The 72,089-nt window shown below is 46.8% G+C and overlaps 1 protein-coding gene across 1 annotated transcript; it reads right to left on the bottom strand.

Annotated features, from left to right (window-relative positions):
• Positions 1-36,670: 36,670 nt before the first annotated feature.
• LOC126109418 (translation initiation factor IF-2-like) lies at positions 36,671-71,667 on the bottom strand. The gene is made up of 2 exons (XM_049914453.1): positions 71,361-71,667; positions 36,671-36,732 (listed from the first exon to the last, which is right to left on the bottom strand). The coding sequence occupies exons 1-2, from the start codon at positions 71,665-71,667 to the stop codon at positions 36,671-36,673; spliced, it is 369 nt and encodes a 122-aa protein (XP_049770410.1).
• Between the last annotated feature and the right edge of the window lie 422 nt (positions 71,668-72,089).

Here is a 72,089-nt window from a genome sequence, read left to right as displayed (position 1 = left end):
ATTTCATTCAGAGACTACGCCATATTATTGCTACGCATGGTGGATATGTGGAAAATATCGTACTATAGAGTTTCCCAGACCGCAGCGCCATCTGTTGTTGACAATTGTAACTACTGTAATTTCGAAAGTTTGTCTGCCTGAAAATGTACTGTTGTCCCAAGCATATTGCAACAAACGGTGTATTTCTATCGCTGCTCGTTTAGTTTTTATTGCCGTTTCAAATATACCGGTCATTTTTGAAACACCCTGTATGTTCCTCGGCTGCGGATGTTCACCTGATCAAATATTTTTTAGTCCACTGTTACCGTTAACGCCAGTGCAGCGTCGCCGACTTTGTGTCAGTACTTGGGAGCAACACAAGTCACAGCGGTAATGAAGTTTTGATGTGCATTGGGTACATCAGCAATGTCGATCAGTAACGATTACGTGTCTCGGCAGTACCGAATATTTACAATCGAAAATTTAGTCGTTACTTCCACATGCCCACCTGCCAGCAACATGCTTGGGAGCGGCTCGTGTGTCACTCGACTTGCAATCCTATACAACGAAACAGATAATTAAAAGAAGTCAAGAATTCAACTTCGATAAACACCTATTTTTCATGGATTGATCGTGTTGACGGGTTGAGAGTGTGGGAGTTACCGAGGAAAATCGCAATACATGTTGTAGTCCGAGTACTTCTCAATCTTTATACCGAAACCTGAATCGCCACAGACAATTTCTACCAATTAGCAGCTATCACTAAACACACCAGTCTTTATAAAGGTTTCGATGTCCCATGTATAATTAAACTTTCCATATTTGCCTATTTAACACCTTATAACACGGAAACTAACTACCGTACGAGTACCAAACTTGGCAGCATTAATGTCAAGAATATGAGGAAGAGAAACAATGCAGAATCAATGGAATGGAAGCACTTATAATGTGCTGCTACAGTACATCACATAGTACATACGGGTACCTTTAGGCCCGTTTCACACTGAGGCACCGGTGACTGTGGTGAACACTCCTGGATCACTGGTGTCCGACACCGCAGGTATTGCCAACTGATTAGTTAGTGAAAGACTCGTACAGGGTAGCAACTAAATTTCGCTAGCCTTCTATGGTCCGAAAAATAAAGTATTAAATTTGAAGCAAAAGAACATACAACTTACCAATTTTATTTTCCTCATCCGTGCTTTTCTCACCGAAATCAGGCACAAACTTCGTTATACTTTCTTGTCATGCATTCGTTTTCATCACTTTGTTGCTACATTCACCGCTTTTCACATTCCAAGTAGCAGGACGACTTTCTACTTACAAAATCTTCCGCGTTAATCAAATCTTAACTCATGGCTACAATGTGTACTGTATAATGTACAATGAATGTTTGTCGTCACTGTCTCAGAAATGGCTGCCTGACGGTTGCCAAATCTGCAAGGCTGTATCTGTGATCCACTGTGAACAATTCAAGTCTGGCGGTGACTGCTGTAAACAAAGTCAACTTGTCCGTCACATGTGGCGAGGGTGAGTCACTGCTGGGTCACAGTGGCTACGATGTTTGATACTCGTACGGTAATTAGTTTCCGTGTTATAACGTGTTAAATAAGAGAAAGTCTAATTATTACTACACTGTATAAAAGAGCTTTGCCAACGGCCTTGCCGCATTGGTAACACCGGTTCCCGTCAAATCACCGGAGTTAAGCGCCGTCGGGCTGGGCTAGCACTTGGATAGGTGACCATCCGGTCTGCCGAGCGCTGTTGGCAAGCGGGGTGCACTCAGCCCTTGTGAGGCAAACTGAGGAGCTACTTGACTGAGGAGTAGCGGCTCCGGTCTCGGAAACTGACATACGGCTGGGAGAGCGTTGTGCTGACCACATGCCCCTCCACATCCGCCTCCGGTGACGCCTGTGGTCTGAGGATGACGCGGTGGCCGGTCGGTACCGTTGGGCCTTCCAAGGCCCGTATAAAACAGCTTCAGACTGGCTGTGAGCTGTGTTGGCTTGCTCCATGTTTTCACATCCTCGCCTGCTGGTGCGGTCCGCCTCAGTCTAGTCGCCACGTGGCCCCTCAATAGAGCCTTTGGTTGTAGTTCCTTGGTCAGGAACTGACACCACGAATCCTGCAGGGCTGTCCATAAATCCGTAAGAGTACCCTCGAACGCGTACGTCTCTTCTGAACAGCGCGTTGCAAGGCATCCCAGATATGCTCAATAAAGTTCCAGACAGCGGAGCACGGTGGCCAGCGGAAGTGTTTAAACTGAGAAAAGTGTTCCTGGAGCGACTCTGTAACAATTATGACAGCATGAAGTGTCGCATTGTCCTGCTGGAATTGCAAAAGTTCATCGGAATGCACACTAGACATTAATGGATGAAGGTGGTCAGACAGGTTGCTCACGTACGTGTCACCTGCCAGAGTCGTATCTAGGCGGATCTGGGGTCCCGTATCACTCCAACAACACACGCCCCCACACCATTACCGAGCCTCCACCAGCTGGGAGAGTCCGCTGCTGACACACGGGGTCAATGAATTCACGAGGTTGTCTCAGTACCCGTACACATCCATCCGCTCGATACAATTTGAAAAGAAACTCGTCCGACCAGGCAACATGTTTCCAGTCAAGAACAGTCCAATAATGGTGTTGACGGGACCAGGCGAGGCGCAAATCTTTGCGTCGCACACTCATCAAGGGTACACGACTGGATCTTCGGCTACGAAAGCCCATATCGATGATGTTTCGTTGAATGGTTCGCACGCTGACACTTGTTGATGGCGCAGCATTGAAATCTGCAGCAATTTGCGGAAGGGCCGCACGATTCTCTTCTGTCGTCGTTCGTTCCGTTCATACAGGATCTTCTTCAGGCCGCATGGATGTTCGAGATTTGATGTTTCACCGGATTCTTCATTTTCACGGTACACTCCTGAAATGGTCATACGGGAAAATCCCCGCTTCATCGCTACCTCGGATATGCTGTGTCCTATCGCTCGTGCACCGACTGTAACATAACGTTCAGATTCACTTAAATATTGATAACCTGCCATTGTAGCAGCAGTAACCGATCAAACAACTGCGGCAGACACTTTGTTGTCTTATGTAGGCGTTGCCGACAGCATCGCCGTATGCTGCCTGTTTAGGTATCTCTGCATTTCATTGCGCATGCCTGTACCAGTTTCTTTGACGCATCAGTGTATATTAAGTACTAACATTTTACGTATCCAGGGATATGGGACACCGCGAGGAATGCGTGCTTGAACATAAATGCTAATGATAGCCACGCCTGCACGTTGCGCTATAGTATTTAACCACGAACGACATCTGTGCAATGCCCTCAATACTTGTGTCAGCTGTGATCAGAACATTGTTCTGTGTAGTTGGGGAAGGTTCCAGGCCGGGTTGAGGATCTTCTCTGCGCACGGACGGGGTGTTTGTGTCATCATCATCATCATGGGCGAACTGCGGTGTTCCTGTGTTAGATGCCTTCGTTCCCAAGGGAGCCGAAGCGCCGACTGCTTCAAGACGTACCGTACCAAAGAGTCATAGCGTATACTGGGAAACCGAAAACATCGTCCGTTATTGGCCGCTGTCACCGAGCGGTTCTAGGCAGTCCGGAACCGCGCGACCGCTACGGCCGCAGGCTCGAATCCTGCCTCGGGCATGGATGTGTCTGATGTCCTTAGGTTAGTTACGTTTAAGTAGTTCTATGTCTAGGGGACTGATGACCTCAGAAGTTGAGTCTCATAGTGCTCAGAGCCATTTGAACCATTTTTGAACCAAACACGCTGACCTACCGTGCCGGCTCACTAGACCATGAGCTGTGGACATTTACGTTGTCAAGCAGATATAAAACATGTTCCTGTTATACATAAACAACTTTCGTGCTTATCAGCAGAAACAGGAAACTCTTGCCTTTGATCACAGTGAAGAACGATCTATTGAGTACAAAATAACAGTAATTATACAGACATTTTAATGTGTTCAAAATGGCTCTGAGCACTATAGGACTTAACTGCTGAGGTCATCAGTCCCCTAGAACTTAGAACTGCTTAAACCTAAGTAACCTAAGGACATCACACACATCCATGCCCGAGGGGCAGGATTCGAACCTGCGACCGTAGCGGTCGCGAAGTTCCAGACTGTAGCGCCTATAACCGCTCGGCCACGCCGGCTGGCTTTTAATGTGTGCCCACGTACACTGCACTATCAAAAGTAATTGCTTTGGTTAAATAAAAGTCCAGAAGTTACGCGACCAACAAATTTTTATTACTTATTAACCCTTCCATTTATTGTATCATTTAAGTTCTGTACCAAAACTATGGAATCGCAGTTTTGGTAGAGAGCAGCCCACAGCGGTCAGCTCGGCGACAACCCAGCGTCCACGGCGCTTGCCGCTGCTCGGGATGGGAGCGTCCGCGCATGCGCACACGCGGCTGCGGGAAACCGGTTCGTGCGCAGGCGCGGCGGCTCGGCCGGCGCTGCTCGCGTCTCCAGCGGCAGCGTCTGCCAACACGGCTTCATGAAGCTGTGAGCAGCTACACGGGCAGCCAGCCCCGGAACTACCACGTCACCGAACCAGGGGCAAAAAGTCGACAGTGGCGCTACCCACCCTCAAAATTTAAAAGAGCCAATTCTTCAAAAAATACGCTCATTTTGTGCGCACATCTCTCTGACAAATTTGATGTATAAAACATACATGTTCGAGGAAATGTAAAACATGTTATTTGGTCTTAAGTGTGTCAATGTGCAATGCTAGGCCTCTTCACACAGCAACTTTCTATCGTACGTCACTGTATTTCGCTCTGTCGAAGTCAAACGTGCATATTTTGTAATGGAAGCCATCAAACCCATATTCAGGACAGGGGGAAATTAAAAATATCCTGTGATGCCTCTCCTGCTCTCAGTTGGCCGGTTTGACATCCTACCCCCCTTAAAAAAAAACTCACTATTAATGCTGAGTGGGATTATTTGTCACCGGGAGAATAAGAACTCTTCAGAAAATTTGCACTCTTTATTGCTTATTAGCAAATAATTTTCTCTGTCGCGCGACGTAAAATTAAATATAGGAAACATAAAAGCAGTAAGCCCAGAGGCAAGCAAGACAGTACCTTCGGTCCCAGCACTTGTTCTCTCTCCAATCTTGCGACACCTTTACTCGACGTGCTTTTCTGCGAAAGTATCTATTACCTCAGCGAAGTTCGTCAAACGTTTTGCTATATTAAAAACCAAAATGTCGTTGTTTAATACTGAAAAATCTGGTAATACGAAAGTACCCGTGACTGGTCTGGTTTCTAGATATGATTACATCTGTTTTGCCAGTCTACTGTATAAAACGAAATAGGCCTTTGTAATATAGCAGTAATTTTAATACACGACAAATAAGCGAGACTATTTTGGCACAAATGGTCATTTTTTATCAACCTCATCTACGTACATAACACGACAGAATATAATTCAAGAAATGCCTAGGCCTACAACAAGCAAAAAGTTTTATCTTAGGAAATAGTTTCACATTTCATCCGTATGTTCCAGCTTCTCAAGCACGAGATCGAAAAGCAGTAGTACCACTACGAATATTGTTTTTTTTATATAAATCTGGAATCCTCATAGTCTTCTACATAATTTGTATGATGTCCCCATTTCTTCCCCTTCTTCGTTCTAAAAAAACAACCTTGTCACTAGTAATCTTGCAACTATTCCTTCCATTGTCAAAACGTACTCTCCGGTTCAATTCGACAACTCTGCCAGAATCACCAGTTTATTTATCCCACGTTTATTCTCCAGTTAGGCGATATTAGTGTTCGTTCAACACATTTTCTGCGCTATTCCGAGAACAGGATTTAAGCGGCTGTTAATCGGGGACTGTAAAACTAGCTCTACGTAGTGTAGCGATCTGGCAGGCATTTCCTGTCAAAATTTCATTATCTTGGATACACTGAGAAGATAATGTCATTCATCTTACCAGATATTCGTGTTAGTCGTTTATTTCCACTCTTGTAATCTGAATCTACAGATTGCGCTAGTAATTATAACACTTATCATTCGCACACCCAATCAATCACATAAACAAAGGGAGATTGGCACTCACCCGTTCGGGTTTATTCGGGTCAGCTCATATAGTCTTCATCTTTTTTTTCTGCGGGAAAGTTTTTTATTTCGAGATGCGGCGGGGATCCCCCTGGCAGGGACATCACGTACACTATGCATGCATTCAAAAATCAGCTTAAGAGTGTTCAAAAATTTAAAAACCCAACAGAGATGCGTTTCAAAATCAAACGAACAATCGGTAGACCAACGTGCGCTGGATGCTAGGCGCTTTGTGTAACAAGACTTTTTTTTCTTCAAGAATATGAATTTGGCGCCTCCTAAAAGTGCCGGCCCGGTCAAGATTCGTCTGTAGCGCCACATCTCAAATGCTTCGATTCTCTTCTGTTCCGATTTTCCCACAGTCCATATTTTACTAACATAATCGTACAATGCTGTACTGCAGACGTACATCCTCAGAAATTTCTTCCTCAAATTAAGGCCGGTATTTGATATTAGTAGACTTCTCTTGGCCAGGAATGCCCTTTTTGCCATTGCTAGTCCGCTTTTGATATCTTCCTTGCTTCGTCCATCATTAGTTGTTTTACTGCCTAGGTAGCAGAATTCCTTAACTTGATTTACTTCGTGACCATCAATCGTGATGTTCAGTTTCTCGATGCTCTCATTTCTACTACCTCTCATTACCTTCGTCTTTCTTCAGTTTACTCTCAATCCCATACTCCGTACTCATTAGACTCTTCATTCCGCTCCGCAGATGAAGTAATTCTTCTTTACTTTCGCTCAGGATAGCAATGTCATCAGCGAGTCGTACCATTGATATCCTTTCACCGTGAATTTTAATTCCACTCCTGAACATTCGTTTTATTTCCATCATTGCTTCTTCGATGTACAGATTGAAAAGTAGGGGCGAAGGGCTAGTAATTCACCATAATTATCCCTTCTGCATCCCAGAACGCCGATGCCATTACCTTGCCAACTGATTTTTGCACCCGGAATTTTTTTGGGTTAGAGAATGAAGGATGTTTCCACTGTTTTGACTTGTTTTGTCTCAGGATCAAAGTACTGAACCCACGTTCCATCCACCGTCACATATCCTGCAAGAAAGCCGTCTTCATCCACTTCAAATTTACATACGACTTCTTCACAACACTGCACACGCTCCCGTCTCTGATCTGCATTCAAGTCTTTCCGGACCCTCCGAGATGAACTTTCCGCATTCCCAAAATATCCACATAATGTCATGAGCACGCCGTTGGGAGATTGCAAATGTGGTTTCAATTTGCTGCAACGTTGTTCGACGATCCTGGAAAACCGCATCGTGAATTACAATCACTGTTCGATCAGTGGTAACGGTGACGGCCCTTCCGCTCCTCGGCGCATCCTCCACACCCCTTCTTCCACGTCTGAAGTCGGACACCCAGTAGCACGTAGCACTGTTCTGAAGCCTGCTTTACACTTCCCGTTTGAGTGCGACTTGAGACTCGTCAATCGATCGTCTTACGTGGCGAGAAAGAGACTGCAAAGTGGACGACGGGAGGAGAGAGAACAGTAAGCGGGCCACGCGGGCGTGCCATGGCGCCATTAGACCGCGCCCTCACTTTGCTCGCTGCCTCCGTGAATAATTTCTAACCGGAAGGCTGCCAACTTTGCCTCGTGTCCGCTAGCCGAGCGATTATTTGACTGGCGACACGAATCTCCCTATCAGCTGTAAAGCTTGGTTTACACGAGCGAACGAGAATTCTCTCTGGTAGGCGAGCGCGAGAAAACTGCACTCGGTCCTCGCATTCGCTTGTTTCGCTGGTTGTGGGGCTTTTAGCGAACCATCAAAGAAAGACGTCCTCTCCGTTAGCAGCACAAAAAGCTTTCGGTTGGTATCTCGTCTACTTTGATTACATGAGCGATGGAGCGGTCCGAGGAGGAAGTAATGTAACTGATACAATAATATTGATATCATACTGTAGCGCCAAAGAAACTGGTGTAGGCATGCGTATTCAAACACACAGATATGTAAACAGACAGATAACAGCGCTGCGATCGGCAACGTCTGTCTAAGACAAGTGTCTGGCGCTGTTATTAAATCGGTTACTGCTGCTACAATGGCAGATTATCAAGATCAAAATGAGTTTGAACATGGTGTTATAGTCGGCGCACGAGCGATATGACAAAGCATCTCCGAGGTAGCGATGAAGTAGCGATTTTCCCGTACTACCATTTCACGAGTGTACCCTGAATATCAGGAATCCGATAAAACATCAAATATCCGATATCGCTGCGACCGGATAAACATCATCCAACAACGGGACCACTGAACACTGAAGAGAATCGTTCAACGTGACAGAAGTGCAACCCTTCCGCAGATTGCTGCACATTTCAATGCTGGGCCATCAACAAGTATCAGCGTGCGAACCGTTCAACGAAACATCATCGATATGGGCTTTCGGAGCCGAAGGCCCAGTCGTGTACCCCTGATGACTGCAGGACACAAAGCTTCACGCCTCTCCTGGGCCCGTCAACAACGACGTTGGACTGTTGATGACCGGTAACATGTTTCCTGGTCGGACGAGTCTCGTTTGAAATTCTATCGAGTGGATGGACGTGTAGGGGTACGGAGACAACCTCGTGAATCCATGAACCGTGCATGTCAACAGGGGTCTGTTCAAGATGATGGCGTCTCTGTAATGATGTGGGGCGTGTGCGGTTGGTGTGATACGGTACCCCTGATATGTCTACATACGAATCTGTCAGGTGACGCGTACGTAAGCATCCTGCCGATTACTTGCATCCATACGTATCCATTGGGCACTCTGAAGGACTCGGTCAATTGCAGCAGAACAGTGCGGCACTCCAGACGTCCAGAGTTGCTACAGACTCGCTCCAGAAACGCATATCTGGGATGCCTTGCAACGTGCTATTCAGAAGAGATCTCCACTCCCTCGTACTCTTACGGATTTACGCGTGGCCCGGCAGAATTCATGGTGTCAGTTCACTCCAGCACTACTTCAGACATCATCAGTCGACTCCATGCCACGTCGTATTGCGGCACTTGTGAGTGCTGGCGCTGCCATACACGATATTTGGCAACGTGTACCAGTTTCTTTGGCTCTTCAGTGTAAATATCATAATGTACTTTTGGGATCCAAGAAATCCAGAACACATTATGCCGAAGGAATACAAATATCATAAAAAGTACACTCCTGGAAATGGAAAAAAGAACACATTGACAGCGGTGTGTCAGACCCACCATACTTGCTCCGGACACTGCGAGAGGGCTGTACAAGCAATGATCACACGCACGGCACAGCGGACACACCAGGAACCGCGGTGTTGGCCGTCGAATGGCGCTAGCTGCGCAGCATTTGTGCACCGCCGCCCTCAGTGTCAGCCAGTTTGCCGTGGCATACGGAGCTCCATCGCAGTCTTTAACACTGGTAGCATGCCGCGACAGCGTGGACGTGAACCGTATGTGCAGTTGACGGACTTTGAGCGAGGGCGTATAGTGGGCATGCGGGAGGCCGGGTGGACGTACCGCCGAATTGCTCAACACGTGGGGCGTGAGGTCTCCACAGTACATCGATGTTGTCGCCAGTGGTCGGCGGAAGGTGCACGTGCCCGTCGACCTGGGACCGGACCGCAGCGACGCACGGATGCACGCCAAGACCGTAGGATCCTACGCAGTGCCGTAGGGGACCGCACCGCCACTTCCCAGCAAATTAGGGACACTGTTGCTCCTGGGGTATCGGCGAGGACCATTCGCAACCGTCTCCATGAAGCTGGGCTACGGTCCCGCACACCGTTAGGCCGTCTTCCGCTCACGCCCCAACATCGTGCAGCCCGCCTCCAGTGGTGTCGCGACAGGCGTGAATGGAGGGACGAATGGAGACGTGTCGTCTTCAGCGATGAGAGTCGCTTCTGCCTTGGTGCCAATGATGGTCGTATGCGTGTTTGGCGCCGTGCAGGTGAGCGCCACAATCAGGACTGCATACGACCGAGGCACACAGGGCCAACACCCGGCATCATGGTGTGGGGAGCGATCTCCTACACTGGCCGTACACCACTGGTGATCGTCGAGGGGACACTGAATAGTGCACGGTACATCCAAACCGTCATCGAACCCATCGTTCTACCATTCCTAGACCGGCAAGGGAACTTGCTGTTCCAACAGGACAATGCACGTCCGCATGTATCCCGTGCCACCCAACGTGCTCTAGAAGGTGTAAGTCAACTACCCCGGCCAGCATGATCTCCGGATCTATCCCCCATTGAGCATGTTTGGGACTGGATGAAGCGTCGTCTCACGCGGTCTGCACGTCCAGCACGAACGCTGGTCCAACTGAGGCGCCAGGTGGAAATGGCATGGCAAGCCGTTCCACAGGACTACATCCAGCATCTCTACGATCGTCTCCATGGGAGAATAGCAGCCTGCATTGCTGCGAAAGGTGGATATACGCTGTACTAGTGCCGACATTGTGCATGCTCTGTTGCCTGTGTCTATGTGCCTGTGGTTCTGTCAGTGTGATCATGTGATGTATCTGACCCCAGGAATGTGTCAATAAAGTTTCCCCTTCCTGGGACAATGAATTCACGGTGTTCTTATTTCAATTTCCAGGAGTGTATATGGTTCCACATATCTTTTCAAGTCCGCGTGGAAAGACGCACAATTCTCATCAAATTCAGCGAGATTCAAGTTTTCAAATCTAATCAATAGATTGTTTCAAGGGAATTTTATATTACTAATACTCGTTTTCTAAATCGCATTGACTCAATTGCCATTATTATTCTTCCATCATTTGGAATCTCCTTGTGTCGCCTATAATCTGCAACCAGGAGAGCTCATCGGTTGGTAACGCGACATCCCGTGTAACCAGCGCGAGGACAACTCCAGGTAACGAATGACAGAGAGAAATTCCAGTTCGCTACCAGCGGTTAAACTGAAATTTTTCTGTCTTCAATTTACTCGTAGAGGTTAGCCTTATAAGCCGAGAACAAAGCGATCGTGATTTTAGTTCTGCTGAAGAGTGCTGAGCGCCGCTTTCTCGCATACATTGCACCTCAGGAGGCTGTGATTAGGTTAGGAGATGAGAACGCTGTAACGGTACATGCAGACGTCAAGTATCAAGTAATTGTAATCGGACAGTAGTACACTGAAGAGCCAAAGAAACTGGTACACCTGCCTAACAAATGACTCTGAGCACTATGGGACTTGGACATCACACACATCCATACCCGAGGCAGGATTCGAACCTGCGACCGTAGCAGTCGCGCGGTTCCAGACTGAAGCGCCTAGAACCGCTCGACAACCGCGGCCAGCCCTGCCTAACATCGTGTAAGGCGACCGCGAGCATGCAGAAGTGCCGCAGCAGACTGATGTGTGAAGTAGTGCTGGAAGGAACTGACACCATGAATACTGCAGGGCTGTGTATGAATCCGTAGGAGTACGAGGTGGTGGAGGTGTCTTCCGAACAGCACGTTGCGAGGCATCTCAGATATGCTGAATAATGTTTATGTCTGGTGAGTTTCGTAGCAGAGTAAGTGTTTAAACTCATAAGAGTGTTCCTGGAACGACTCTGTGGCAGTTCTGGATGTATGGCGTGTCGCATTGTCCTGCTGGAATTTCGCAAGTCCGTCGGAACGCACAATGGACCCGAATAGATGCATGTGATCAGACAGGATGCTCACGTACGTGTCACCTGTCAAACTCGTATCTAGGCGGATCTGGGGTCCCGTATCACTCCAACCGCACACGCCCCAACCATTACAGACCTCCACCAGCCCGGTCAGTCCCGTACTGGCATGCAGGGTCCATGGATTCAGGAGGTTGTGTCCATACCCCTACACGTCCATCCGCTCGATACAATTTGAAACGAGACTCGTCCCACTAGGCAACACGTTTCCAGTCATCAGCAGTCCAATGCCGGTGTTGTCGGGCCCTGGCGAGAGGTACAGCTTTGTGTTGCGCACGCCATCAAGGGTACACGAGTGGGCTTTCGGAGCCGATGTTTCGTTGAGTGGTTCGCACGCTGACACTTGTTGATGGCCCAGCATTGAAATCTGCAGCAATTTGCGGAAGGGTGTCACGTTCAACGATTCTTTTCAGTCGTCGTTGGTCCCATTCTTGCATGATCTTTTTCCGGCCGCAGCGATTTCGGACATTTCATGTTTTACCGGATTCCTGATATTCGCGATACAATGGTGAAACGGTCGTGGAAATTCCCACTTCATCGCTTCCTTGGAGATCGTGTGTCATATAGCTGTGCGCCGACTATAACACCACGTTCAAACTCACTGAAACCTTGATAACATGTCATTGTAGCAGCAGTAACCGATCTAACAACTGCGCCAGACACTTGTTGCCTTATATAGGAAATGTCCACCGCAGCGCCGTGTTCTGCCTGTTTGGAGCATATTCTGTACTCAAAACATTATGAATCACCATGAAGATAATGACTTATTGATACATAACCAACACCGATTCAGAAAATATCGTTCTTGTGCAACACGGCTAGCTCTTTATTCCATGAAGTAATGAGTGCTCTCGACAAGGGATCTCAGATCGATCCCGTGTTCCTAGATTTCCAGAAGGCTTTTGATACCGTTCCTCACAAGCGACTATTAATCAAATTGCGTGCATCTGGAGTATCGTCTCAGTTGTGTAACTGGATTCGTCATTTCCTCTCAGAGAGGTCACAGTTCGTAGTGATAAGACGGTAAATCATCAAGTCGAGCAGAAGTGATATCTGGCGTTCCGCAAGGTAGTGTCGTAGGCCCTCTGCTGCTCCTGATTTACATAAATGATCTAGGTGATAATCTGAGCAGCCCCCTGAGATTGTTTGCAGATGACGCTATAATTTACCGTCTAGTACAATCATCAATCAATTCCAATTACAAAATGATCTAGAGAAAATTTCTGTATGGTGCAAAAAGTGGCAAGTTGCACTAAACAGAGAAGAGTGCGAGGTCGTCCACATGGGTACTAAAAGAAATCCGATAAATTTTGGGTATACTAAAAATCGCACAAATCTAAGGGCTGTGAATTCGACTAAATACCTAGGAATTACAATTACGAGCAACTTAAATTGGAAAGACCAGTTAGTGGGGAAGGCGAAACAAAAACTGCGCTTTGTTGGCAGAACACTTAGAAGATGCTACAAACCCGCTAAAGAGACAGCCTACATTACACTTGTCCGTCCTCTGCTGGTATATTACTGCGCGGTGTGCGATCCTTACCAGGTAGGACTGACGGAGGACATCGAAAAAGTGCAAAGAAGGACAGCTCGTTTTATGTTATCGCGCAACAGGGGTGAGAGTGTCACTGATATGATACGCGAGTTGGGGTGGCAGTCACTGAAACAAAGGCGGCTTTCTTTGCGGCGAGATCTATTTACGAAATTTCAATCACCAGCTTTCTCTCCCGAAGGCGAAAATATTTTGTTGACATCCACCTACGTAGGGAGAAATGATCATCATAATAAAATAAATCAGAGCTGGAACGGAAAGATTTAGGTGTTCCTTTTTCCCACGCGCCATTCGAGAGTGGAATGGTAGAGAAGTAGTACGAAAATGGTTCGATGAACCCTCTGCCAGTCACATAAGTGTGAATTGGTGAGTAATCATGTAGATCTAGTAGATAATGTGTATCTGAATACACATGGCTATACCAGTTTCTTTGGCGCTTCAGTGTATGTATCAGATAGTTACACAGTGTCGTATACTGTTCAAGCCACCGACATGTCGAGAATTTCTTCCGAATTTTCTCCGCTCCGCTAACGCTAGTATTTTACGCGCGTCCATTTTTTTGTGAAGAAACGGTCTGGTTTGGAGCCACATAAAACGGACAACGACTTCTGGGGAGCGCAAATCACGCTAACCAGGTCGCCCTGTGTTTTGAGTGGTCAGACGTCCAGCACGCGTTCGCTGCCTCGTCCCGCGGGACGACGGCTTAACGCAGCGGAACCGTGCGTGAAGGAAACTCGGAACGTGTACTATCTTCCGACAATGCGTCACTCTTGTTACGAAACGGCCTTAGCGTGGGACGACACATTACGCAAGTTACTTGCAGCTGTACACGTACGCGCTTGCACCTAGCAGCAAGTCGGAGCAAAGCCGCTTACTGCAGTTACTGCAGTTTACGCGGCGCCGCCCGCCTGCCCACAGTACCGCAGAATGCAGGCGCTCGCCCCGCCCAGCAGTAATTAATCCCGCAGAGCAAAAACCGCAGCCCCCGCAGTCGCTCCCCCCCACCCCCGCCGTACCGGCGGCCGGATAACAATCGCGCGTCGTTCTATCCGCAGTCATCCACCCCGCCAGCCGCCACTCGAAATTAATTTTCGCGAAACTCTTCCGTCATTTGCTTCTTCGCCCGCCCCCCTCCACCTCCTGCAATTCCTTTCCTGCTGGCGACTCATTCACCGCTGTAATCTGTGGAAAAGTCTCTGCCCCGCTGACAGATCCACACAGTTATGTTCGAAAAGCTCAGGCAACGATTCTTCTTTAAAGGACCACAGCGCCGCACTAGTCGTTAGACTACACTAAGTGACACGCCGTGGGGTCGTTCTCTTGGCGGTTTCCACTGTGTATTTATCGTATGGCATACGCAGAGTTGTTTAATCAGAAGAATTACTATATATACAGGGTGTTCATTTTAACTGAAATTGCCGGCCGGAGTGGCCGAGCGGTTCTCAGCACTACAGTCTGGAACCGCACGACCGCTACGGTCGCAGGTTCGAATCCTGCCTCGGTCATGGATGTGTGTGATGTCCTTAGGTTAGTTCGGTATAAGAAGTTCTAGGGGACTGATGACCTCAGAAGTTAAGTCCCATAGTGCTCAGAGCCATTTTTTGAACATTGAAATATCTCGAAAACTACACACCGGAACAAAAAAACTTATAATTGCAGTTCGTTTGTCTCGGAGGGAGACATCCGATGATACGACACTGGACCTCCCACACCAGCGCGTGCCTGGGTGTCCGAGGGCAACTTTGAAATCTTCAATGGGAGCCCCCATTTTTTATTGCAGTTACCGATTTTACGGCAAAATCTACATAGGTTTTGTCTGAATAATTTCCTTTGTTTCGCTAGAGGGCGCTGAAATCGTAAAAATAGATATGGGTACACAATCATAATTTACGACGTGCTGCTCAATGGCCTTTGAATATCGGAAGGCACGTGGGACACCATTCCCATGCTGCGACGGTAGAACTAGCCAATATTTCACCACTTCTGATTGGAAACCCTAGTAATTTTCCGTCTGATATCGGGAGGTGGGATGTGATACAAGCTTGATAACCAGCATGCGGGGGTAGATCGTATTGCATGACTTCGTTAGGTCCTACTCTATCTTTTTCACGTACGTACAGTACTATTAAACCAGACAGACGCACAGTGTTCTGCTGCTTGGTAGCCCAGTCCCAGTGATGACATCTGCTGACGATCCCCAGAGCTTATGAAGTATGTTATTTCTGCTTTTGAGCTTAGCAGATGTTCACGTGAAGTGTTTTAAAAGAAAGTGCCCTGAATAACACGATGCCAAGGTATTATGGATGGAGATTATGACGAAGTCATAGGGCTCTGTATCTATTCAACACATACATCATTTCAACTTCTCTTTTACACGACGTAGGTTGTAATCTTAAATTACGGAGGCACTGACTTAAATATCTAGATCAGAAATCGGGATTTCTTCAGTTGTTTCGAGGGTTTCGTGTTGGCTATGCGGATGACTGGCCAACAGCTACCCAAGTTTTAGAGATTCCAGTATTCCGGTTGAACGAAGACCTCCCTCTTCCACCGTAACACTGAACACTCTAGAGTTGATCTTTCTATAACCCATCTAAAAAGGTTTGTGACCACAATATACCAGGCTGACTTGAGGGGTGGTGACTCTCCCACGAATTCAGATGTTCGCCAGCTCTTACAGAAAACTGAGTGAGATAATGTATCAACCCACCTCTTGGTACCAAGGGCTTCATTCGAAAATAACTATGGACTCGCCTTCCAATCCAAAACACCTCTGCCACATCTCCACCGTTCCACGCTTAATGCCTCCAGTACTGAGTGAGGTTTTCGTGGGATCCGGCCGCACACGACGCTGTCACCGCGCCGATCCACAGGCAGCCGAGTACCGCTCGTCGCTGCATACGCGAATATGGGGCGTCCCTAAATATGCTCGTAACCACAATACTTTTCTCTCTTTTTCAGGTGTGCGGCTTTGAAAATTAACGAAAGCATGCAGAAACTTGAGTAAAGGAAATCCATTCTGAAAGGTTACTGGGAGGCTGAGAAAGCAAGTGAAACGCAAAGACAGTTCAGAATGAAGTTTCAGCTCGAACGCGACTCACAATTAGTCGTCTGAGAGGAAAGTCTGAGGAAAAGGGAACTATCCAGAATGTCCACAAAAACCATTCCCGAAAACAACGATCATCTACCGCCTCCACAAGTGAAAGAGGTGACGTCGAAGGGTTTCAGCAGTCTGTCAGAAAGTTTGTGCGGTAAGCGGCTCGTGGGACAGGACTTCCAAAACGAGCTTCCATCGCATGCTGACGCGTATACAATGGAGAAGTTTTATTCCTACATTATTAAGCCATCGGAATGTGCATGATCATGACCGGAGATTTGAATCTCGTTGGTGGCATCGAGCAAGACGCGGACCGGGAAAACAATTCCCATACGACGTTGGAAGTGATAAGACCACTTTTAAGTTAAATGGTTCAATTTATCACCACAATTGCACCCGCTGGGAAACCGAGAATACTCACGTGACAGTGGAACTCCATGTCGACCTACCAGGAGTTACAACCAATTGTGAGTTATCAGAATTTGGTTAGACTGGACCTTTCTTTTTTGACCATACACTGACTGGTCAAAATTAACTGATCTTACAACAAGAATACGCCATGTCACGCATACGAGAGAGGTTTCGGAATGGAAAATGGTATTTACACCTCCCCTCTATCATAGCGATGTGAGGGCCTCCCTTGACGAACACCTACCGGAGAGAGGGATGGGAAGAAGAGGCAATACACAGCAGCCTCCACGCTCACCGAATCTGACCCCTATTGTTTTTTCTGTGGAGACATGTAAAGCACCATGTTTATACTACAAGACCAGGCACAATGAATGACAAACAATCCTGTTGACAGAACATCCGCAACTGAGCATTATAGCAGAGGTTGAAAATACCGCTTCAGTTGAGCCGCCTATTGGCGCTCATAGGCAACACACCGCGCCTGGTAGACGCGGCGCTCGGTGACGTCAGCACAGCTACCAACCTCTGCTACAATGAATGAGTTGAAAGCAGCACTGAGAATGAATGTGCCAAAACACCAGCTGCAACGATTACGGAAGTTTTGAATTCCACGGACCAGCGATATCAACTGTCTCTGGAACACAATAGCCAACAATCTGAACACTTCCCGTAAACGGCTGGATTCTACATTTGCTCACATTATTTTGAATTTCTTCCGTATCTTAGTAAATATTAGAACTACTGTCATAGAAAGAGTGTAACACTTTTTGACACACCATGTAGTGTGCGCCGCTAAAAGGCCGCATTCTTAAATGTTGCTGATAGTATTAGTCGCCGGCCGCTGTGACAGAGCGGTTCTAGGCGCTTCAGACCGGAACCACGCGGCTGCTACGGTCGCAGGTACGAATCGTGCCCCGGACATGGATGTCCTTAGGTTAGTTAGGTTTAAGTAGTTCTAAGTTCTAGGGGACTGGTGACCTGAGATGTTAATTACTCTCCATTCTTTTGGCTACAACACCCTATTTTTCAACATAATCTCTGTTTAATGCGACGGCGTTCGCCACCTTACTAGAAGTGCCCATATGCCCGCATGGTACCAATCTACTGATGGATGTCTGAGCCAATGTTTCGCTACACCAATAACCTCCCGTCATCACGAACTGCTTTCTGCGGTGTAGATCCTTCATTGGGCCAGACAGACGGAAGTCGGAAGGTGCGATATCCGGGCAGTAGGGTGGATCAGGAAGAACAGCCGCCGCGCGGAGTGGCCGCGAGGTTATTGGCGCAATGTCACGGATTCCGCGGCCCCTCCTGCCGCAGGTTCGAATCCTCTCTCGGACATGGGTGTGTGCGTTATTCTTAGCGTAAATTACTTTAAATAGTGTGTAAGTCTAGGGACCGATGACCTCAGTAGTTTAGGCCCTTAAGAATTCACACACACATTTTGAAGAACAGTCCACTGAAGTTTTGTGAGCTGTTCTCGGGTATCTAGACTTTTGTGGAGCCTTGTGTTGTCATGGGAAAGAAGAAGTTCGGAACTTCCTGCCAGATTAAAACAGTGTGCTCGACCGGGACTCGAACTCGGGACCTTTGCCTTTCGCGGGTAAGTGCTCTGCCAAGTGAGCTACCCAAGCACAACTCACGACCCGTGCTTAAAGCTTAACTTCCAGGAAGTTTCATATCAGCGCACACTCCGCTGCAGAGTGAAAATCTCAGTCTGGAAACATCCCCCAGGCTGTGGCTAAGCCGTGTCTCCGCAATATCCTTTCTTCCAGGAGTGCCAGTTCTGCAAGTTTCGCAGTAGATGTTCCGTGAAGTTTGGAAGGTAGGAGGTGAGGTACTGGCTGAAGTATAACTGTGAGTCGTGTTTGGGTAGCTCAGTTCGTAGAGCACTTGCCCGCGAAACGCCAAGATCCCGAGTCTCGATCCGATACACAGTTTTAATCTGCCAGGAAGTTTCAAATCAACGCACATTCCGCTGAAGAGTGAAAAGCTCTATTCTGGAAGAAGTAGTTCGTTTGCATTTCTGTGGCGACGAACACGCTGACTCGTTCCTCCAATTAACTGAGGGCAGCAGTTGGTCGTTGAAATCAAACAGCAATTTACTGAGGGCAGCAGTTGGTCGTTGAAATCAAACAGAAGTGCTAGAAGATCGGCGACATGATTTTACCAGTTGAGGGTGCGTCTTTCTTCGGAGAAGACGTGGTGTGGCACCTCCATCGATCGCTGTTTTGCTTCCAGCTTCCATCGCCTGTGTCACCGTTCAACAAAAATTTGTCACGATCAGCCTCGTAAAGCACAAACAATTCCGGACGTTGCTCTTTACGGTCTTCTTTTAGGCCAGCGGGCACAAACATTTGAACGTCCGAACTGGTGGACGAGTATATCGGCACTACCAGCTATGTAGCGAGACGTTTCATTGCCATCGGTGGATCACGTCGAATGAGAGGGTCGACAGGTGGCAACACTGCAGGAGTCACAGCTGTTTGCGGCCGGACGGCAAGCGTGTGATCGGACAGGTTCGCGCGACCTCGTTGCGATGACGACAGGCGCCTCGCCCAGCGACTCACCGTGCTTTTGTTCACTGCCAGACCTCCATAGTAACTCCGCAAGCGCCTATGAATATCTGGGATGCTCTGGTGTTCCGCCAACAGTAACTTATTGTCACCTCTCTGTCTGGTGGGCACCTCCGTTACAGACGTCATTTTGAGGGCTAGGTGTACCGCTGCGACGTATCTGAACTTCACGAAGCTATAGGAGCAAAATCCCCAAGATTGGCAAAGTTTTACAGAAGTTCGAAATATGATGCGTACTTCAATGCGAGACGCTTTTAATAATTTCCATAACGAAATTCTGTCTCGAACTCTGGCAGAAAACCGAACGAGATTCTGTTCATACATAAAGCACACCAGTGACAAGACACAATCAATACCTTCACTGCACGATAACAACGGTGAAGTCACTGATGACAGTGGCACTAAAGCAGAATTATTAAACACGGTCTTCCGAAACGCCTTCACCAAAGAAGACGAAGTAAATATTGCTGAATTCCAGTTAAGAACAACTGCCAAGATGAGAGACATAGAAGTAGATATCCTCGGTATAACAAAGCAGCTTAAATCACTTAATAAAAGCAAGGCTTCCGGTCCAGATTGTATACCAGTCAGGTTCGTCTCAGAGTATGCTGATAAAATAGCTCCATATTTAGCAATTATATACAACCATTCGCTCACAGAAAGATCCGTGCCTAAAGACTGAAAAATTGTTCAAGTCACATCAATACCCAAAAAGGGAAGTAGGAGTAATCCGCTGAATTACAGGCCCATATCACTAACGTCGATTTGCACTAGGGTTTTAGAACGTATACTGTATTCGAACATTATGAAGTACCTCGAAGAAAACGATTTATTTACATATAGACAGCACGGATTCAGAAAATACCGTTCTTGTGAAACACAAATAGCCCTTTATAATGATGAAGTAATAAGTGCTATCGATAGGGGATGTCAAATTGATTCCATATTTTTAGGTTTCCAGAAGGCTTTCGACACCGATCCTCAGAAGCGTCTTCTAACCAAACTGCGTGCCTACGGAGTATCGCCTACGTTGTGCGACTGGATTCGTGATTTCCTGCTGAAAGGTCACAGTTCGTAGACGGAAAGTCATCGAGTAAAACAGAAGTAATATCCGGCGTTCTCCAAGGAAGTGTTATAGGCCCTCTATTGTTCCTGATCTATATTAACGACATAGGAGACAATCTGAGTAGCCGTCTTAGATTGTTTGCAGATCATGCTGTCATTTGCCGTCTTGTAAAGTCATCAGATGATCAAAACGACTTGCAAAATGATGTAGATAAGATATCTGTATGGTGCGAAAAGTGGCAATTGACCATCAATAACGAAAAGTGTGAAGTTATTCACGTGAGTACTAAAAGAAATCCGCTAAATTTCGATTACGCGATAAGTCACACAAATCTGAAGGTTGTAAATTCATCAAATACTTGGGGATTACAATTACAAATAATCTAAATTGGAACGATCACATAGATAATATTGTGAGTAGAGCCAACCAAAGACTGCGATTCATTGTCAGAACACTTAGAAGGTGCAACAGATCTACTAGAGAGACTGGTTACACCGCGCTTGTCCGCCGTATTCTGGAGTATTGCTGTGCGGTGTGGGATCCGCATGAGGTGGGACTGTAGGACGACATCGAAAAAGTACAAAGAAGGGCAGCTCGTTTTGTATTATCGCGAAATAGGGGAGATAGTGCCACAGACATCATACGTGAGTTGGAGTGAGTAAAACAAAGGCGTTTTTCGTTGCGACGGGATCTTCTCATGAAATTTCAATCCAGTTTTCTCTTCCGATTGCGAAAACATTCTGTTGGCACCCAGTTACATAGGGAGGAATGATCATCACGATAAAATAAGAAATCAAGGCTCGCGCAGAAAAATTTAAATGCTCGTTTTTCTCACGTGCCGTTCGTGAGTGGAACGGTAGAGAGACAGCTGGAAGGTGGTTCATTGAACCCTCTGCGAGGCAGTTTATTGTGAATAGCAGAGTAATCACGTAAATGTAGATGAAGCGGGCATATTCCACAATGTCACACAACAAATTCCGCATTTTTTCAACCAAAATTTGCCGAGAAAAAAATGTGGTGCATTACTTATTGAAGGCCCCTCGTACAAGCAGTGCATTCGTCGATGGTCTGCCGAACGCTCCAATACGCCTCAGAACTGTGTTCGTGTACCGCGGCGACTGCCCCGTGCCGCTTAGCCTGCCCCGCGCCGCTTCTCCGGCGGCCCTAGGCAGCGCGGCCACGGCCCCGCCCTCCGTGCTTTTCGAGTACAGGGAAACGGCGAGCGGGCCGCTAATGCGCCCGACACGGCGTCTGCAAACATGCGGAGGTAAAATTAGCGCGTGACCCCAATAGTGCAGCGGCGGAGCCGGCGAATCGATAGGGCGGGCTCCGCGACGCTCCTGTCCCAGGGCTCGCCTCTGCCCATCCTAATTACCCCCACACTGCAACATTCACGTTCTGCTACTGAAGTGATCAGCAGCCAGACTGCAGATGCGAAGGTCTCGGTTTCGGTCCCCACTCTCATACTGTTTTCCCTGTCACTTTTCCTTCACTGTGAAAAACAGCGAGGCCGTGACACGTATTACAGGATCACGTCTACAGTGCGATTAAAATTACTTGATAGCTGACGTCTGTTACTTGCCACTACAGTGTTGACACATCCGCTGCCTGCTGCAGCTATCGTATTTCTTTGACAAAGATTTGATCAAAGATATGATCAAATATTCGTCAAATTTCTTTGACAAAGATGGCTGACAACAACAAATTGTCGTTATGCGCTGCAGTTTCTAGTACCACAATTGCACTCTGTGTGTATTTGAAAGAAAAGTGGCGGAAAAAAATGAGACATACTGGGATTAAGCCAAAGGTATTTCGTCGAGATAGTAAAAGTATTCAGCAAAGTTTGTTACCAGAGCTGCTAGTGGAGAACGTCAAGTCTTATATTTAAATTACTTATGAATGGACGGCAGTGTATTTCAGCATTTGCTCAGTAAAGTGGCTTCTCATATTACAGAACAGTATACTCTTTTGAGAAATGCTATATACCTGCAGAATACAGGCGATTTCTTCACAGAGAAATTTAAAAAAATGAGTCGAAGGAACATACCAACTTTGTAGCGATATTTACAAACACACTACAGGGGCGTAAAATAGCTGTAGCGACGCCAGCGCTCCAACCGGTTACATTTCACATTGCAGTGAACATAAGACGAACGATTTTTATGATCAAATCTACGGCGAGGCGACATTTGACAAAGGTCCCTGTTACACCATCAAATTTCTTTGACATAAATATTTGACATATCAACTTATCAAAGAAGTATGACAGTGTAATACCAGCTTTACAGTCCGCCCCCGGTACCTGAGTGGTCAGCGCGACGGGATGTCATACCTAACGGCCCGGGTTCGATTCCCTGTTGGCTCGGAGATTTTCTCCGCTCAGGGACAGGGTGTTGTGCTGCCCTTATCATTATCATCATCATCATCATCATCATCATCATCATCATCATCATCTCATCGCCATCGACACGCAAGTCACCGAAGTGGCATCAATTCGAAAGACTTGCACCAGGCCAACGGCCTACCCGACGGAAGGCTCTCGCCACACGGCATTTCCATTTACCGGCCTTACAGGCGACACACGAAAATAGTGGATTGCTTCACAAATGCTAGCTAGCAACGTGCCGCGTGGAGCAATATTGGAAGCGGAAGTCGCTACGTATGACGGAAATGGGAAATGCTCTGTATACAGCTGATTTTAAATGACCGATGACTGATATGCGGCAAACGGCGCGTTCTATAGTCCTGAATTTAAACTGGTGTCCTAATCTAACCACAACCTAGCGATGTGTAATAACTTTCGAGAGAACGGCGATCAGCAATCTGAGACATAAATAAAATCACGATCGTTTTGTTCAAGGTATTTAAGGCTAACCTCTACGAGCAAACTCAAGATGATGTGTGTGTCTCCATAGCCATCTTCCTCAGCAAAATTTCAGTTTCAACTGTAAAAGGAAAATAATTTATCGCTGTCGTTGGTTACCTGAAACTGTCCTCACACTGGCTACACGGGGTGCCGCATTCATGGACAGCACTTGGTTGCTGATTATAGGCAAAACAAGCCGACTCCAAATGAAAAAAGAATGAAAGAAAGAAAGAAAAATAAGAGCAAAGAAAGAAAGAAATTTGATTACGAAAATCGCGCACCTTAGCATTAGAAATAAAAAAATATATTTAAACCAGTTAAACGAATAAAAATGAAAATCTTTTGATTAGATTTAGAAAAATGAAAATTTCGCTGCACCTAACGAGATTGGAACCTACGAATTCCATACGTCAAGTTTATAGGCTAACCACTATGCTATGCTATTACATTGCACGAAGTTGTATTTATGAGTCTGGTCAGCCAGTCGCAACGATTGATTCCAGCATCACTCCCATGGGATTAGGGAAGGATGGGGAAGAAAGTCGGCCGTGGCCTTTCAAAGCAACCATCCAGGCATTTGCCTGATGCGATTTAAGGAAATCACGGAAAACCTAAATCAAGATGGCCGGACGCGGGTTTGAACCGTCGTCCTCCCGAATGCGAGTCCAGTAAGAAGAGTATTATGTCCCTTTTGCTTGAGGTAGGGGTCTATGGGCAGTGCGCGAGCCTCCCCACCTTGTCTATAGGGTTGGTTCTCGCTGCTGTCGCCGGACATCGGTTGTATCGCAGAATGGCACGAACCCAAGCCTGCGAATACTTTTACGAAGTGACGTAGCAATGAAGTACAATGCTTCATTTGCTTTAAAAGATTTAAGATTTCTCTGCCATTTCCATGAAATAACATAACACAAAGGAAATTTTGGTAACCGTAATAAATTAAAAACTTAACAATGTATTCATATAATACAATAAAAGTAGAAAGTTGATGATCTGCTGCCTGTGTCTAAATAATATGCCTTTATCTGCTTCTAGCCCTCGAAAATGGACAAATTAACACAAATCCAAACACAATACAGGAACTGAAAGACATCACAGGTCGTGAAGCTATCGCCTTCGATATCCGTATTTCACGCCGGGTGTATCTGAATAGGCTTACACGCACATAGCTGTGTATTGATGTCGTAGGGGGTATCTTTCACTGCTAGTTCAAATGGCTCTGAGCACTATGGGACTTAACTTCTGAGGCCATCAGTCCCCTAGAACTTAGAACTACTTAAACCCCACTAACCTAAGGACATCACACATATCCATGCCCGAGGCAGGATTCCAACCTGCAACCGTAGCGGTCGCGCGGTTCCAGACTGTAGCGCCTAGAACCGCTCGGCCACCCCGGCCGGCCTTCATTGCAAGTAAAAGGTGTCCATTTCAGCTCTTCGTTTCTGTAATTTCACTGCACTTCCTTTGTTTACACAGGCTCCTTTTATCTGTGGCACTGTGTATTGTAGCGAGACCGTCCCACAGTTTACATGATACAAAGCCTGAGTGTGCACCCACCATGTTTTGACTTAACACTACGACGGTGAACACGGATGTGCAGACTGTGGCCACGTGCCGTGTAAACGGGCCGGTCGTCTGCGAATGAGCGTGGCTATGCACGACTGCACGGGCTAACAGCCTCAGCAAAAATTTCCATCCACGCCTCAGCGCACTTGGTATTGCAGTGGTCAGCGCATATGCCTCATGAGCAAGACAACCCGGTTCAAATCCCAGCTTTGATACAGATCTTCACTCGTCACTTCGGTCGAGATACACTCATGCTCTGGTGGGCGGTTTGCGGGTTTAAATCGTCTCGGGGTATGATCTTGCGGTGCATTTGACCTGCGGTCGTCGCACGGTGGCGCTGGCAGCAGCCGACATGGTGCAGCGAGTAAGTGTGCAGACGTTTACAGACGTGCTAATGGTGATTGTGTGTTGAAAATGGCTCAAAGAACACATAGTGATGGCGTTATGAATGGGTAGAATACTAGGGCGACTGGAGGCTGGTCAAACACAGCAGATCGTAGCACGGGCCCTCCGTGTGGCACAAAGTCTGATCTCAAGATTATGGCAACGATTCCAGGCTACAGTACGGGACGTCCACAGTGTACAGCACCACAAGAAGACCGATATCTCAACATCAGTGCCCACAGACGGCCACGGAGTACTGCAGGTAGCCTCGCTCGGGACCTTACCGCAGTCACTGGAACAGTTGTCTCCAGACACACAGTCTACAAACGACTGAACAGACACGATTTATTCGCCCGGAGACCTGCAAGGTGCATTCCACTGACCCCTAGTCACAGGAGAGCCCGTAAAGCCTGGTGTGAAGAACACAGTACATGGTCATTGGAACAGTGGTCCCAGGTTAAGTACACAGACGAGTCCAGGTATAGTCTGGAGTGAACCAGGAAGCAGATACCAACCCATTAATGTCCTTGAAAGGCACCTGTATGGAGGTCGCGGTTTGATGGTGTGGGGTGGGATTATAATTGGTGCACGTACACCCCTGCATGTCTTTGACAAAGGAACTGTAACAGGTCAGGTGTATCGGGAGGAGTACAGTGGGTCCTACCTTCCTCCTGATGGATGATAACGCAGGGCACCACCGAGCTGCCATCGTGGAGGAGTACCTGGAAACAGAAGGTCTCAGGCGAATGGAGTGGCCTGCCTGTTCTCCAGACCTAAACCCCATCGAGCACGTCTGGGATGCTCTCGGTCGACGTATCGCTGCACCTCTTCACACCCCTAGGACACTTCAGGAACTCCGACAGGCACTGGTGCAAGAATGGGTGACTATACCTCAGCAGCTGCTCGACCACCTGCTCCAGAGTATGCCAACCCGTTGTGCGGCCTGTGTACGTGTGCATGGTGATCATATCCCATATTGATGTCGGGGTACATGCGCAGGAAACAGTGGCGTTTTGTAGCAGATGTGTTTCGGGACGGTTTTTCCCAACTTATCACCAATACCGTGGACATAAAGACCTGTGTCGTGTATGTTCCCCATGTGCGTATGCTATTAGCGCCAGTTTTGTGTAGTGCCACATTGTGTGGACCTGCATTCTGCAATTATCATTAATTTGTGAGCATGAGTGGATATACATCATAGATGTTTGAGGCTTGAAAAGGTCCCTGGAAGCATACAGTTTCATTTAATTAGAACACTTATTCCTGGGTTTCAGGCAGGATCCGCCATGTGGTTCGATGCTGAGGTGCTGTTCCTATACAGCTGGAGAGCCTCTGCAATGCTGTTCGAGTTTAGGCCAGTACTACCATATTTCATCGACAAAGATTTGATCGAAGTTATGATCAAAATTCGTCAAATTTCTTTGACAAAGATATTTGACGTGGCGCAAAAAAGACGTATTACACTGTTACCATATTTTTTTGTCACAGTTCAAGATGGCTGAAAACAACAACTTGTTATTATGCGCTGCAGTTGCTAGTACCCCAATTGCACTATGTGTGTATTTGGAAGAAAAGCGGCGGAAAAAAATGAAACGTACTTTGATTAAGCCATAGGCATTACGTCGAGAAAGTAAAAGCATTCATCCAAATTTGTTATAAGTCTTACATATAAATTACTCGTGAATGGTTGGGAGTGTATTTCAGTATTTGCTCAGTAAAGTGGCTTCTCATGTTGCAAAACAGAATACTCTTGAGAAATGCTATATACCTGCAGAAGACAGGCAAACTGTGACACTGGCATTTCTTGATGCAGAAGAGAGCTACTACAGTTTACAACACACCACTGGAGTATCACATTGCACATTAATCAAAATAATTCCATAAACGTGTGAAGGTAAATAAATGTTCAGCACCCTATATGGGGAATAAGAGCTACTTTTATTTTTGAGTAATTTAACTAATGGGTTTAGTGTTCCAACAACTAAAAAATTAATACAAAGTACGTAACAGATGAAGCTCTTTTAAACTTGGGGCATCCAGAGTTCAAAAATAAAAGAAGTAGAATGGAAAGCTAACAAAGAATTTTTTATTTTCTATTCTCTTGCCTGGATATTTCCAGATGTAGTTGTGATTGTGGACGTGAAGTCATCTGCAGCACATTCCACCTGCCTATCAACACACTACATGCACTGTAACCCTTGCTCAACCCCGCCCCCCTCCCCCGCCCCAGCCTCTCGAAGCAAGTTTATTAATATATAAAAAAAAGAAAAAGTCGAAGGAACACACCAACTTTGAAGAGATACACTCCTGGAAATGGAAAAAAGAACACATTGACACCGGTGTGTCAGACCCACCATACTTGCTCCGGACACTGCGAGAGGGCTGTACAAGCAATGATCACACGCACGGCACAGCGGACACACCAGGAACCGCGGTGTTGGCCGTCGAATGGCGCTAGCTGCGCAGCATTTGTGCACCGCCGCCGTCAGTGTCAGCCAGTTTGCCGTGGCATACGGAGCTCCATCGCAGTCTTCAACACTGGTAGCATGCCGCGACAGCGTGGACGTGAACCGTATGTGCAGTTGACGGACTTTGAGCGAGGGCGTATAGTGGGCATGCGGGAGGCCGGGTGGACGTACCGCCGAATTGCTCAACACGTGGGGCGTGAGGTCTCCACAGTACATCGATGTTGTCGCCAGTGGTCGGCGGAAGGTGCACGTGCCCGTCGACCTGGGACCGGACCGCAGCGACGCACGGATGCACGCCAAGACCGTAGGATCCTACGCAGTGCCGTAGGGGACCGCACCGCCACTTCCCAGCAAATTAGGGACACTGTTGCTCCTGGGGTATCGGCGAGGACCATTCGCAACCGTCTCCATGAAGCTGGTCTACGGTCCCGCACACCGTTAGGCCGTCTTCCGCTCACGCCCCAACATCGTGCAGCCCGCCTCCAGTGGTGTCGCGACAGGCGTGAATGGAGGGACGAATGGAGACGAGTCGTCTTCAGCGGTGAGAGTCGCTTCTGCCTTGGTGCCAATGATGGTCGTATGCGTGTTTGGCGCCGTGCAGGTGAGCGCCACAATCAGGACTGCATACGACCGAGGCACACAGGGCCAACACCCGGCATCATGGTGTGCGGAGCGATCTCCTACACTGGCCGTACACCACTGGTGATCGTCGAGGGGACACTGAATAGTGCACGGTACATCCAAACCGTCATCGAACCCATCGTTCTACCATTCCTAGACTGGCAAGGGAACTTGCTGTTCCAACAGGACAATGCACGTCCGCATGTATCCCGTGCCACCCAACGTGCTCTAGAAGGTGTAAGTCAACTACCCTGGCCAGCAAGATCTCCGGATCTGTCCCCCATTGAGCATGTTTGGGACTGGATGAAGCGTCGTCTCACACGGTCTGCACGTCCAGCACGAACGCTGGTCCAACTGAGGCGCCAGGTGGAAATGGCATGGCAAGCCGTTCCACAGGACTACATCCAGCATCTCTACGATCGTCTCCATGGGAGAATAGCAGCCTGCATTGCTGCGAAAGGTGGATATACACTGTACTAGTGCCGACATTGTGCATGCTCTGTTGCCTGTGTCTATGTGCCTGTGGTTCTGTCAGTGTGATCATGTGATGTATCTGACCCCAGGAATGTGCCAATAAAGTTTCCCCTTCCTGGGACAATGAATTCACGGTGTTCTTATTTCAATTTCCAGGAGTGTATTTACAAACACACTACAGACACATCAAATAGCTGTAACTACGCCAGCGCTTTAAGCGGTTACATTTCACATTACAGTGAACAGAAGACGAACGGCTTTTATGATCAAATCTACGGCGAGGCCCTAGATTTCATGCTATTTATTTGACGACAGGCGAGATTTGACAAAGTTCCCTATGAAACCATGAAATTTCTTTGACATAAATATTTGACGTATCAACTCTGACAAAGAAATATGATAAGTGTAATACCACGGCCTTAGGGAGCAATACCAAGTTGGATGAGGCATGAATGCGAGTTTGGCCTGAGGAAGGTGGCGTTAAAAAAATGGTTCAAATGGCTCTGAGCACTTTGCGAGTTAACTTCTGAGGTCATCAGTGGCCTAGAACTTAGAACTACTTAAACCTAACTAACCTAAGGACGTCACACACATCCATTCCCGAGACAGGATTCGAACCTGCGACCATAGCGGTCGCTCGGTGCCAACTGTAGAGCCTAGAACCGCACGGCCACTCCGGTCGGCAGGGTGGCGTTCTAGAGTAGTCAGTGCCCGAGTGGTGTAGTGGTTAGCGCATCTGCCTTTAGCAGGAGACCCGGATTCGAGTCCCGGCCTTGCTACAAATTTTCATTCGTCAGTTCAGCCTGGATATATACATTATCACCCTGTATATTTACAGAATACTATGTGTTTTCGTATTTTGAAGTGCAAAATTTTAAATTAAGAAGCCGAATTGAGTCAAATGCTTTCCGAAAAGCGAGAACTACTGTATCTGTCTGACTGCCGCAACTCACGTCTTTCACGATATCGTGCGGGGAGAGTTTGAATTGGGTTTCACATGATAGATGTTTACCGAGACCAGGCTGGGTGGTAAGGAGCACGTTTGAGCTCAGAATATGATTTAACATTCTGCAGTAAATGGAAGTCAAGGATATTGGATGCTTCTTTTGTGAATCGCTTACGCAACTTCTTCCAACAACTTTTTTTTGTTTTTGGGATCTACGGCACATTTGAAAGTGGAGCTAATTCAGCCACAAATTGGCATACAATCTGATAGGGATAAAACAAAATAGCTGTGGTGACAGTCCGATCTAAAACTTCTCGATTATGGCCAGCTGTATAATTCAACCAGTTGTGGCTGTCCCAGGTCAGTTCGTATATCGAGTATAGACTATATTTTTATCTCTCTACTCAATACAGCACTACCCATGAGTGGATAAAATTTAATTCCATTCCGTATTATCGAAAGCCTCCCCCAAACCTCGGAATGCGACGGATATTCTCTTGATTATCCTAAACGCGCCCTTTGTTATTACCCTTAGTTCTAGAGATGCATGCAACCGGTAGTCGGTGGTAGTGGGGAGGGCAGGTACGAAAAGATACGGAAAAAAAGAGGGAAAAATAAAGCTGTTGATGCAATTTGGGGCTGGTGTGTGCTGGAGCGGGCGAGCGGCAGTAGTAGCAGAGGAGAGCGGAGCAGTGTGTCAGTGTGTCGACGGGAGGGAAGAAAGGGAAGGAGGAAGCAGGAGGAAAGAAAAGGGAAGACGGAGGGGAACGGCGGAGAAAGCTGGGGGAGAAAGCAGTGCAGCGCATGCGCGGCAGGCCCCAGCGATGTAACGGCCTGCAACTCGAGCTCCTCCCGGCGTGTCGAATGTTCGAATAACGCAGCCTGCTAACGCCTCGCTCAGCGCCCATCTTTCTACAGGTGAACACACAGCCATTTTCAAGACGAGAACGCAACGAGATGTCGCTAAGCGTGGCGATTTACACTGAGCCAAGTCACGTGATACTGTAAGGTTCAAATGGCTCTGAGCACTATGGGACTTAACATCTGAGGTCATCAGTCCCCTAGACTTAGAACTACGTAAACCTAACTAACCTAAGGACATCACACACATATCCATTCCCGAGGCAGGAGTCGAACCTGCGACCGTAGCGGCCGCGCGGTTCCAGACTGAAGCGCCTAGAACCGCTCGGCCACACAGGCCGGCCGCGGCTCTTGGTTGTACTCCGCACTTATCTGTAACATCTCGGCCATTTTGAGATTCTGACTGTTTACTAGGTGCCTATGGTTTTCGAAATTACCAATCGCGACGTCCGGCGGAACTACGATACGGTAGGAAATTCAAAATGAAGTTTGTTCGGATTTAAGCACCGCACCCTGTTGTCGAACAGCTTCAGAAATTTGAGCAGAGTCGCACTGCGAGCTTCCGACACTTTGGATAGGCGTATCGAAAAACTGCTGCAAATGCTGGGCACGATGTATCGGTGGTGCGTTTTCTCCGTATAGAACAGAGACGTCAAAATGAGCAACGGTGGCCGGCCGAACATAATCCAGGGAGAGAATGCTGCCACATGTTGCACGGACCATTGCCTGCAGCAGAATTAAGATCACGTGTGTCTCTGAGAACACGACAGCGCGAAATACGGCTACTCTTGTGTCGTGATAGAGTTGTCTGGAGAAGGGGATGACGTTCTGTAGCCTTCACTGACGAGAATAGGTTCCTTCCGTATGAGAGGGATGGTATGTATACGTGTATGGCGTGGACCTGGTGAGCTGCTTATTCCAGAGTGCATCCCCCCTCCACAATACGGGTCTCCTCCCAGACTTCATGGTGTGTGTGGGGGCCATCAGTTAGAACTCGCGGTAACATCTGGTGGTTCTGCAGGGTAAACTAACCAGTGCCCACTACACTTTAATTCACAGGGTGTTGTATCACCATGCTACCACCCTTTCTTCGACAGGACGGTGGAGTGCTTCTCCAGCACGACAGTGTACTTCCACATGTTGCTGCTGCGACGCAACTTGCTCTTCGTGGGGAACAACAACAACAACTACTACTACTCCTCTTCGGCCAATCTATCGCAGAACGCCAGTCGGCAGTTTTATGATCTGATGAATTCTTCTCGGGTTATCAGCCGAGTTGTGGCGTCGTCTTGTCGCAACGTCTCAATGAGTTTTGTATCCATCATCTTCTGGCGAAGAAGATGATGGGTATGAAACTCAGTGACTGATGACCTTAGCAGTTAAGTCCCATAAGATTTCTCTCAAACACACACACACACACACACACACACACACACACATTTGGTACGAAACTCATTGAAACGTTGCGACAAGGCGACGCCACAACTCGGCTGATAACCCGAGAAGAATTCACATCAATGGAATACGCCGAGAAAGACTGAAATCGCATATACTTTTATGATCGTTTGCAGGCGAGAACACAAGCCTGTGTTGTCGCCAGAGAGCGGTACGCTGTTTACTGACACGTCAGTATGGGCACCCTTTACTGTGACACGTGTGTTTAACACGTTCAGTGTTAACTAACAAACTATTAGGCAATTGGCCAGAATGTTTTGGGTCATCACTGTTTTTACGTAAGATACAATCACATGGCTTTTCAATATCAATAAATTTCAACAACAGTCCTATACTTTAAGATATTTTATTTTATTCTGAAAGCAACCAATTTCGGCAAGTTATTTTGCAATCTTCAGGCCCCATACGCATTCGCCCAAATAAACGAACTTGTCGTATAGCGCCATAAAACACCGGATATCATTATACAAATGATTGACAGCAACTGAGTCTGAAGAAGACAAAATGAATCTGTTACTTTCAGAATAAAATATCTTAAAGTATACGGCTGTCGGTGAAGTTTATTGACATTGAAAAGTACTTATCAGCCGATGTACCCTGGCCGTGATGGGCCAACAGACACAATCATACGAGGCTTCCATAATCTCGTAACGAGTATCTACCAGCCCGTGGTCGTCTTCAGACTGTCGATAAATAAAATAGGGAGACAAAGAATCATTGAATCTATCGAATCTCGAATAGTTTTTTCTACTGCAGTCTTGGAGATGACAGCTGGCCGTTGGGAACCAGTTAAAGTAAATTGAAAAGCTCGACTAACAGTGTCCTATAAAATACAATCTAATATAAAAAAAGACGTACAACCGAGACATTATCTGAATGGGGTGGGAATCTGTAGATGTGATGTATATATACAAACAAATGATTACAACTGCAGAAAAATTGGACGATTTATTCAAGAGGAAGATCTTCACAAATTGAGCAAGTTGTTTGGGTTGTTTGGGGGAAGAGACCAAACAGCGAGGTCATCGGTCTCATTGGATTAGGGAAGGAAGTCGGCCGTGCCCTTTCAAAGGAACCATCTCGGTATTTGCCTGGAGCGATTTACGGAAATCACGGAAAACCTTAATCAGGATGGCCGGACGCGGGATTGAACCGTCGTCCTCCCGAATGCGAGTCCAGTGTCTAACCACTGCGCCACCTCGCTCGGTGAGCTAGTCAATAACGCGTTGGTCCACCTCTGGATCTTACTCAAGCATTTATCCGGCTTGGCACAAATTGACAGAGTTTTTGGATGTCGTCCTGAGGGACACCGCGCTAATTTCTGTGCAACTGGCGATCAGGTCGTCAGAATCCCGAGCCACTTGGAGAGCCCTCCCCATAATTCCGCAAACGTTCTCAACTGGGGAGATATCTGGCGGCCTTGCTGGTCAATGCAGGATATGGCAGCACGAAGAGAAACAGTAGAAATTCTAGCCGTGTGCGTGTGGGCATTATCTTGCCCAGGGCAGCTGGCCATGAAGGGCGTCAAGTACCGCCGACGTACCGGTGTGCTGTGACGGTGCCACGGATGGGAACCAAACGGGTCCTGTCATGGGAACTCCTGACTTTCGGGCCGTAAAGCGCACATAGTCAGGTTGCTGTCCTATCGCTGCCGAGGGCGAATCCAGATGCTTCTTCGCCAGTCGTCGGGGAACAGTTCGAAACGGAACTCTTTACTGAAAACAGTTCTACACCAGTCCATGCGATTTAAAGCTGAAGACGTGTCTGGAGATGCTCTGGACACTGGGGGGATACCAACCTGTCGCCTGCCATACGACGCAGAGAAAAGGGGTGATGGTCTGAGGCGTCATTTCTTTTCAAAGCTAGACCCCTTTGGTTGTCATCAGCAGCACCCTTACGGCATGATACTCTATGCCCCGTTTTGGTGCCCTTCGTGGCAAGCCAATACTGCACGTACGTTTCAACAAGATAACGCCAGCCCGCGCACGGAGAGTGTTTCTACTGCCTGTCTTCGTGCTTGTCAAACCCTACCTTGGCCAATAAGGTCGCCAGATCCCAAATGAGAACGTTTGCAGAATTATGGGCAGTGTTCTCCAACCGGCTCGGGGTTCTGACAATCTGATGCAGCAACTGGACACAATTTGTACGATTTCCCTCAGGAGGACATCCAATGACTCAGTCAATCCATGCTAAGCAGAATGACTGCTTCCATGAGGGCATGAGGTGGACCGACACGGTACTGACTTGCTGAATCAGTGAAGCTCTTTCCCTTGAACAAATCAAACAATTTTTCTGAAATTTGTCTGTCTATACATGTACATCACATCTTCCGGTTACCGTTGCATTCGGATAATTCCTTCCTGATGTGTAGTTTCTAGATGTTAGATTCTATAAAAAATGATTATATCAACCTATCGCTTAATTTCTTTCAAAGGCGATTTAAACCATCAGTGGGCGAGACGGTGCCCAACCGGAAACTAAAATTCATGAAATGAAGAAAACACACACACAACTACCAAAATCGGGTTTAGGGCGTATCTCTACGAAAATCTACCAGGAAGATGGATAGGCCGTAGAGGTGCTGTGGAGTATCCACCACGTTCCCCAGACGTAACTCCTCTGGACTTTTCGAGAATCCATCGTACATTCATGTGCACATATGTGGAGTAAAAGGAGAGTGAGTACACGAATTCGTAGGTATATACGAGGATTCGCAGCACAGCTTGGGGCGGGGGCGAGGGTGGGGAAGACATACAAGAACGTATGCATGCCCAGGGGGCAAAAAGACTTAGGGAGGGGGTGACAAGAATGTGTGAAAGAGAGGGGGGGGGGGGGCGTGACGGTAAGAACTTGCGAGAAGGTCGGGGTGGCAAGAACGTGTACAGTGGGGACTAAGAATATGAGCAGGCAGGAAGGGCCGAGAACATTTACCGGGGAGGGGGCCAAGATTAATTTGTGGTAAGGTCTTATACGACCAAACTGCTGAGGTCATAGGCCCCTAAACTTACACACTACTTAATCTAACTTATGCTAAGCACGACACACACACACACACGCACACACACACACACACACACACACACACACACACACACACTGGTGTCGTATAGCAATCTGAGAAAGCAGGTTTCCTAGACAACCCCCCAATTGACGACTACAGAGGATTCACACTGGTGTCGTCTACCGATCTGAGAAATTAGGTTTCCTAGACACCCCCCAATTAACGACTACACAGGATTCAACAATGGTGTCGTGCAGCGATCTGAGAAAGCAGGTTTCCTAGACAACCCTCCCAATTGACGACTACAGAGGATTCAACACTGGTGTCGTGTAGCGATCTGAGAAAGCAGGTTTCCTAGACAACCCCCCAATTGACGACTACAGATGATTCAACACTGGTGTGGTGTAGCGATCTGAGAAAGCAGGTTTCCTAGACAACCCCCCAATTGACGACTGGGCAGGATTTAACACTCAGAGCTACGGTGTAGGACGGATTGCAGGCAGCCCGCACGTACCTGACGTAGACGATGGATCCGCCGATGTGCAGCCTCTTCCAGCCGAGTGGAGGCGCCACGGACTGGACCTGCTGCTGCTGGTGCTGATGTTGCTGCTGAGGGTGGGGGTGGGGGTGTGGGTGGACTGCCAGGATGAGCTGCTGCTGCTGCTGCTGTGGTGGCGGCTGCTGCTGCTGCTGGTGCGGGGGCGGTGGCGGCCGCGCCGCCTGCGGCTGGGGCTGTGGCTGCGGCAGCGAGATGGACACGACGGGGGCGGCGCCGTCAGGCTGCGAGTCGGCCGAGCCGGAGCTGAGCGAGCTGCAGCTGGTCTCGGAGCGCACCGAGTCGCAGCGCGGCGCGCCGCCCCCCGGGAAGGCCGCCGCGTCCGCCTCTCCGCCCCCGGGGCGCGCGGCGCGCTGCTGGCCAGCAGCAGGGCCGCCGGGGGCGGGCGACGCCAGCGCCAGCTCGGCCGCCTCCACCGCCTGCGAGGCGGCCACTAGCTTCCCGCCCAGCACGAACTGCTGCGACGACGAGGAGCAGGCGGGCAGCGGGCCGCCCACCAGGCACAGCCCGGGGGGCAGCGGCGCGCCGTCGGGGGCGGCGCACGCCGGCGGCGGCTGCGGCGGGGGCGGGAAGCCGTTGTGCGCGGCGGCGGCGGCTCCGGGGCCGGGCCCGGGGCTGCCGGCGCCGCCGCCCCCGGGGGCGGCAGCGGCGGCGCCGCCGTACAGGGCGGCCGGGGGCGGCACCAGCCCGTTGAGGGGCAGAGGCGGCGCCGCGAAGGGCGCGTGCTGCTGGGAGGCGGCCAGCAGGCGGCCCTTGCCGGGGGCGGCGGCCACGCAGAAGCCGGCCTGCGCGGCGGCGGCGCCGCCCCCGTTCTGCTGGCAGTACACATGCTGCTGCTGCTGGCTGTGGTGATGGTGCTGCGCCTGCGGCGGCGGCTGCGGCGCGTGGGCGTGGTGCTGGTGGTGCGGCTGCGCCTGCGCCTGCTGCTGCTGGTGGTGGTTGACGGCGTAGGCGGCGAAGTTGTCGCTGGAGACGTAGACTAGCACGTTGTGCAGGCCGGCCGGCTGCGGCGGGGGCGGCGCCTGGGGCGAGGCCTGGGGGTCGGGCTTTCCCGCCATGGCGCTGCCACATCACAGCCGCGCCACACCTGGCCGCGGCCGCGCTGCCTCACTGCCGCTGCCCGTCCCGCGCCCTGCAACACCGCACACACACACCGGGCTAGTAGCGTCGGAACCTTACCCCGGAACTACCACCTCCCTAGCGGCGCAGGTGACGTACTGAAACAGTGGCCAGGTCTCTGTGACGTCAGCAATGCAGTGTTAACTGTCGGCGGAAACAAACGCATGCCTTGGCAAAGATTCTATCAAACTTCTTTGACCGAACTACGAGAGGGGACCCAAAAGAAACCCCGACTCCGAGGGCGCTGCCATTCGTAGACGCAGTGCAGGGTTCTCACGCTAGATGGTGTTAGTAGAGACCTTCATAAAACAGCTGTGCAGACGGCGTCAGTGTAGAACTGAACGTGCAAGTGTGGTATTGCGTTTCTCTGACTGTTGGCAGGTTACCTCTGCGAAGTCGTTATGGCAATTTTAAAAGAACAAAGAGTGTGTGTGAAATTTTGTTTCCTGCTTAAAAAAACTGCAACGGAGACACACCAAATGCTTCAGGAAGCTTTCCAGGAGGACGCTGTGAGCCGCACACAGCTTTTCGAGTGGTTTGGGCGCTTTAAGCGTGGTGAGATGTGTGTTGAAGACCGAGCTCGTTCTGGACGCCCTTCAACATCGCGAAATGAAGAGAACATTGAAAAGGCCCGCCAAAAGATCGACGAGGATCGTCGCCAAACGATCGACCAAATTCCAGCAGAGACAGGAATCAGTTGGAGCTCGTGCCAGCGGATTTTGAGTGAGGATTTGCACACGAGACGTGTTGCTGCTAAATTTGTTCAGCGCCTTCTCACACAGGAGCAAAAAACCATCCGCACGAATGTGTGTCAGGACTTGAAAACAGAGATTGCACGTGATCCAAACTCCTTGAACAAAGTCATTACAGGGGATGAGAGTTGGTGTTACAGGTATGACCCAGAAACCGAGCAAGCGTCAAGCCAGTGGAGGACTCCCAACTCTCCCAGACCAAAAAAACAAGGCAAGTGAGGTCAAATGTGAAGACGATGATCATTGTCTTTTTTGATGTTCGTGGAATTGTGCATCGGGAATTCGTACACCCTGGCCAGACTGTTAACCAGCACTTTTACTGGATGTTTTAAGGCGTCTGCGAGAGGATGTGAGGAGGAAACGCCCGGAACTTTGGCGATCAGGTGACTGGTTTCTGCATGACGACAACGCTCCAGCACACACGGCCTTACGAGTGACCTACTATTTGGCATCTCAGAGGTGGTCTGTCGTTCCCCACGCTCCGTATTCGGCGGACCTAGCCCAGTGCGACTTTTTTCTATTTCCACGAATGAAGAAAACGCTAAAAGTGGAGCGTTGTGACGATGTGGAGGCGGTAGAAACAGCTTCGCACAGGGCACTGGATAACATCAAACTTGAAGAGTTCCAAACATGCTTCCAACAGTGGGAAAAGAGACTTGAGAAGTGCATCTCATGTAATGGGAGAGTATTTTGAAGCTGACTGAAGTAATTTTGTAAAAAGGTTCATCAATAAAGTTTTATGACAACAATCCGGTTTCTTTTGGGTCCCCCCTCGTACTTCGCTAGTGCTAATACACAGTCGAAAAAGCTTCCTCACATTTATTCGGGAACGGTTTCCAAACAGTTAACAACAGGATATACTCGTGGCGACCATAGCGCTCGAAAGGAATGAGAAATGGAAACGACGGTGGGTGAAACCGTCGATAGCGAGAGGAGAACGTCGAAGTGTTCATCAGAATTAGCTACGATACCTACAGCGCGAGGACATCAGGAACAACGAAAATTATTTGAGAATGGGAGAACCAATATTTCAATATGCCCTCATATTTGTATTTCCGATCCTCATTTAACAAATGGCATTTCTTAATTTCATTCATCATAATCGATGTTTTCAGATAGCCTGCAGCAATGTCATTAATGATTTAAATAACGAAACACTGCACTAGTTAGTACTTTTTCAAGCTTAGTATGACGCCTTTTGAGAATTCATTCTCATTATCAAGAGAAAATATTTATATACGTATTTTGCGTGATGTCTGTCTGATGTCTGTATGTGTGTTGTTCTGCTCTCTTACATTGCACGTTTATTTTCATAGTTTACTGCAATCTGAAACACTACTTTTGTCCGATTTTTCGAAACATCGCATAACATGCCTATCTAAATATTTGTACTTCATCATGAGAATAAATTGTCGAGAAGAATCGTGCATATCACTAAAAAAATGCGGAGGTTGGAGTCCTCCATCGGGCATGGGTGTGTGTGTTTGTCCTTAGGATAATTTAGGTTAAGTAGTGTGTAAGCTTAGGGACTGATGACCTCAGAGTTAAGTCCCATAGTATTTCACACACATTTGACTTTTTTTTAAAAAAAATGCGGTGCAGTGTTTCATTATTTAAATCATGAAAGCTATTTCTGCTAAAGATCCTGTCATGGTTAGATTAAGATTTTTAGCAACAGGCGAAAGCTATTTTAACCTGTAATATTGTACTTGAATTACTCAGTGAACCATTCTACGTATTACTCCAGAAACATGTGACCTAATATATGAATCACCTAAGGAGGAATTATGAAGATTAATTAGATTATTTAGTGCACAAATGAAAACATTTATCTCACTTATGTGCACTTTGAACACACTTGGCTTTTCGCATCACCTGTCTCCTTCCACATCTTTTCTTTTTATCCGTAAGCTTCACGTCATCCACAGTGCAGCAACTTCGAATGCAGCTGACTGCTCCAGCAGCTGCTTCGTAAGATTCCACCCACTTACTACTGTTTCTGCAGTCACAGCGTGCTTTGTACTATGGAGAATTCCGTATTCTTCTTACCCTGCAATGATCACTGTGATGGATGCGACGCACTAAATGTACTTGGTCATTTCATAGCTTAAATGTAGTAATGTAACCGAGGTGACATGTAAACAAAGTTCACGTCCTAACTTTTATCAAAGATCTTTGTTAAAAGCTTCCCTGCTACACTGTCAGAGATTTGACCAAAGAGCTTTCTTTGGTAAATACTGATCACTCGCCACGAGCATTACATTGCTGACATCAAACAGACGTGCGCTCAGGCCTCTGTTTGTCGTTGGCCACGACTGAAACCTAGGCCATGCCATATTGCATGGCTATACCTCATTACGAATACGGGAAGCGTGAAGCGAAAATACTAAATGTGCTTCCTTAATGCATGCAAAAGCCTGCTTCCCAATCACTTTGCACCCAGCGAGAAGAATGTGGGTTTTTCTGTGATGTTCTGCATGTGTTTAAATTGCTTTAGAAATAATGTTTTACGTGAGGGCGTAAGTCAGCTCACAATCACTGCCCTCAAATGGTTCAAATGGCTCTGAGCACTATGGGACTAAACATCTGAGGTCATCAGTCCCCTAGACTTCGAACTACTTAAAACCTAACTAACCCAAGGACATCACATCACACACATCCGTGCCCGAGGCAGGATTCGAACCTGCGATTGTAGCAGCAGCGCGGTTCCGGACTGAAGCACGTAGAACCGCTCGGCCACAGCGGCCGGCTCATCACTGTCCTGATCAAGAAAGTTTTTGTATATCTGTTAGCAACACAGAGCAGCAATTTAACACTAGCAGTGTACGCGTCTGAAATTGTCACACAAAAGGTATACCAGAGTCACAGTATCCCTGAATCACCTGCTAGAGAAATTGCCTGAATATACACTCACGTTCAGAAGGGAGAACGCCTTGAGCGACTAGAGATAGGACGTTCATACTCGCAGGACATGTACATTAGAATGTTCTGTAAAAACGCATTTCAGCCATCTCGGTTCAGCATATGTTCCGTTGCCTACTAGGCACAGGGTCTGCCAAAGGCCTGATAACGCCTGTAAGGTACGAATTGTGTCCTGCGGTATGGCCATCCGTGCTGCATCCACCTGGTTCCACAGTTCGTCTGTGGTGGTTGGAATTGGGCCGCAGCGCTGCACCCGTCGTTTCACCATAAACCACACATTTTTGATTGGCGACAAGTGTGGTGATCTGGCGGTTCAAGGCGAAAGGCTGACACCCTTTGACAGCAAGAAGGCACGTGTATGTGCAGCAACATGTAGTCGTACATTGTCTTGCTGAAAAATGCCGTCTGGGATGATGTGCAGAAACGGTATGGCTATGGGTCGCAGGATGTCATCCATGTAGGTCACGGTGATGCGGACACGAACCGACTGTGGTTTGTGGTTACGGTACCCATAGCGCCCCACATCGTAAGGCCTTGACCTGTACCATATGCCGTCTGCGAATGCAATCACTGTGATGTCGCTCCCGCTATCTGCGGTCAACCAAAACGCGGCCATCATTTTCAAACAAACACAACCTGGACTCATCCGAAAACACTAACTGGTCATTCCTGCTCTCAGTGACGACGTTCCGCACACCACTGCCGTCTAGAATGATTTTACACATTCGTCAAGTGCAGGCGGAAAATTGTATGATGCGTATGTAGTCCATGGCGTAATAAACGGCGACGGACTGTCACCCCTGACAGTGTACGACCGTTCCACTGTTACGCCAAGAGCCGCAGATCTGTCTAGCAATGCCATTCGGATCAGGTGTCGACCTCTGCGGCGGGGGTGGGAGGTGTGTGTGGGGGGGGGGGGCTGTCTGAGTGACGCGGCCTGACTCGTCTCGTCGCCTTCTACGGCCTTCCGTGAACCATTCGGCGCATACTCGTGACGCTGCCAAAACGCTTCGTCCCACAGGAGCAGCAATTTCCCGGATGGATGAGTCACATTCCCTCATGTCAAGAATGCGTCCTCTTTCAGACTCACAGATATGACGGTACGGTTCGTGCATACGTCTGCTCAGGTCACACTGATCCATTAACTTCGTTTTATAGCAACAACGAGAGTTGCAGGCACATTCTACCGGTGGGTGATATTGCGCTGCGATATCGATGATGACCCTAAATCCGCGGACCGACATGGTTCAAATGCTAATCGTTTCTGCAGAACATACTAACGTACATGTCCTGTGAACATGAACGTCCTGTCTCTAGTGGTTCACGGTGGTGCTTTTCTGAGCAGGAGTGTACAATATTAGAGAATGAAATTGGACTCTCATGTACTAAACTCATTTTATTTCACCTATACCATAATGCTTCTCAATCAGTACTAGAATCAATGTATCCAAAATTACAGACTAAATAAAAACTGTCATGGAACCATCACAACGGAGAAACTTGAAAATGATCCGAATCGAAGGACTTTAATTGCAGTTTAATTAGATGAAGATGCTTTTCACTTAATGAAATGCACAAATTACACGAATACCCTGAGGTGTTCTCAACTATTCATACATGATGATGATGATGATGATTAGTGTTTTAGGGTACACAACAACGAGGTTATCAGCGCCCGTTCCCAAAATAAATGTTGACGAGTGCAGCCAAGATCTGTTAAATAAGTATCAATTCAGAGCCGATCTTTGCGAGAATTGTAAATGCTCAAGATTGGACACAGCACATCAAAACAGGTAGATAAAACTAAAAATAAAATACCAGTACAAAACAGATAACAATAATTTACTGTGGCTGGTTGACCACTTACAAATAATGGGTGACCAAACCGCTTTACAGCACATTAAGATCTTAATCCCACTATTTTCGAAAGAAGTCCAGACATCACCCCAAAACGTAAAAGTCTAGTTCGTTCATTATTTCCCATCTATTGGAATACGGACTTCACCATTATCGCCTGCTAGCAGGCCTCTTATTTCGGACGGCTGTATTCCAAAAAGTATCGTGGACGACCGTATTTTCTTCATCGCTGCCTGAAGAATCGGCAGACTAATCAGCTTCGCTCTTGTCCGCAACTGCTGCAGGAGCATCAGCTTCAGAATCAGTTTCATCACGAAAGTCACTTACGTCACTTTCACGACTGAGTTCTTTTAACAGTGGTTTTCGTATACCATCTTCCTACGCACCAATCTCACATAAATGAACTTCACACTCTGCGACAGAACAGTTACACAATGTGTAATCCAGGCTCACAGTCACCTTTCAAAAACATATTTCTGTCAAATTAGTAAAAACCAATCTCTCACACCTTCGAACGTCCGTCCTCCACTAGATGCTGAATTTACATCGGTGGCAGCGGGCTGCGTACGTGGAGTAAAAAAAAAAAAAAAAAACCACCAAGGCCAACGCTGTTAAACACCTGCTAAACAAAAACCAGAAGATAATTTGCTCGAACTAATCAATGACACCTTGCATACCCTAAACTCGATGGTTCCTAAGGATGACGCGACACCTAGACAAAGAAGCTGGGAGAACGCACTAAAGCGCTTCTTCGAGATTCGTTTCAACATGCGCTGTGGAAGAAGAAAAGAGATGCCTGCTGCCATTCGAGAAGGGTTTGAGAATTTTACTAAACTCTCTTTGAACTTTACAGTGACATAAGAGCTTTTACATCTCGGCTTCAAGACCAAACCAAGACTGGAGAACTTTATTTCTAAAACTCGTGGTCTTTGTGCATTTACAACAACCTAACACCTTTAGAAGAGAAACATAGAATGTGGCTTCTAATACTGACTGGAAACACAGAAGACATGCCCATTTCGGCAGATACATCCGTTATGGCTATATATTATTAGTGAGGTGCCGTCACATGTTACTCCAACGGAAGAAACTGAAAAGGGCGTCATAAAGTTCATTACAAGCGAGTTGTGTATTAATGTAACTGGAAACATGATTCCACTAATTTCAGTGAACCAGAACTAGATCTTCTGCAGTTTATTAGCGATGAACCAGCAGCCAGAAATGACTGCGAATCCCGAGATGCACAAAATATCTTGCAAGTTAATTACGAGACATAAGTACTTAGACAGTTCCAACGGTGCAGTGTCGTAGCAACTTCTTCCGGATTACACCACCTGGAGCAATTTGCGGAAGGGTTGCACTTGTGTCACGTTGAACGATTCTCTTCAGTCGTCATTCGTCCCGTTCTTGTAGTATGTCTTTCCAGCGACAACTATTTCGGAGATTTGATACTTTACCGGATTCCTGATATTCACGGTACACACGTGATATAGTCGTACGGGAAAAAAACCCGCTTCATCGCTACCTCGGAGATCGTGTGTCCCATCGCTCGTGCGCCGACTAAAACAGCACGTTCAAACTCACTTAAATACTGATAACCTGCCACTGTAGCAGCAGTAGCCGATCTAACAACTGCGCCAGACACTTGTCTTATACAGGCGTTGCCGAGCGCGGCGCCGTGTTCTGCCTGTTTACATACGAGCGATGGAACGTTAATAGTGGCAACTACGAGGGCTATCCACAAAGTACATTACGTTTTGGAATTAAAAACAAATAAAGTATTGGAATTTTTTTTTATTATATACAGATGAAAGCCACACTTAAACACTACTTTTCCACATAGATGCCATTTAAATTAAGGCAGCGATGGACGAGCTTGGATATTTCTTCGTCGTAAAATTCGGCCGCCTGCGCCTTCAACCACGTGGTTACCTCTTCTTGAAGCTGTGCGTCGTCATCAAAACACTGCATAGCCAACCACTTCTTCATTGCTGGGAATAAGTGGAAGTCGCTCGTTGCCAGGTCGGGACTGTACGGCGGATGAGGAAACAACTCCCACTTTAAAAGATTCGAGAACTTCACGAGTGGCATTTGCCGTGTGGGCCCGGGCGTTGTCGTGAATCGGCAAGATCTTTGAGCCCAACTTTCCCCTGCGCTTGTTTTGTATTGCTCTTCTGAGGTTGTGCAGAGTTTGGCAATACCTTTGAGAGTTTATTGTAGTGCCTCGCTTTCCAGGAAATCCACAAAAATCACACCTTTTCTGTCCCAAAAGACAGTCGCCATCACCTTCCTTGCCGACATTGTCTGCATGCATTTCTTGGGTTTTTGGGGGGAATTTGTGTGCCCCCACTGCATTGACTGCAATTTTGTCTCGCAGTTCACATGCTTAACCCATGTTTCGTCACCAGTAACGATGCGATCGAGTAATGAGTCGCCATCTTTCTCGTAAGCGTCCAAAAACGTTAACGCTGCAGCCATTCGCTGATTTTGTGAATCTCTGTCGAGATTTTTGGTATCCATCTTGCACAAAACTTGTGGTAACCAAGCTTTTCGGTAGTGATTTCGCGCAACAAACTTCGTGAAATTTGTGGAAAACTCAGAGTATTCCGTTATTGTGAAATTACGGTTTTCACGGACCGCGGCATCGACTTTTTCGACAAGTTCGGCAGTCACTATGCTGGGTCTTCCACTTCGCTCTTCGTCGTGAACGTTAGTTCGGTTATTTTTAAATTTTATGACCCACTGACGCACTCCACCTTCAGTGATTATGTTGTCCCCATACACTTCACAAAGCTGTCGATAGATTTCTATCGGTGTACAGTTTTTTGCAGTCAGAAACCTTATTACAGCACGCACTTCACACTTTGCGGCATTTTAAATTAACGCTGACATTTCAAACTGTCACAGTGACTCAACGGAGTACAGCACGAACCTCTCACTAGCACGGGAGGATGCCGACTGAGCGACGGAATGCCATGACACCAAGATGGCCGCGCTAGCCCCGCCCTAACGGACACAAACGAAAACGTAATGTACTTTGAGGATAGCCCTCGTATTTATTTACAGCTCGTACAAAATAGATACGTGTTTCGAAGTTATACTGACCTTCAAAGTAGTCACCAGCGTTGTGTATAATCCGTTTCTGCCAGCGTTGTGGAAGTAATTCATTTTTGGAACACAACCTACGACCAGCTTAGAGACAGAAGTGATGACACTTTCTGCAGGACGTGACTATCATTTTGCAGGAAAATGCTCAAGCACGTACAGTGCACGCTGTTACTGATTTGTTTGACTGTTGCGGCTGCTAAGTGCTGTACCACCTACTGCACTCCCCTGACTTAAGACCTCGTGAGTTCAACTCGATTTCTAAACTGAAGGAAACACTTCTCGACATTCGCTTCAGAACTGCTACAAATTCGTCGGACAATAGACCGCATCTTTCGAGCTGTCAACACAACTGGCACTGCTAAGAGTATCCTAAGACTTCCACATCGCTGGCAACGGGTTATACACAATGCTGGTGACTACTTTGAAGGTCAGTAAAACTTTGAAACACGTATCTATTTTGTACGAGCTGTAAATAAATAGTTGCGACTGTTAAAAGTTCCAACCCTCGTATCTATGTATTCGAATACGCATGCCTATACCAGTTTCTTTGGTGCTTCAGAGTATATTAATGCGGATGTAATCGCTGTGCAGCTCAGGCCAGCAGCTTTTGGGTTGATTAGCGCGGCTGCGCGTTGACGGTGGTCCTCGAGGCAGCTACGAATTGAAAGGAGCAATTGCCAATATTTACCGCTTTTCTTAAGGCTTCGGTAATAGTCGTTGGGCTTCTCCGGGATTATACTTCAGCAGTTACGAAATTATCAGTTACTAGGAGACTCAAATCCGTTGGCGTCGGAAGGCGTGGATAATAAACAGTTTCAGAATGCTATGAAACAAGTGTATCGGGAGTTGGACATCTGCAGGTAGTATGTGTTCTAGTGGTCCATGCGGATTGTCAGTTGTGGACACTTATTTGGTTGTTGAAATAAGTGACTGTTAAGATTTTGTAATTGAGATAATTTCCCAACCCTCCACTCAGGAACTGCTCGTGGGATTGGAAAATTTGTGGTCTATGGGATCAAACTGCTAAGGTCATCGGTCCCTAGGCTTACACACTACTTAACCTAAATTATCCTAAGGACAAACACCGAGCGGGGTGGCGCAGTGGTTAGCACACTGGACTCGCATTCGGGAGGACGTCGGTTCAATCCCGCGTCCGGCCATCCTGATTTAGGTTTTCCGTGCTTTCCCTAAATCGCTCCAGGCAAATGCCGGGATGGTTCCTTTGAAAGGGCACGGCCGACTTCCTTCCCCGTCCTTCCCTAAATCGATGAGACCGATGACCTCGCTGTTTGGTCTCTTCTCCCAAACAATCCAATCCAATCCTGAGGACAAACACACACACTTACGGCCGAGGGAGCACTCGAACCTCCGACGGGGCAGCCGCGCAAACCGTGGCAAGGCGCCCAAGACCACGCGTCTCGCGGGACTGAGCTCGAGCTACAATCATTACTCGCCGCTTACGCAGTCTCAGCATCGGGGACGTCGACGAGATGCTGCACAACGGCATGATCAACAGTTGCTTGCAGCAGTTCCCGTGGAATACGAGCAACATATTCCTGTACACTAGCCTTCAGCTCAGGTGGAGACCGAATGTGTCCCGGGTAAACGCGTTCATTTAGATGTGCCCACAGCCACAAAAGATCTGATTTCAGGTCGTGTTATCCTGCAGGCCATATCACGAGGTACGCTCATCCGAACAGACACATTATTGAGGACGGCTGACGTTATTACGCGTACAGTAGCTTACTTACCCACCATCACTCATCTCGCGTCAAAACAACTGCATTAACACAAGTAATACTTTAAAGATTCGATTATTATTGTAAACAATCTTCATAAATTCCTCCCACAACAACGTTGCAAACGGCTGTTACTAAGAGACATATCGATAGCAACTAGGTCTGTACTTTGAAGAGGGACGTCATACGTCTGTATGTGAACCAAGTCTTAAACGACCGCACTGTTATACTAAACCATTCTTGGAGTTCTTGTCAGGTCAATTCAGTATATAGCCAGAAGCCGTCTGTGGGCTATATAACGCCATCACAGCAGCAGTTTTGACAGTCATTCGCTCGTCACGATGGAGGTAGTCGAAAGCTCGAGGTTTTATCTTCCTGAATTCACGTGGTAAGGAGTACGAGAATGTTTTACACATACGTCTCCATGAATTCCCAGTAGCCAAAAGTTGAAGAGCGATCAAATTGGTAGTAACTTGTATACCGTTTTTTATAGTAGTACTGGATTTGCGAATTCTCCGACTTGGTGCTTAAAACAAGATATTCAAAATCGTGTTTCGGCATTCTCGAAAAGTTATCGAGTTAAAGTTTCAGAAAGAACGCATCCACAAAGCGCGATTTCTCGCCGGACGCTGTGGCCGAGCGGTTCTAGGCACTTCAGTCCGGAACCGCGCTGCTGCTACGGTCGCAGGTTCGAATCCTGCCTAGGGCATGGATGTGTGTGATGTCCTTAGGTTAGTTAGGTTTCAGTAGTTCTAAGTTCTAGGGGACTGATGACCTCAGATGTTAAGTCCCATAGTGCTTAGAGCCATTTGAACCCAATTTCTCTTTTTGGTACTAATGTTTTCCTTGTGGAATACATACGCAGGACTGCCGCTCTCGCCGCCGCTAGCAAACTTTCTTCCTTTTCGCCGCCACAATGCGGCCTGCGTAAACAAGTCTAGCCCACAAATTTATTTGTGCAAACATTGCCAGACAATAGTGGCCTGCCAGTTTGCCGATAATGTGGCTGCAATACTGACGCAGGTGATCAGCAGGCGGCGTCTGCTGTCTGTTGTCTGCTGGAGAGCGCCTTCTCCGTAACGCTACTGCACACCCTGTGTGTGTATTTAATGACGTCTACAAAAGACACTAATTATTCTCAACCGACTCTGAGGAAATTGTTCGGTTAAGATATTAATTGTTTCGCATCTTATAGCCCCACATCGCTGCTTGACAATGGACCAGCCTTTTTTTATTATTATGGATACTACTTGTTATTAGGTTAGTATCGTAAAATAGCGACGCTAGTATTTTAAATCCGTGCGAGTGATGCGTAAGAAATGCTATTAAAATAACGACTCAATTAGACTAAATAAATTTTGCACAGGTATGCCGTGTCGTGCAGACACACCGTCACAAATCCAGCTTTGTATGTACGGCATGTTCAGAAAGTAACAGTACTAGATTTTTTTAAAAAAAAGAAGTGTATTTGATAAAAATTACAGGATATTGTTGATACACCTGCTGAGAATTTTTCTACAAAATCGCGGTCTCGTTCAGTGGCTGTGGTGAGCAGTGGCACGAGGTTCTTTATCCCTTCCTCGAAGTACTCTCCCGCCACTTCAGAACCTCTTCTTGCGCCTGCTCGTCGGTTGAAAATTTAATTCCGCTCTTGCGTGCCTTCAGGAAGGTGAAAAGATGATAAGCTGCAGACGTCAAGTCAGGGGAATAGCGGATTTGGCTCGGAACATTCCTATCAAAAGTGCTCGATGGCTGAAGCTGCGTCAGAACGGGCGTTGTCGTGCAATAAGCACACTTCTCTCGTCAGCATTCCCCTCCTTTTGTTTTTATTGTTCCTTTTGAGTTTTTTTTAGTGTCTCACAATATCGTTGTGCACTGGTGGTCCCCCGAGGCAGAAATTCGATCAAAATGCCTTTTATGTCCCAAAACACTGAGGCCATAATTCTTTTGCTCAAAACTGTGGTTTTGAATTTTTTGGCAGAAAGGATATTGGTGTGACGCGACTGTAACTACTGTCATTTTGTCTCAGGTGTGCAATGAGCCACCGACGCGTCATCTCCTGTCACAGTTCAAAAAATCCTCACCTTCCTTTTCACGTCGCTCAAGAAACTCGTTGTTGCTAAAGATCCTATTTCTACGGGTGTCTCACAAACAGACTTCCGAGGAATTGTGGAAACATCGCGGAAATTTCATATACTGTCAATCGGTGGTCTTCGCGTACCTCCTCGATTTTTTGCACATCATCAGTCAAATTGGCCGGTCTTCCACTCCTCTGCTTGGCACGAACATTTCTTCTGCCTCCACTGATGTCCCTACACCACTTAAACACACTCGTTCTGTTCGTAACTCCTTCGCCGTAAACCGTTTTGATTCGTGAGAAAAATCGAAAGGGGTTATTCTCTCCGCGAGTAGGTAGTGGATAAAGGCACGTGGCTTGGACTTGCCGTGATTTCTTACTGACATCTTTCACGCTTCTGGACACTACAGCATGAGCTGCGGCGCTCATTCTGGTTAGGGGATCTCCCTCTGCAACACAGAGTGGGCAGCCCTTTTTTTTTTAAAAAAAAAAAGTACTCATACTTTCTGAACATGCCTCGTGTCTAGGCCAGTGGCCCTAGCTTCTCAGCTGTGCAAGTAATCCACAAACGTCATTAACCTTAAAAGCTTATGAGTGTAGATTCCGCTCTCAGCAACAAAGAAAAATTCTTCCAGAGACAATAATGTTTCAAGATGTGTTTAATTTTAATTGAGGAACTGACGCTGGTGAATATGGCCGCTACCTAACAGGCAGAGGCGTAAGAAGCGGGGCCGCAGATATGTTAGGGGCTGTGAGAGGGGGGGGGGGGGGGGAGGGGGCGGGGAACGTTTTACTGCTTGTCTTCCGGTACTGGCATTTAATGGTCCTGCGTGACTGGTACCAATCAGCTGCAGCCATGGTAAAAATTTCAAACGGAAATAATATGGATTCGTAAACGTGCATTATAGAGATGGTTATCTTCAAGTGCGATATAGATTTGTAGGAGATTAAGGCTGTTGCAATGCAACGCAGTGAGTAGAAGAAACAGAAGTAGACATTTATGATCGTGTCTCATACTGCATGATTCATTTAAGTGGAAGTACAACTGATCATCCACTCACACAACGACAACTCTTCAGTTGTCTCACGAAGTGTCACGACTTTTGGGTCGCCGAGGGTGGCGCCATTCCGAAACAGAGAACAGTCGACACGAAGTTTTCCGAATGGTGCCGACTTTAAACCCTCGCAATACAAAAAATGAGGGGGGCGGGGTGAGGCGCGGGGTGCTTTATGCCAGCATTTTGAAAATACTGTAATTTAGTTGGTTACTTTATATTTTAAATTTTTGAAAATTTTTTTTATTGTTTTTCATAAATTATTCTATCAAATTCCAAATATGTTTTCATTTTTCCAATTAAACTTGACCCAATAATTTAAGTCTCAGTAGTAGATGTACCTTTCCCCTATCAATGTCGTGTTTAACATATCTAGATTCTTGGCTTTACTTTAACATCAATATCTCTTTATGAAGTCTGCTGAGAGTGAAAGTCGCCAACAACGAGCGAAATTTGCATATTTTATATTTTTGTTGTGGTCATTAAGTCGGTATTACACGTTAACTGATACTGCTAAGAGTGTGCTAAAAGGTATTTTTCGGTTCTGGGCCCCACTTACACATCAGTACCTCTTACAAAATGTTAATACAACGAATTTTGCGTTTTTAATTTTTTTTTTTTTTAGGATGGACACAATGTATCCCCCCCTCCCCCCAAATCACTTTTCTAATACGCGTTACGGGAAAGCCTTGGTATTGCTACGGTTAACGATCAGTATCTAATAATGTTTCTGTAACTGTGCTGATGTAACTGCTATAATTAATGCAATAGAATTAGTATTCAAGCGGCAACGCACGCGCATCCAACCGTTATCAGCCCGATGTATTTGCATAGTTTTTATGATTTAACTACTTAGTTTCTGAGTCATCAGCCACAGCCATTTTTTGTGATGTCGCGAACTGCGTCACTTTGAGACGTTCACGTCAGCGAGACTCCAGCTGCCGCTTCCACCGTCCCGGTGCTATGGAAAACTCCAGCGAAACTAGCTGTACATCGTCCGGCTGGTGACGGCCCCGCCTCCGGACAGGCCCTTTCCCGTGTTTACAAAACTCGCCCCCTGACAGCTCGTCGTATCACTGTGGCAACTCCAGTTTCAACTTCATTACTCAGAGTGGTGCATACCTCTGAATAACCATTTCTTCCAACAACGTTCTTACTCCGGCCGGGAACACCGAAACGAAATAAAACTACAAAACCGCGTCCACACAAACCAGCTGCACCCTTATCGCCACAAGCACGCGATTTGTCAGACCACACTGCAATTGCGAGCGATCAGCAGTCGACCACTGCGATATGTGCACACACGTGCGACTCCGAACATATCACGCGGCGCGGCAAGGTGACGGATTGCTGCCACGGGTCCCCTTAATACATAACCGACCTGTGTGGGTAGAGCGGCCAGCAATTTTACACTTGACAACGCTCTACCAGAGGAGGTGGTGTCGTTGCTGAAGGACTGTGGGGAGGGGGGGATTCAAGATCATTCGGACAAAATTTATATTTGGAGAGGCGAATCGACATATGGTTGAAAAGCAGTTTTTAAAGAAGAAGCGGCGTCCTATGGACACTGAACAGCCAAAGAAACTGGTACATTTGCCTAATATCGTGTAGGGACCCCGCTAGCACGCAGAAGCGCCGCAACACACGCGTCATGGATTCGACTTACAGCTGAAGTAGTGCTTGAGCGAACTGACACCATGAATCCTGCAGGGCTGTCCATAAATCCGTACGAATACGAGGGCGTGGAGATCATCTCTGAACAGTACGCTGCAAGGCATCCCGGATATGCTCAAATGAACACGTTCAACGATTCTCTTCAGTCGTTGTCGGTCCCGTTCTTGCAGGATCTTTTTCCGGCCGCAGCGATGTGCAAGATTTGATGTTTTATCGGATTCCTGATATTCGTGGTACACTCGTGAAATGGTCGTGCCGGAAAATCCCCACTTCATCGCTACCTCGGAGATGCTGTGCCCCATCGCTCGTGTGCCGACTATAACACCAGGTTCATACTCACTCAAATCTTGATTAGCTTCCATTGTAGCGGCAGTAACCGATTTAGCAACTGCGCCAGACACTTGTCTTATATAGACGTTGTCGACCGCAGCGCCATATTATGCCTATTGCCTATCTCTGTATTTGAATACTATGCCTACGGCAGTTTCTTTGACGCTTCAGTGTATAAACCAGTTAATGAGTTAATGTGTTGAGTATATGACGTTAACCATGTAAGCTAGAAAAAGTTTAAAAAGAGTTCGAAATTATACTTACATTCTCAGATACTGGATGAATACAGAATGGATAATCTGCGCGTCGTGAGGTAAGCCGCTTCACGACATACAGGGCGATTCAGCTGTCTTACCGATGTAGTTTCATGCAATACCCAATTCTATATCTGACCTTCAAAAACAACGCGCAAGATTTTCATATCCTCTCACTCGCTACCTACAAACTATTAGACTTGCATATATATATATATAAGATCAGTTTCGATTCCATAGAAATGTTGGAACACGTGAGGCAATACTGACCCTACGACTTATCTTAGAAATAGATTAAGGAAAGGCAAACCTGGAATACTGTCTCTCAAATTTTGAAGGTGGCAGAGGTAAAATACAGAGAGAGAAAGGCTATTTACAATTTGTACAGAAACCAGATGGCAGTTATAAGAGTCGAGGGGCACGAAAGGGAAGCAGTGAGACAGGGTTGTAGCCTATCCCCGATGTTAATCAATCTGTATATTGAGCAAGCAGTAAAAGAAACAAAAGAAAAATTCGAAGTAGGAATTAAAATCCATGGAGAAGAAATAAAATTTTTAAGTTTGCCGATGACATTGTAATTCTGTCAGAGACAGCAAAGGACTTGGAAGAGCAGCTGAACGGAATGGACGGTGTCTTGAAAGGAGGATATAAGATTAACATCAACAAAAGCAAAACGAGGATAATGGAATGTAGTCGAATTAAGTCTCGTGGTGCTGAGGGAATTAGATTAGGAAATGAGACACTTAAAGTTCAAAAATGGCTCTGAGCACTATGGGACTCAACTACTCTGGTCATAACTCCCCTAGAACTTAGAACTACTTAAACCTAACTAACACATCCATGCCCGAGGCAGGATTCGAACATGCGACCGTAGCGGTCGTGCGGTTCCAGACTGTAGCGCCTTTAACCGCTCGGCCACTCCGGCCGGCAGACACTTAAAGTAGTATACAGTTTGCGCGTAACGAGCTGGACATGAAAATCTCGCGCGTGGTTTCTGGAAGTCATATAGAATTGTGGGTTGCATAAAACGACATCAGCACGGTCAGGTGAATCATCCTGTATACATTCTACCTGACTTTTCACTTATTGTATTAAACCTTTAACGCGGTTAGTTTACGGCAGAATTTCAAATTTTTAAATACAGTCAATAATTATCTGAATACTGAATATACAATTTCTGAGGCTCCTGGAAGCCGCTGGATGGGCAACCTACAAATGGGACACGGTGGACATTTTAGCCTCGTCGTAATACAGACGTGAATAAATGCAAGTTTATGCGGAAGGGTGCGAGAAACACTGAAGTAAATTTCTAATACAATATCAATTGTATGCTGCTTGACTCTTGACACGTCGATCAAATATCAAGGCACAACTCTGTCGAACTATAAGAAACGAAACGAGCAGTGCGTTTAGTAGTAGAGAAGGCGAATAGCTGACTCGGTTTATTGGGAGAGTTCTCGGTAAGAGTAGCGCACCTGCCAAATAAGACTGCCGGCAGAAGGCTTGTGCGACCCTTTCTCGAATCTTACTTGAGCGTTTGGGAACCCGAGCACAGCAGATTGTAGCCCAGGAGACGGGCATTTGTAACCGAGAGCTCAGCAGCGTCGCTCGTTGCCTAGCGACCGCAGGAAGCCAGCCAGAGGCGGTTGGCGCACGAGCGGGCACGACGGGCCGCACGCCGCGCTGCAGAACGGGCGTGGGCATTCGTGGAACGTGAGTTTCTCAAGTGCTGTGTCGTCCAAACGAGACACAGCCAGTGCAAAAGCATCACAGAGGCAAAGATGTTAGCTGGTGCCGGTGCCATAGAGATTCGCCACTTGCGAGAGTTCCACCAGCGCCACTGGCGGCGCTGAGGATGAAGATGCCGACTTCGCCTCGGCCGACTGCCGGCCGAGTACAGTCCTCCGAGGACGGGACGACAACGGACAGAGGCGTACTCAGAAGACAGGAGGGCAGGTCCCGCCCACTTGTCCAGGGCTGGCCAGCACTTGTGCAGTCAACACCGCACGTGCCAAGTGGGGCATTCTGAGGTAATTTCCAAGAATAATTGCCTATCGAAATCGCGGGGTCCAAACGATACATATCGAAGATGCGGTTCTAGTGGCGGGCGTTATGATCAATTATTTGTGATCGTCATTTTCATTACAAAACTGACGTCAAAGAGAGGGAATTTGGTAACACTGTAATAACATGGACGACAAGTACCTCCATTCGATACTGCGTAGCTATGCTGCCTTTTACTGTAATCGGTTGAGTTTTGCGTCAACATACGCGACGGCAAATTTCCGTTTCAGATCCAGGTGTAATGTTTTTTTTTCTATTTTTAGGTTGCGTGATGCGGATATCTCTCCTTCTAATAGTTATAAAGCAATTACAACGGGTCTTATACAAAACACATGTAAAATATTTAATAACCACATAGAAACTGGAGTCCAATAATTTTTATTGTTCCATTTTTGAAGAGGTATTTTACCTGTAAACAACGCCTTTCTCTTCCACGCCGTATAGCGCTCTGTACTTTCTTATCGATCGCCAGCATTGCTTCCCTTCTCTTTAGTTACATCCGGTCTCCCTGAGGCATAAACAAAAAAATCGACTCCAACCCTCTCCTTTTTCGTCATTCCCCGCTTCCTTTATCGTAGGCAGTTTCCCCGCGACAACATGAATCTCATTCGAACCCAGTTTCCGCTACGCCTTCCTGCCATCGGTTCTGTCGATTAGTACCAGCTGTAATGCTTGCCACTTTCATGTCCATCACATCACCAGTAGGTCTAGCAACCCGTTTCACAGATAATTACCAAAGTCTGTTACTAATACTAACCTCCCCGACGTCAATCTTCGAATAGTCGAATCGCCATATATAAAACAGCTTCAAACGTGTCATCAAAAATAACTTACTGTGCTCGATATGTGACGTTACACACGTAAACCTTTAATGAGGGGAAAAGTACAGCAAAGATTTGAAATTAAATGTAAGGTTTGTTGGGAGTCGCTACCTCAAAGCTCTAGTTTTCAAATATAGTCCGAATAAAGTCTAGGTAATTTGCGCACTGTGAGAGGCTGTTTCAAGAAGTATACAGGGCTATTACAAATGATTGAAGCGATGTCATAAATTCACTGTACCTCCATTCATTGACATATGGTCACGACACACTACAGATACGTAGAAAAACTCATAAAGTTTTGTTCGGCTGAAGCCGCACTTCAGGTTTCTGCCGCCAGAGCGCTCGAGAGGGCAGTGAGGCAAAATGGCGACAGGAGCCGAGGAAGCGTATGTCGTGCTTGAAATGCACTCACATCAGTCAGTCATAACAGTGCAACGACACTTCAGGACGAAGTTCAACCAAGATCCACCAGCTGCTAACTCCATTCGGCGATGGTATGCGCAGTTTAAAGCTTCTGGATGCCTCTGTAAGGCGAAACCAACGGGTCGGCCTGCAGTGAGCGAAGAAACGGTTGAACGCGTGCGGGCAAGTTTCACGCGTAACCCGCGGAAGTCGACGAATAAAGCAAGCAGGGAGCTAAACGTACCACAGCCGACGGTTTGGAAAATCTTACGGAAAAGGCTAAAGCAGAAGCCTTACCGTTTACAATTGCTACAAGTCCTGACACCCGATGACAAAATCAAACGCTTTGAATTTTCGGCGCGGTTGCAACAGCTCATGGAAGAGGATGCGTTCAGTGCGAACCTTGCTTTCAGTGATGAAGCAACATTTTTTCTTAATGGTGAAGTGAACAGACACAATGTGCGAATCTGGGCGGTAGAGAATCCTCACGCATTCGTGCAGCAAATTCGCAATTCACCAAAAGTTAACGTGTTTTGTGCAATCTCACGGTTTAAAGTTTACGGCCCCTTTTTCTTCTGCGAAAAAAACGTTACAGGACACGTGTATCTGGACATGCTGGAAAATTGGCTCATGCCACAACTGGAGACCGACAGCGCCGACTTCATCTTTCAACAGGATGGTGCTCCACCGCACTTCCATCATGATGTTCGGCATTTGTTAAACAGGAGATTGGAAAACCGATGGATCGGTCGTGGTGGAGATCATGATCAGCAATTCATGTCATGGCCTCCACGCTCTCCCAACTTAACCCCATGCGATTTCTTTCTGTGGGGTTATGTGAAAGATTCAGTGTTTAAACCTCCTCTACCAAGAAACGTGCCAGAACTGCGAGCTCGCATCAACGATGCTTTCGAACTCATTGATGGGGACATGCTGCGCCGAGTGTGGGAGGAACTTGATGATCGGCTTGGTGTCTGCCGAGTCATTAAAGGGGCACATATCGAACATTTGTGAATGCCTAAAAAAACTTTTTGAGTTTTTGTATGTGTGTGTAAAGCATTGTGAAAATATCTCACATAATAAAGTTATTGTAGAGCTGTGAAATCGCTTCAATCATTTGTAATAACCCTGTACTTAGTTTCTACGTTTAATACTTGATGGCTAGTGAACGGCTGTTGGAAACATGCATCGCGTCAGGGACGCGGGTCAGTGGGGGTGCAGTATCACACCGTGCGCAACATTCACCAGGTCGTCCACGTAGCCAAAGCTGTGGCAATAACTGCAGGCACGTGGGCGTCACTGCAAACCACCTCTCTACCTCTGCATCCTTCGTGTACTCCCCTCTTCCGGGAGGATGACTGTCCGTGTCGCGGTGTGCTACACTGGCTTGAGGAACATGGCACCGAACTTACGCTGATATCATGGCCACAAAATTCGTACGACGTAAACCCGATGGAACACACCAGGGACGATATCGGACACCAGCTCCACACACACAAAGCACCAGCCTCTAATTTACGGAAGTTGCCTATCTCTGCGTAGACATATGGCGCGACGTACGAGGCGTTATACATCCCATTTTCAGTTTTTTTTAACTTCTCGGCGGACATGTCGCTGATGTACGTACGAATTTTCAGCCATTTTAAATATTTAGTCCATTGTTCACAGTCGAAAAGGTTATACGTGTTATCGACTGCTTTCGAAAAAGATGGATCAGAGAATTTGCATTCAATTTTGCTTGAAAAATGGAACAAAGGGCAGCACCGGATTTTAAGTGTCGACTGTGACTTTTGGCGTGTACGACCAAACTTTCCGATTCGTATAAACGTTTCGAAGAGTGTCGAGAAGACGCTGAAGGCGACGAGCACCCTGACGGTGCTAGCACATCAATTATTGACGACAATGTGCAAATAGTAAAGAAAATGGTTCTGGGAAATTGCTGAATAACCATTAGACAAGTAGCTGATGATGTCGGCATATCCTCTGGCTCACGCAAAGCAATTTTTTCGCATATTTCGGGGGTGAAGCGTGTAACAACGAAGTTTGTTGCGATACTATTGAATTTCGATCAAGAACGACGTCGCGTAGACATCGCTCAGGAATTGCTGAATGAAGTCAACCGTCCAAAACTCCTAAAGGAGGCCATAACAGGTGACAAAACGTGGGTACACGGATATGACGCCGAAACCGAGGCCTGATCGCCCCAATGGAAACTGCCTGAAGAGGAAGGCCGAAAAAAATTCTGGAATCTCTATTACATGTGGAGGTTCTTCTTACTGTTTTATTAGATTTCCTGCCTTATGGTCGTACGGACAAATACTACCTGGAAGTTATGTGCCGTTTGCCTGAAGCAACCAGAAGAAAACGCCCGGAATTGTGACAAAATATCTCCCGCAAATTGAATCACGGTAATGCTCCCGCGCTCACCTCAATGCTTGTTCGTGATTTTTGGCAAAAAAGAATACCGTTACGTCGCCTCTGCCACCGTATTCGCCGACTTGGCACTCTGCGACTTCTTTCTATTCCCGAAGCTGAAGAAAACCGTGGAAGGACGTCGTTTGGCCACCACTGATGAGATAAAAACAGAATCACCAAAGGCGCTGGACACCGTAACAATAAAAGACTTCAAGAAGTGTTTCCAAGATTGGAAAAAAGTGCTGGCAACAAGTGTACTATATTTGGGGAGGGAGGGGGGGGAGTTACTTCGAAGGGGACACAGTTCAAGTTGATGACCAAATAAAGATTCTTTAAGAAAAAAAAATCCCGTTACGTTTTCATCACACCACCTATACTATGTGATCAGAACTATCCGGACACGCTGAAAACGACTTACAAGTTCGTGGCGACCTCCATCGGTAATTCTAGAATTCAATATGGTGTTGGCCCACCCTTAGTCTTGATGACAGCTTCCACTCTCGCACGCATACGTTCAATTAGGTGCTGGAAGGTTTCTTGGTGCATGGCACCCCATTCTTCACGGAGTGCTGCACTGAGGAGAGGTATCGATGTCGGTCGGTGAGGCTTGGCAAGTCGGCGTTCCAAAACATCCGAAAGGTGTTCTGTTGGATTCAGGTCAGGACTCTGTGCAGCCCAGTCCATTACAGGGATGTTGTTGTCGTATAACCATTGCGCCACAGATCGTGCATTATAAACAGGTGTTAAGAGATGCAATCGCCCTCTACGAATTGCTCTTCAACAGTGGGCAGCAAGAAGATGCTTAAAACATCAATGTAGGCCTGTGCTGTGATAGTGCCACACAAAACAAGGGGTGCAAGCAAGCCCCCTCCATGAGAAACACGACCAAAACTTAACACCACCGCCTCCGAAATTTACTGTTGGCACTACACACGCTGCAGATGACGTTCACCCGGCATTCGCCATACCCACACCCTCCCATCGGACCGCCACACCGTGTACCGTGATTCCTCACTTCACACAACGTTTTTCCACTGTTCAATCGGCCAATGTTTACGCTCCTTCCACCAACCGAGGCGCGGTTTGGCATTTACCGGCGTGATGTGTGGCTTATGAGCAGCTGCTCGACCGTGAAATCCAAGTTTTCTCACCTCCCGCCTAACTGTCACAGTACTTGCAGTGGATTCTGATGCAGTTTGGAATTCCTGTGTGATGATCTCGATTGATGTCTGACTATTACACATTACGACGACCCTCATCAACGGTCAGCGGTCTCTGTCAGTCAACACACGAGATCGGCCTGTACGCTTTTGTGCTGCACGTGTCCCTTCACGTTTCCATTTCACTGTCACATCGGAAACAGTGGACCTAGGGATGTTTATGAGCGTGGAAATCTCGCACACAGACGTATGACACAAGTGACACCCAGTCACCTGACCACGTTCGAAGTCCGTGAGTGCCGCGGAGCGCCCCATTCTGCTCTCTCACGATGTCTGATCACTACTCAGGTCGCCGATGTGGAGTACCTGGCAGCACAATGCACCTAATATGAAAAACGCATGTTTCTTGGAGCGCCCGGATGCTTTTGATCACATAGTGTACCAAGGGCTTGTGGAATCCCTGCGAGACAAGATCGCTATTAAGGAGGCGGTGCTAATGTTTCGGCTGCCCCCCGCCTGTCCGGCAGTCAGGCAGCGTGCTGCAGGCAGTACGGACTCGGCGGCAGTGAAGGCCACGCGGCGGGCCTTTTGCGGAGACCTTACTCCCGGGCGACCTTGCACTGGACCGCGGGTAACTTTTTCAGGCTCTCGCCACGGTCGCTGGAACTGTGGAGTGACACTTGGTGGCGCATTCACCACTACTGACACACTGCTCTGTCTCGCCACATCTTTTATTATAAGAGAAAACATACATATGTGCAAAAACAATTTCCGAATGCAATAAGGTGACAAAAGTCATGGGATAGCGATATGGCCAGACACAGATGGTGGTAGTATCGCGTACACAACGTACAAAAGGGCAGTACATTGGCGGAGCTGTCTTTTATAAGCCGGCGACTGTGGCCGAGCGGTTCTCGGCGCTTCAGTCCGGAAGCGCGCTGGTCCTACGGTCGCAGGTTCGAATCCTGCCTCGGGCATGGGTGTGTGTGATGTCCTTAGGTTAGTTAGGTTTAAGTAGTTCTCAGTTCTAGGGGACTGATGACCTCAGATGTTAAATCCCGTAGTGCTCAGAGCCATTTGAACCATTTTTTGCCAACAGACAAACAATACTGCGTGAACTAACCGCAGAAATCAATGTGGGACGTATGACGAACGTATCCAGACAGACCGGCCAAATTAGGCGTTAATGGGCTATGGCAGCAGACGACAGACTGCACGCAATTGGAGAACTATACTCACAACCTTCAGCGGACATCACAGCGTAACTTTGTTACTTTTGGCTGAAATTATTCGATAAAATTCCAATTAATTCTTCCCACCCAAAAAAATCCCAAGACATGAGTGTCAAACAGCCTATTAATGTGGTGTCCCCCCACCCCCAAGCGTTACCTATTCTTGCTTCGTGACAACGACTGTACTTGCGTCTGTGAAACTGTAAGGACACGCAGAGCTATAAAATACCTTAAGTAAGAACTTGGAAACCATTTGTCAACAGCATTTCACTCATATCACATGCTTCACAACACAGTATGTGATGGCAGAGACGTTACGCGCAGGTTTTCGACGCTTTTGTGGGGACAAGTCTTTGCTGTCACGTACCGCTTACACTGGTATATACAACTTGAAAGTTAAGGACGAAAGCAACTTTCGCATGATGTGATACGGTCAAGTAACATAGCTATATGAAATCTGGACCACACACAGAACTGCTACAGTATAGTACAGTAGGCAACTGAAGGAACTACGCAGTGAGATGAACAGAAATGAAACTTTTATTCAAAGGCAACAATTAGACTGCACTCATTGCGATTTAAGATGGTGCCTTGACCATTACAAAAAACAGGATGTGGTTGTTAATAGGGAGTGTGATCGCCATGACGGTAACGTATGCTCTGCAATGTGCTTTCGTACTTCAAATTCTAAAGGTGGCAGGGGTAAAATACAGAGAGCGAAAGGCTATTTAGCCGGCCGCGGTGGTCTAGCGGTTCTGGCGCTGCAGTTCGGAACCGCGGGACTGCTACGGTCGCAGGTTCGAATCCTGCCTCGGGCATGGGTGTGTGTGATGTCCTTAGGTTAGTTAGGTTTAAGTAGTTCTAAGTTCTAGGGGACTTATGACCTAAGACGTTAAGTCCCATAGTGCTCAGAGGCATTTGAACCATTTTTGAAAGGCTATTTACAATTTGTACAGAAACCAGATGGCAGTTATAAGAGTCGAGGGGCATGAGAGGGAAGCAGCGGTTGGGAAGGGAGTGAGACAGGGTTGTAGCCTCTCTCTGATGTTATTCAATCTGTATATTGAGCAAGCAGTAAAGGAAACAAAAGAAAAGTTCGGAGTAGGTATTAAAATCCATGGAGAAGAAATAAAAACTTTGAGGTTCGCCGATGACATTGTAATTCTGTCAGAGACAGCAAAGGACTTGGAAGAGCAGTTGAACGGAATGGATGGTGTCTTGAAGGGAGGATATAAGATGAACATCAACAAAAGCAAAACGAGGATAATGGAATGTAGTCGAATTAAGTTCGGGTGATGCTGAGGGAATTAGATTAGGAAATGAGACACTTAAAGTAGTAAAGGAGTTTTGCTATTTAGGGAGCAAAATAACTGATGATGGTCGAAGAGAGGATATAAAATGTAGACTGGCAATGGCAAGGAAAGCGTTTCTGAAGAAGAGAAATTTGTTAACATCGATTATAGATTTAAGTGTCAGGAAGTCGTTTCTGAAAGTATTTGTATGGAGTGTAGCCATGTATGGAAGTGAAACATGGACGATAAATAGTTTAGACAAGAAGAGAATAGAAGCTTTTGAAATGTGGTGCTACAGAAGAATGCTGAAGATTAGATGGGAGATCACATAACTAATGAGGAAGTATTGAATAGGATTGGGGAGAAGAGAAGTTTGTGGCACAACTTGACCAGAAGAAGGGATCGGTTGGTAGGGCTTGTTCTGAGGCATCGAGGGATCACCAATTTAGTATTGGAGGGCAGCGTGGAGGGTAAAAATCGCAGAGGGAGACCAAGAGATGAATACACTAAGCAGATTCAGAAGGATGTAGGCTGCAGTAGGTACTGGGAGATGAAGAAGCTTGCACAGGATAGAGTAGCATGGAGAGCTTCATCAAACCAGTCTCAGGACTGAAGACCACAACAACAACAACTGACTACAGGACTGGTAGGAGTTCTTAGGGGAGGGCGTTCCATTGCTTTACCAGTACGGCTGACAGCTGTCGGATGGTCATTCTTGCACGTGGACGTCCTGCAATACGTCTGCCCAACGAATCCCACACACGCCCGATATGATGCGATTTAAGTAAGGGGAAAATGCATGCCAGTTTATTTGCCGGGTATTCTCTCGTTCCAAGGACTCCTCCACGTGCGCTGTTCGACACGGCCGTACTTTCTAATAATAATAATAATAATAATAATAATAATAATAATAATAATGCAAGTAAAGTAAAAGATGTTTACTCTAGGTAAGACAAGTAATAAAATATGGTTACATAACTTTGGTTATGATGAGCACGTAGGTGCGAAGCAGGATGTATCAACGCTACCGGAAGTTACACAGGTAAGATCTGTAGTGGCACGCCCACTATGAAAATGAAACAGTGTTGGTTGGTCGTCTGCTCGTGACCAAATGGGCTGAATCCGGAGCTGCACAGCGCCAGCCAGCTAGAGGGCGCTGTCGTCTATGTGGATCGTCCGCTCTCGTAGTGCCAACCTAAGAACTCATACCTACGCCGTGGCATCGTAGCTACCGATACCACAACCGTAATGTTGACTGGCGGCTGTGCCGTGTTCACAGGTTTGGAGGTCTGTACGCCCATGCAACATTACGCTTCCACGCGGTCGCGCCACTGAGGAGCACGATACTGCGCGCCTTGCACTCGGTTTGATATAATTTATTTCATTTCTTTGGGTTTTAACACTTTTCTCGTTTCATCTGAGCGTTACAGTCTTGTTTTCGAGTTTGTAACGTTTTTACCCGGCATTCTAAAACGTGAACATGGATAGAAATGCCCATTTGCAACACGCTTGGTAAATCATAAGTGTCTCATAACCTAATAAAATATTTTACCAGGTCCAGAGTAAAATATTTCCAAGGACACATTTTCTCCTTTGACGATTAGTTTTACTTAAAAATCAGCATTAATATATGTATGTCCATAGATACTGGTACAATGTGAGACCTCTTACGGAAAATTCGTTGAAATACAACAAGAATTTGTACTGTGGTGGGGATTAATGCTGTATCTTCTCGTGTTGTATGAAGCTGTCAAATTTTTAGCAGATTAAAGCTGTACGAGACACTCTGTCACTGAAACTACTACCTTCACACGGTTGGAGAGCTCTCTCTTAATTCCCGTATACCAAGGACCCCAACCGATCTCTCTCGTCATTTTAATCGACATCAGCTCCCAATCAAAGTTTCGTTTGCAATAACAGTAAACAAGGCTTATGGTCAATATATTATGTTTAGTAAATACGATGCATTGGCTGGATCTTTAGAACACTATATATGTCCACTATGTGATCAAAAGTATACGGACACACCCCATATATATATATATATATATATATATATATATATATATATATATATATATATAATTAGGTGCATTGTGCTGCCACCTACTGCCATGTACTCCATATCAGCGACCTCAGGAGTCATAAGACATCGTGAGAGAGCAGAATGGGGCGCTCCGCAGAACTCACGGACTTCGAACGTGGTCAGGTGATCGGGTGTCACTTGGGTCACACGTCTGTACGCGAGATTCCCGCACACCTAAACGTCCCTAGGTCCACTGCTTGCGATGTGATAGCGAAGTGGAAACGTGAAGGGTCGCGTACAGCACAAAAGCCTGCAGGCCGACCTCGTCTGCTGGCTGGCAGCCGACAGTCGGAGAGGCTCATAATGTGTGATAGACACAACTACAAGACCACCTCTGGTAACATGCTCTCGCACTTTCTTTCATTTCCTCCGCGTAGTTAATGTATTATGTCACTTTATTGATCGTGTCCGTAAGTTTTCCGGAGCAGTGTAGTTTTCACGAGGGCTATTCGCAAAGTAGGATCAGATAGATCGCGAAACGGAAATCGGATGAAGTTCTGCACAGATGTGCTGGGCAGTGTCTCTAACGAGCCTATCGATTACGCCACGTCGCTCTTTTCAGTTCTTGGCACACAGGGAGCACGTAAAGACACCAAGAACAATAGAGTCTCCCGCCTAGTATGGGTGACCGCTGAGAGGTTGCGCCTGATTGGACGCAACCCCACATAACTTGCATTTCATGCATTTCCACAGACGTGACAAGTCTCGGCCGCAGACAGCAGGGGCAGTGAGGAAGGCCCTGCAGCGTTTTTCGATGGGACGTGTTTGATCGCCCACCGTACAGCCCGGACTTCACTCTCTCATCTGTCCACATGAATCGCTGACCATGAAATTTCAAATTTGTGGTAAGGTCTTATGGGACTAAACTGCTGAGGTCATCGGGCCGTAAGCTTACGCACTACTTACTCTGACTTAAACTAACTTACGCTATGGGCAACACACACACACCCATGCCCGAGGGAGGACTGGAACCTCCGACGGGGAGAGCCGCACGGACCGTGACAAGACGCCTTGGACCGCGCGGCGGCTGGCTATGTAGACAACATTTTGGCACGGACAACGAACTGCAAACCAGTGTAGAGAAGTGGCGGACAGAACAGGCGGCTGCCTTCTACGACGAGGTTATTGGAAAGTTGGTACAATGCTACGACAAATGTCCATGTTGGGCGGCGAGTATGTACAGAAGTAGGTGGAAGGTGCAGCAAACATTTGCAAATAAAACAATTTCTTTATTTCCACTCTGGTTTCAATTTCGCGACTGACCAGAAATTACTTTCTGAATAGCCCTCGTAAATATAACGACCCACATTTTCTCATCGAAGCAACTGTAAGTAAGGTAACAGCAGTTGTAATCTGCAAACTATAAGGACGGAAGAAAATGTTTCACTAATTTACCTTGTATATCACGCTAATATTCGAAATTGCAAGCACTTGAAAAGGGCCACAACCCGAAACTGGCTAGTAATACACTACATGGTGTGATAAAGTTCATATGCATAAAATAAAATTTTGACAGCACAGCTGATATTAGCATAGAGAAATTACACCGAGGCTGTTGATCCACGGATGAGGGAACTAATGGTGCTTAAAATGACACTGATTACTGGGATGTTCCTATGGAGCTTCCATTGCTGCTATTCTCAGCCTACATTGCCTACACACCATGCTTGTTGCACTGACAGATATCCTGCTGCTCAAACTGCAAAACTTGTGTAATACTTTCAGCGTCTTATTTCCTGCTCTAATTTCCCCAAATACTCTGCATTATCCTTGTTTTATTTATGGTAATGGTCATCTTATTACCTCTTTTTACAGACATTATCAACTTGTTTCCCATCCTTCGCATTCTTTGACAGAAGTAGGTAACCTCACTTGGAACTCTGTTCCAGAGAGCACGCACCTGTACTGTCAGACGTGAAAGCTATATAGCCAGGTTTTATCGACAGTTTGTGGTGTCATGCTGACTACAAAATGGTGACTCATGAAGATTAAAACTGTGTGCCGGACCGAGACTCGAACTCGGGTCCTTTGCCTTTCGCGGGCAAGTGCTCTACCATCTGAGCTACCCAAGCACGACTCACGCCCCGTCCTCACAGCTTTACTTCCGCCAGTACCTCGTCTCCTACCTTCCAAACTTTACAGAAGCTCTCCTGCGAACCTTGCAGAGCCAGCACTCCTGAAAGAATGGATATTGCGGAGACATGGCTTAGCCACAGCCTAGGGGATGTTTCCAGAATGAGATTTTCACCCTGCAGCGGATTGTGCTTGGGTAGCTCAGTTGGTAGAGCAGTTGCCCGCGAAAGGGAAAGGTCCCGAGTTCGAGTCTCGGTCCGTCACACAGTTTTAATCTGCCAGGAAGTTTCATATCAGCGCACACTCCGCTGCAGAGTGAAAATCTCATTCTGGTGACTCATACTTTGTCAATGGCGATGACACACGCCGATTTCGTAGCGTGGGTATACAGTAACCGCCACCCTCTGCAGCCTAACGGTACGAAATCTATCTCGTGGCCTCTTAGGTAAGATAAAACCCTCGCCCGAGAGCGCTTAAAACAGCAGCTGCACTGTCTGAACAGAAGTTGACCCAAGCGCCGTGATGAGGGCGCTCTGATAGTCACGGCTGCAAGGGGCGGATGGCAAATTACAAGTCCTGCCACACACAGAGAACTGCAGAAGTAAGGGCTCTGCCAAGCGAGACAATGTATACTCGCCGAAGAAAGTGAATTTAATGTGCATGTGTGTGTGTGTGTGTGGGGGGGGGGGGGGGACGACGACGACAGGAAGGGGCGGAAGCTAAAAAACCGCACCAAAAATTCGCTGATGCCTTAGAACGGCACGTAAGACAAGTTCAGAGGAAGGCGTGTTATTATTATTGTTGTTATTATTATAATTATTATTATTATTGCACACAAGCGAGAAAACGGATAAAATTTTTGCTTCATATGTATATCCAGACATTTGACTGGGAAGTTAATCTGTATCAGTATACACTGGAAAGACATTTAACGTTCTTACCAAAAATATCGAAAAGTTCTTGACTGATTTCCTTTAAATTTCACACGATGCTCTAATAAACGTTCAGGCGGACTTAGGCAACATATTTTATTCGTAACACATAAATACATATACAGTGTACTAAAGATGTAGGCAATGCATCGTATTTACTACACATAATATATTGACCATAAACCTTGTTTACCGTTGAAACTTTGATTGGGAGGTTATGTCGACTAAAATGACCAGAGAGATATGTTCGGATCCTTGGTATGTGGGATTTAAGAGAGACCTCTCCAACTCTGTGAAGGTAGTAGCTTCAGCGACAGTGTTTCGTACAGCTTTAATCTGCTAAAAATTTGACAGCTTCACACAACACGAGAAGAAACAGCATTAATTCCCACCACAGTACAAATTCTTGTTGTATTTCAACGAATTTTCCATAAGAGGTCTCACATTGTACCGGTATGTATGGACATACATACATTAATGCTTATTTTTAAGTAAAGCTAATAGTCAAAGGAAAAAATGTGCCCTTGGAAATATATTTCTTGACTCTGAACCTGGTACAATATATTATTAGGTTATCAGACACTTATGATTTATCAAGTTTGTTGCAAATGGGCATTTCTATCCCTGTTCACATTTTAGAATACCGGGTAAAAACTTTACAAGCTCGAAAACAAGACTAACATTCAGATTAAACGAAAAGAGCGTTAAAACCCAAAAAAATGATATCAAATTCAGTGTAATTACTCTCGCGATTGAGTAAATTATAACAACTGTAAGACACGTCATGCAGATAGTACAACAGACGAGACCTGACCACGGAACATGCGAAAAGTCGATAACTGGATTGAATGGCGATTGCTATCTCTTATTTATTGGTAGCTGTGTTTACATATCGGAACCCGGCAATAAAAAAAAGAGATGTTACCGAATTCCAAAAAAGGAAATTTTCAGTTTGTCACTGAAAAATACGTGTGACGTTCCCCAACGTGAACGAAAAATATAACTAAATCTACTGCCAACGATACTTACTTAAAATTTAAATGAAGCTTATACTACAGATGTTTCAAAATGAACATATCGGTTTTAAGACTCTGAAGCATTTATTACATTCAACGTAGAATTATAAATAATTCATCAAATGAAAGATAATCTCGAATAGTTTTGTTTGTAAACCTGTGCGACAAGAGAAAAGTATGAAACGACCAAGACTGAAGGCAGAGAGTTTTTCAGGCGCAGGCTCAAGAAATCAGTTCGTAAGGCTCGTCGTGAATCAGCAGTTCCATTTACGTCTGCCTGGAGACTTTTAGGGAGACGCTTACAACAACATCCTTATTGCTTGCAGTTTTTATAAACCATAAAGTCTGCAGACTACCGTTAATGTGCCAACTTTACAAACGCAACGTTGCTCCATGACATTTTTTTTTTTTTTTGTATCGAGTCGTTTTCAGTGATGGACAGACATTTCGCATAAGTGGAAATAAGAACACACACACAATATGCACATCCTGGGGTCAGTAAATCCCCACGAGATGGTGCAGTTGCAACGAGACTCCCATTAATCGGATATTTTTGCGCCATATCCCGGCAGAAAATTTATGGGCCTATCTTTTCAAGTGAAACAATTGGGAGTGGTATTTCTTATGCTGCTGCTCTTTCTTCAATCGAAATTAGAGGAACCCCAGAACTTTATTCGGCAGCAAGATGGTACGCCACTTCACTGACGTAACTCAATACGCAACTGTTCAAACGACGTTTTAGCAGACTGCTGATGGCAGGGTTTGTTTCACATGGCCTCACCGTTCACCGAATCTGACGCCATGCGTTTAATCCGATTCGGGGTTCGTAAAGCACCGAGTGTATGGGCGCCAGTTACCAGCTGATCTGCTCGACTTAACAAACAACATTCAAGCAATTGTTGAAACAATTACTCTAGACCAGTGGTTCCCAACAAGTGGTCCGCAGACCCCCAGGGGTCCGGGAGCTATGCCAGAGGGGTCCGCAAGATGCTATTAGAATAAAAAATATATTAAATATATTTCGTATGATAACAGATTTTTTTGTTTTCGCCGCTTCTGCATGAGCAGTTTTAAGTTGACTATTTTTTCAGTAATGAATCAATGTTTTTTCTAAGTACCAAAAATAGATATCGTACAAAAAGACTCCTAATTTGGCTTTTTTAGGTACTTGGTATTGTGATATGACAAGGTACCAATCATGCTCGATGAACGGGTCCTCGAAAAAATTTTGTTGGGAGCCCCTGCTCTAGACACACTGACCAAAGTTTGGGGAGAACTAGTCTGTCGACCCGATGTGTGCCGTGTTCTCACATTGAACACTTGTAACAAAAACTTAGTTGCTCTTTCATTCGCTGTATCATTTGTAATTGTGAACTGAGCGAAATAAATTCTACAAAACCTTGAAACTCGTATGTACATTTTCGAACAACCTGTATTTCAATATAAGTTTTGTAGAATCAATTCTATAAGTCAAATTATCTCAACTACATGGTGTCTAAAAAAGAATCATCCGATTAAAAAAAATATCATAAGTATTATGTTATTTGAGATATGTGCGTGAACAACGTCTGTTGGAAAGAACAAACGCTCGAGTTTTACATGATTCCCGCTAGGTAGCAGCATTGTGCGGCCATTTCAGTTCTAGTAAAAATGATGCCGGGGCAACAGAAAGTGTCTTGTGTTTTACGTATGGGCAGTGCGGGTCAGTAATATCTATTGAGCGTGACTTTCTTACTAGGTATGGTGTGACTCCTTCTACAGCACAAAGAATTAGACGATGGCATGAACAATTCCGAGATACAGGCAGTTTGTGTACAGGCGAATCGCCGGGCCGTCCCCGAGTGTCTGGCACGGACGTCGAACGCGTCCGCCACAGTTTCACGAGGAGTCCGCAGAAATCCGTTCGCCGTGCAGCTCGACAGCTCAGCATACCCCTGATGTCCGTCTGGCGTGTGTTGCGTCGACCTTTACATATAAAACCATATTAAATTCAACTAATGCAAGCGCTTCGTGAAGGTGACAAACAACAACAACGTGTGGAGTTCTGTAATTTCGCTCTTGGCAAGATGGAGGATTAAAGTTTTCTACCACGCTTCGTGTTTCGTGACGAGGCAACATTCCATTTAAATGGATAGGTGAATCGTCATAATGTGAGAATATGGGTACGAAACAATCAGACGAAGTTGTAGAATATGAGAGGGACTCTCCAAAATTTAATGTGTTTCGTGCAATTTGACGGGAAAAGGCGTATGGTCCCTTCTTGTTAGCTGAGATCACTGTTACAGGAAGAACATATCTCAATATGTTTCACAACTTTCTTTTCTCACAGTTTGATATTGATTCGAGTAATTTCATTTACCAACAGAATGGGGCACCGGAAGAGACTCCTGTATGGAAGTTGAAAAATGGTTCAAATGGCTCTGAGCCCTATGGGACTTAACTTTTAAGGTCATCAGTCCTTAAACATAACTAACCTAAGGACATCACACACGCCGGCCGGTGTGGCCGTGCGGTTCTAAGCGCTTCAGTTTGGAACCGCGTGACCGCTGCGGTCGCAGGTTCGAATCGTGCCTCGGACATGGATGTGTGTGATGTCCTTAGGTTAATTAGGTTTAAGTAGTTCTAAGTTCTAGGGGACTGATGACCTCAGAAGTTAAGTCCCATAGTGCTCAGAGCCATTTGACATCACATACATCCATGCCCGAGGCAGGTTGGTTGTTTTGGGGAAGGAGACCAGACAGCGAGGTCATCTGTCTCATCGGATTAGGGAAGGACGGGGAAGGAAGTCGGCCGTGCCTTTTGAAAGGAACCATCCCGGCATTTGCCTGGAGCGATTTAGGGAAATCACGGAAAACCTAAATCAGGATGGCCGGACGCGGGATTGAACCGTCGTCCTCCCGAATGGCCCGAGGCAGGATTCGAACCTGCGACCGAAGCGGTCCCGCGGTTCCAGACTGTAGCGCCTAGAACCGCTCGGCCACTCCAGCCGACTCCACAATGTTCGTTGGCAAAGGAGGTAAATTTGATTACCATGCCTGTAATTTAATTGGCGTGCTATACGCTCTCAATAATAATACTGTACCCTTTATTTTGTGGTTGCTTCTGGGTGAAAAATGCACCTTCCTAAGCGACGATGCAGTGAAGTCAACAACTTAAACCTTCCGCTCTTGCCGTCGCCACGTCCGTCTCGTTAGTTTTCGCCATCTCTTTGAGTTTCCCGTTGATCAAAAAACATAATTCATTGCATATGTTTATTAGTTTCAGAAATATAGATGTGCCAATTGGGATGGTTCCTTTTGATACACCATATATTGCATTTTTAAGGGATGCACCCAACAGATTTTGCAATCCGTGTTTCACAGGTGTTTTGTCATTAAAACCCGCTGTAAGTTGGTAGATTGCGGGGCGATGTAAAGACGGTGCGGCAGCCGGGATTTCTGGAGCGTCTGGAGGCGCGCTCCCTGGAGCTGGAGCTGGAGCCGCCGCTGGAAGCCGGGCGCAGACGCGGCCCGTGTTGCCGCTGTTGTGTCCGGCGCGGTGCGGCGGCGGCAGCGCGCAGCCGGACAAACCGGCCGCCGAAGGTCGCGGGTTCTGACCCTGACGAGGCCACGGCGCGCATGAGCGCTCCGCACCCCTCCCTCCAGCAGCCAACCGCCACAGGCCGATACCGACATTACGAGCCGGCATCTCGGGCCGCATACGTACCGATCTTATTATTAACTGGTACTCAGCACAAACCGGTATATTACGAGCTCCCAATATACTAGCTACAGTAAGGGCGCGATAAGATAGCCGCTGGTACCCAAGCACTGATCGTTAAAAGTCGCCACCGTTCGGAACACTTCGTGTCGACTTAGATTGCCGGCGTCCCCAGCGACGCAAAATTTTGATACTGAAATTTCCTGACGAAGAGCTGTTCTTGTGTCTGTGTGAGCAGATGATAAACTGATTAGTAAGCTACTGTACATATATTAGTTTGGTGCATACGTTCGTAGCGTTTTTCCATAAGTTTAATCAACAAAACAGATTTGATCCATTATAAATGGTTTTCAAAGTCTGTGACTGTGAAAACAATAGGTTTGTTTATAAATAAGTATTCTGCTACCAGT

The sequence above is a fragment of the Schistocerca cancellata genome, chromosome 12 (assembly GCF_023864275.1).
Source record: "Schistocerca cancellata isolate TAMUIC-IGC-003103 chromosome 12, iqSchCanc2.1, whole genome shotgun sequence".
Classification (NCBI taxonomy): Eukaryota; Metazoa; Arthropoda; class Insecta; order Orthoptera; family Acrididae; genus Schistocerca; species Schistocerca cancellata.
This window is presented reverse-complemented; position numbering and strand designations above follow the sequence as displayed.

Bases quoted from the DNA above. Each gene is read 5' to 3' on its own strand.
- LOC126109418 (XM_049914453.1), bottom strand. From the start codon at position 71,667: ATGCCGGCTCGTAATGTCGGTATCGGCCTGTGGCGGTTGGCTGCTGGA. The intron at 36,733-71,360 runs GTTTTAATGACA...GCGGTGTTGCAG, and splicing joins AATCTACCAACTTACAGCGG to GGCGCGGGACGGGCAGCGGC.